This window comes from Pinus tabuliformis, chromosome 2_2 (genome assembly GCF_031772625.1).
Source record: "Pinus tabuliformis cultivar Carrire ecotype Pingquan chromosome 2_2, CPIR1, whole genome shotgun sequence".
In the NCBI taxonomy this organism is placed as follows: Eukaryota; Viridiplantae; Streptophyta; class Pinopsida; order Pinales; family Pinaceae; genus Pinus; species Pinus tabuliformis.
Window position 1 is genome coordinate 625,183,752 of NC_142300.1, and position 72,089 is coordinate 625,255,840.

Below are 72,089 nucleotides of genomic sequence, written 5' to 3' on the forward strand. Positions count from 1 at the left end.
AAACACATAATATTTATATTACGTAATATTTAAATATTATATTAAAGTATTGTCATTACTATTTTTATTTTAATATTAAATTAAAAACAATATATTTATTTATAAGATATTGCCCACCCAAATTGTATAAAATTATATTTAACATAAACATTTTATAAAACAATATTATTGCTCCCTTTTCTTACCTATTAATTTATCATTCACAATTTTATATTACAAACATCAACCTATTAAAATTAAAATATATAAAATTACTTCCATCATTGAACAACATGCATATAAAACTCAAATTTAAATCTATGGATTGGGAGTAGCTTTAATTTATTAATAAAAATGCGATTTGAATGTGGTTAACCTTCAATGGTGGAAACATTCATTATCATTGTGAGTCTTGGGATCTCTAACGTAAGCTCTAATCCTCTTCTACTATAGTTGGATTCATTGCATATATGTGAAAATTTACGATTTAATAAAAGAGAATGAATTTCTGAACCAACAATTATATCTAATCATTATTTGATTATAAAATTTGGTGGTAGAAATAAACAATAGTTAGAAATTAAGGAAAATTTGGTGGTAGAAACAAACAATAGTTAGAAATTAAGGAAAATTTGGTGGTAGAAACAAACAATAGTTAGAAATTAAAGAGATATCATAGAGTAATTATCTATACAATAAATCACCCATTATATTGTTATTGAGCACATAACAAATTATATATATAGTTGTAGATTACTAATTTTTAAATTATAAGATTCTAAGAAAGTGGATCTATAACTCATAGACAACTCATGCACATAGGGAAATAACTATTTCTAGAATCACGCCTAGGGAGTCACAATGACAACTCACAACATTCTAAAACATTTGGAAGCATTACTTCCAATACCCTCCATTAATGCTTACATGTAACAAATATAGAAAACACACATTACAACAATAGATGAATCTTTGTCACATTTGTGTGATATGGTCATCACTAGCACTCATTTCCACTTTGAAATTTCATGGTTTTCTGCACCACACTTTCAAGCTTCCCACTTGATCCATTTAAGACTTAACCATTCAGACCATCATTAACATACTTTACAGAATTGATGCTTCTCAACCTCCAAGAGCGCAATGGGTCAGCCTTGATACTGAACCATCCTATGGAACTACCACCGTCTGTGAATTCATGACCCTCCGCAACCTTTACCAGTTATCTAGATAGCATTTTGGATACAACATGTCTTCAACATGTAATTCTACAACTTGACCTTGTCTAAGATAACATGTACTAACGCTCCCGGAGCATGGCAGGTCACACCAACGTGACTTTATTAAGAACTACCTGTAACTAATGCTCACAGAACACAATAGATCACATTAGTTTATTCAATAATTGACATGTTATTTGTGGTTCTGCGTATAGATCATTTCAAAAATTTAGCAGACATTGTAAATCTATGAGACACCCTCCTTCATAGATCCATTAAAAATCTACACATAACATCTTCATAATATAAATTTTACATATATAATAACCATTCACATTCAAGACGTTTTAATTTCTACCCCATTTATTACGATGTTGTCGAATAATTGGACAAACTCTCCAATATTTCCACCATATGAAGGTTGGGGTACAAATATGAAGGCTGAAATTATTGCTATATGGGGATTACTATATTTTGTTACATATTTGGACATCCCCAATATTCACATATTTGGCGACTCAATGGCTATCATTGAACACATTTTGGGGAAAAGCAATATCACACAACTTCATCTACAGGGATGGCTCAATTGTATTAGGTCTTTATGGGGCTCTCTTAGTGGCTACTTGATTCAACACATTGGAAGGGAATACAACCAGAATGTTGATACGCTGTCAAAGATGGGACTAATGGATATAGAGTTAAGATTGGGCAGCAATACTTTGGATATGGGGATTTTTTTCCCTCCCTGGATAGGATATATATTTTATGTCTCGCCTTATGTATATGATGGATATTTTGGCTTGTTTTATGTTTTGGTATTTTTTGTATGTTTGGGTCCACTACTGTATTGGATCACTATATGTACAACTGAAGTATATGTCTGTTTTAACTATAGGAACAATGATACTTTTCCAATACTATATTTCCTGTTTGAAGATGATGAGATAGAGTTGAATGTCATATGTCATGTGGACAGATCTATATGAAGGAGATGCACAGTTATATTTTTTCTTGGACAAATGTACTAGTTTATACATATTAATATAAATACAATGTTTTTTTCTTGCCAAAAAAAAAAGATCGAACTTCAATTTTAACTCAAATTTATATCAAATTCTCCAACGAACTTTGTTGCAAAATCGACTTTGCTTGGAAGATTAATGTTGCTTCCATCCTTCTCCTTAATTGCCTAGATGACCCATGACAGATTTGCAATATGTAAAATTTCACGTCGCAAAGGAACTTCATTTACGGTCATTGTGGCTAAACTTTGATCAAAACTTGCTTCTATTGATATCACATCGGAATCCATGGAAGAATCTTGTGTGGGGGTTGTCTTCAGCCTCATCACCTTGTTCCATTGGTGATGATGGTGTATATGACTGGAAAAGTGTACCGAGTGATGCATTCTGATTGCCTCTGAAACAACCGATGCATTCTGATGCTTAATTGTTGTGTTGAAATAGTGGAAGTTTGGTATTATGTTATAAACTGATTACTCCCCTGTGAGTTGCAGTAGTGATAAGAAAGTAGTCCCACCTGCGTTCTACAATCAAGTTTGCAACATTTTTTGGCAATTCAGTTGTGCAATTTTTCAATTGATTCAAACAACAAAATTTTCTCCACATTGAAATGTGAAGACTATCAGAGAACACAAACTGAACAAACTGAACATTGAACAAGTTGAATTTTACATTGCCAAACACTGGTTTTTATACATCGAGATGAAGTTTCTCGATTTTGGTTTTCGGTGGCTTCTTCAGGATGCTACTTGAAGTCTCCAGAAGACTCGAGACAACCTCCTGAACTCTCGAGAAGACTTGACACCTAACATAGTTAATGCTGACGGTGGTTGGAATTAATGTTTTTCCAACACTCCCCCTTAATTCCAACCATAAGATAAACACACAAAATACACTATCGCACAATACATAAGACATTGTAAACATACTCTTAATTGACATGCCTGCTAGTCTAAGTCTCAGCTAGGCTTACAACATAATCAACACACGACTTGATAACACATCTTTCATTTTTGTCTTCTTGCTAAAGGGTCCATGCTTGTTCATTTGTTGATGCAATTTCTTCTTCACCTTTATTTCCATAAGATAGTGATGAAGCTTCTCCTTTCTTGATTGCGGGTTAACATTCTTTGTATTCAATATTGCTACAGGTTCTTGGGACTTATGCTTGTCCTTAATGCTTGCAATTTCTTCTTTTATTTCTTCTTCTTGGTTGTCAATATTTGCACACTTAAAAGCAATGTTAGATTTATATAAAAGATCATAAAAATAACCATTGTCATCCTACTCTTTTAAGAGAGCTTTTCTTCCTTCATCTTTCTTTGTTGACATAGTTGGTTGATTCATGTCTTCAACCTCTTTAATCAACTTTGTTGCTGCAAACATGTTGTCTTGCATTTGATTTGTGTATGGAGGTAGGCAGCTCTTCTCACCAAACAAAAACTCATCAATAAGATGTTTTTCTTGCATGAGATTGAACCACTCTTCATGAGATACATAATTCTCATCAAATTTCACTTCATACGTCTCTGCATCACAAGGAGTTTCCTCACTATCACATGCTACTCTATTGTCAACTACAGACATACTTTCAATCTTGATCCCACTTATGATGCTTTCAACACAATCACCATTTTTAACAACACCACTTTCATCATCTTCAACTTTTACACTCCCCTCCATATTGTACTTCATTTCAAGAACATCCCAAAATATTTTTGCATTATGTATTTCACCAAATTCATGCAAAATACTAGACAAAATGTTTTCATCTAGAGCTGATATAATGAGAAGTAATGCTACTGCACTTCTACACTTATCATTAAAATTCATAGAAGCTTCTTGGACAAATTTCCATAAATCTACTAAACCAAGCAATCCTTCCATTTTAATTGCCCAAAGCTTAAAATTTTTACCTAAGAAAGTAGGCAGAACTGTCACTAATCACTTCAATATTGCATCAATGTCTTTAAATTCTTCGAGTTGGTTCAAATTTTTATCTGATATTTCATATTATGCCTTTGCTATTTGATTCTCTCTCTTAATATTTTTGAGTTCTCTTCAAAACTCTTTGAATCTGTTTTGTTGACCCATCACTCCCATAGAGCCATATCTTTATAAACACTCTCAACAACCAAACTCAGTATAGCCCAATCAATCACACCTTAAGATTCTCACTTTACACCATGAGGCATCATGATAAACAAACCCATATTTTATATATATTCCTTTTAAAAGAATAACACAAATATCTCCCAATAACACAAATATCTCCCAATACATAAAAGCACCTTTTTAATAAACCCACTAAAAAAAACACTAAAAAGTCTCCAAAATAATATTTTGTCAGAAGATGTTTTCACAATTTTATTCACATTGTGTAAATGTATAAAATTCTTTCTTTTATTTGAATTAACCCTCCTTCCTTTTTTGTTTCATGCAAGGTTGTTAAAATAACACGACACAACAAAACTTTTTGACTTTAGAACCAAACAGGTAATGAGCTTGGCTCCTTTAACATTCACGCCACTGCACTTCTTACTTTCATACAACACTTATGAACAGCTTTTTCCAACAGAACACTCACCTTCAAGCTTGCCGCTTCTCCTCACGACCTATGCTTGTTGCTTCTCTGGTGTTCACAGAGGCTCCACCTTTGTAGGGCTCACATATCTCAGGCAAATATCTCAGACAGGTGTCTCACAACACGCTCAACTAGCAGCGACAGCAACAACTACAACGTTTTCTGCAAAGAATCACCTCCATGCAGCTCGACTTCCTATGTCCACTCTCACCACACTAGCGTAGATCCCTGCAACAGTGTTGGAAAACAAAAAAATAAACCACGCTTGAACGAGTTTACCTTCCACGATGGTCTCGATTGTACAACACAGTCCTCCTCACAGTGGCTCGAACGCCTCAATCGCACACCAAACACAGGATTATGCACTTGAAAAATAACGCATCAAACAAACAATCCAACTTTCAAATCTCAGGCAGGCTTCATGCTGCTCTTTACTACTCGACCTCCACTTTACATAGAGCATCACAGCTCCACAACACTGCAACCCTCGACATCCTCCAAAAAACCTTTACATAACGATCACGTCCCCAGATTACTGCACCGAGCCCACACTCTTGCACGAGCTATCAACTCCTTTACACCCTCAGCCTCCAAACGAGACAATTTCAAGATTGTCTCCTACGCGGCTCTACTCTGCTCCAGGCAGCTCCACAAGGCCTTCAACCTCCAACCCAGATCGACCAAACACAACTCTTCAATCCACAACAATGTGCCCCCTCACCTGATCTTTGTCTCCTCACAACTCAACTGAGCTTTGATACCATATTGGAGAACGCAAACTGAACAAACTGAACAAGTTGGATTTTACATTGCCAAACACTGGTTTTTATACATCGAGATGAAGTTTCTCGATTCTGGTTGTTGGTGGCTTCTTCAGGACGCTACCTGAAGTTTCCAGAAGATTCGAGACAACATCCTAAACTCTCAAGAAGACTTGACACCTAACATAGTTAATGCTGACAGTGATTGGAATTAATGTTTTTCCAACAAAGAAATCTATGTGGCACCCAGATTTTGCAGCACACAATAGTAGCCTTATAAGGCCTCAATGAATCATCGTCTTGATTAGAAGAAGCCCCCAGTTTCTAAATTCAATGCTGCATAAAAGTCACCATCGAAAGGCATGTATTGGTTGATAGAATATCTATTCATATGAAACTGCAGTAGACATCTACATACAACACAAATTGTTGATCAATTTCAGAGTCGTCCTCAAAGTGCCAGATTTCAATAAGGGATTTGAGATTTGTATTTCTCCGCAAATCGTTGGACGTTTTCTTAAAAATTTGTCAGATTTCATATTCCTCTTACACACGCACACAAAAAAATCTTTACAGGGACACAAATTTAACAATCACTCACAAAACAATAATTTATTCTCCTCAAAATTAAAAAAATAAATAAAATCTACTCTCCTACCTTATTTTTATTTACAAAGAATTAACTGTTATGGCTCTCACAGCTTGTAAAACCAGAACAGACTCAAAGACCATGTTAGAGATTAAACAGATATCAAAAAGCCGTTGCGCACACAACAAATCATGCACTATATTGTTATTGAGCACATAAATCATATATATAGTTGTAGATTACCAATTTCTAGATGATAAGATCTGAAGAAAGAGGATTTATGGCTCATAGACAACTCACACAAATACTTCTAGGATCACACATAGAGACTCGCAATAACAACTCACAACAACCTAGAACACATAAAAGCATAACTTCCAATAACAATTCTTTATAATGGTGAGTTAATAGAGTGTACACTTCTAGGATCACACATAGAGACTCGCAATAACAACTCACAACAACCTAGAACACATGAAAGCATAACTTCCAATAACAATTCCTTATAATGGTGAGTTAATAGAGTGTATGACCTCTTAGGCACATTTTTGTTCAGATGAAGTACTCTTCTCTTTAACTATTATTTTCTAATCCTTTATTCTTCCCAAAAATAAAAATAATTCAATCATTTATATTTTTATGATATCTTACATCCATCTATTTAGTTTCATATCTAAACTCATTTATTTAGTGTATCGTAATTTGTTGGGAGGGTTTAATGATAATTTCTCCACCTAAATTTAATTTTGTTCATCTATAAATTAGATTACACCATTTTTTTATTATCTAAGTTAAATATGATATATCAAAATTAAATTAGATAATTTTAATGATTTTGTTGTTAGTAAATACAATTCAAATATGAAAATTATTAAAAAAAAATAATTAAATTTAGTTGAATTTAACGAATAGAAATTATTCTATCTAATCATTCCAATTAAATTTACTTAAATAATTTTCATCTAATTACTAAATAAAATAATATATACTCATTTCGTTATATATATATATATATAATATTCTTTAATAACACTATGTATGGACCGAGGATCAAAATTAGATGAGAACATTATACTCATTTGGTTAGTTTTATATGTGTGTGTGGAGAGCAAAGATCAAAATTATGGAATGATTTAAATTGTTTTGTGGTTAGTAAATGCAATTTGAATATAAGGAAAAAAATAAGTAATTAAATTTAATATGGATTTAAGAAATAATAATTATTTTATCTAATTATTCAAGTTTATTAATAATAATAATAATAATAATAATAATAATAATAATAATAATTATTATTATTATTATTATTATTATTATTATTATTATTATTATTATCATCATCATCTTCTCTTCGTTATATCTAATCTAAAAAAATTACACCATTATATTTATTTGGTTAAATTTTTATGAACTAATGAAAAACACTTCATGTATGGAAATATAAATAGTTATATATACATATAATTTAGAATAAAATGTAAGAATTATATATATATTGGAGATAGACAATTATAATATTGAATGTAAGAATGAGTGGGATTTGTGGTTGTCTTTGGATGCCTCATGGGATAGTTTATTCCCGACAAGTGCTTCCCACTCTCAACCCCTCCTTTTGAGATTTGAACTTACTTGGAACTAAATTGTTGAGAATAATGCTTAATTGTAACTATTCATAGATTACATTGTTACAACCTTGTCCAATTGGTATTGGCAAATTTTGGGTGTTAAGCATAAATTGGGGTTCCACATATCAATAGGAAGTTAAAATTAGTCTTAGGTGATTAGTTAGAAGGAATTATAAATTAGTCTCAGAGGATTGGTAGCAATTTCAATAAATGTAAAAATTTGAAGATTATATATGAATGTATTGATTGTTCTAAGCATTAGAATGAGAAGAAGGAGAACAAGGAATATCAAAAATTGAAATCTTTGATGTTTCGGGTTCAATGTTTGTATTACTTGTTGTGCTTTTCAAACCGTGTTTGTCTCCTTATAATTTCTACATAAACTCCACATAAACCAATTAATCTACACTTCACAACCTAATTCATAGCATATGAAGTAAATAAGCTAAAATTAGTAATCATTTAAGATCCTCCATCTCTATTTCTTATTAATAAATTTGAGAGTTTCATCTAATTGATGATAAGTAGTTTTAAGATGATATAGAAATATAAACATAATAAATTTAAAAAACCATCATTTTAATAAATATTTAAAATTACAAAATATTTAAATATTTAAAATTACAATAAATTAATTAGTAAATAAATTCTTAGTCCCCAAGGTTAACTCACTTGGTGGAGTCCTTGGTTAATGTATATTCCATGGACTTAGCGGTTATGGGAACAATAAACCACTTCATACATACGACCCACTATTTCACAAAGTAGAACAAGTTTTTCATAAATGCCACAAAGGCCAACTTACAACCTATTAGGCTTGAACCCACCCAACTAGAGACACTAAAAATGTGTCATACCACTCAAGCTAAGTTCTTTGCATAATAATTATTATTATTTAAAGACCACCCATGGAAATTCCGTCTATGATAACAATTTCTTGGAGCATGTCTCTGTAGGAATTTACAGGGTAAGTTCCTCAGACAGAACACCAAAGGACATCGCTCACAAACAGATCACAGATCAATACACCAGTATTTTGACGTGGTTAAAACCCTCAAAGAGGGAAACAATCCACGGCCTGAGCCAACGCGGCCACTTCAGGCAATTTATTAATAAAAGAATGAAAATTTACATATGCTTCTCTCATAGACAGATTACCCTGCAAATGACCCTCCATGCGCTTTAAATAGAAATCATGGATCAATCGGGTGTTAAGCCACGGATCAAGTGTCGGTAATACCGAGGAGAGAATGAACCATCGGATCACTACATATCGTGACCGTTGGATTGTAAGTTACAAAATGTACAAGGTAAAGAAACACACTTTACCTAACTCTATACTAGACCAAGTTGTACTTAACTATTTCCTATGTGTCGGAATATCCTAACATCCCCCCTTAAGAACAACTTGGGATAGGATTGAAGGATTTACAAATATGACACAATAGGAGAAGGAAGGAGGCACTAGAGCATATCCCCCCATAGTGACAACTTCCTGAACTCCAACCATAAATCGAAGTTTAGTGAACTTCGCCTCTGTGAGAGCCTTTGTAAAGATGTCTGCAACTTGATCATCTGTTGAAAATATTGCACTTCAAGAACATGGTCATGAATGAGCTTTCTGATGAAGTGCATGTGCAGTTCAATGTGTTTGTTGCGCTGATGTTGGACTGGATCTTTGCATAGCTGAATGGCACTTTGATTATCACACCAAAGTGTAGTCGGATGCTGCTGCTGAAAGCCAAACTCTGACAGGATCTGACGAAGCCACAAGGCTTCCTTACTAGCTTCTACGGCACCACGATACTCTGCTTCTGCTGAAGAAAGAGAAATGGCACCTTGTTTCTTGCAAGCCCATGTAATAGGTCCTGAACCAAGAGTGAACACATAACCTGCAGTAGACTTCCGATCATCAGGGTCACCAGCCCAATCGGAATCAGTGAAACCAACCAATAAAGGAGCTGCTTCGGCACTATAATGAATCCCAAACTGAACTGTACCTCGAACATAACGAAGTATTCTTTTAGCTGCTTTCCAATGACTTTCATGTGGGTTTTGCATAAACCGAGCAACAAGGCCAACGACAAAGGAAAGGTCAGGACGAGTATGGGTTAGATACAAAATTTTTCCTACAAGTTGACGGTATAAGGTAGCATCAACTTCAGGAGAAGTACAAGTGACTGAAAGTTTGACTCCAGACTGAAAGGGAGAAGGAGCTGGCTTACAGTCTTCCATGTGAAAATGGCGTAGAATATCACAGGCATACTTGGATTGGGAAAGGGAAATACCTTCCTTGGATTGCAAGACTTGAAGACCGAGAAAATAATGTAAGTGTCCTAAGTCTGTCATTTCAAACTTCCTTTTAAGGCTAGACTTCACATGGTTTATAAGGTTGGGATCACTACCAGTCAGGATAAGATCATCAACATAAAGAACAAGAATGATAAGAGATTTGCCCACTTTCTTGGTGTAGACAGTATTGTCAGAATGACACCTAGAAAAGCCATTTTCTAAAAGAAAGTTATCCATTTTGGCATACCAAGCTCGAGGAGCTTGCTTGAGACCATAAAGGGATTTCTTAAGCCGACATACAAGGCTGGAGTCTGTTTGTATAAAGCCAATAGGTTGTTCCATATAGATTTCTTCATGCAAGTCCCCATGCAAGAAGGCAGATTTAACATCCATCTGATGGACTTCCCATTTGAAAGAAGCAGCAAGGGAAAGAACAAGGCGGATAGAGTTCATTTTGGCAACAGGGGAGAAGGTTTCAGTGTAGTCAATGCCTTCAACTTGTGAAAAACCCTTAGCAACAAGACGAGCTTTATGTTTATCAACTTTCCCATCTGGTCCATACTTGGTTCTGTAAACCCATTTGCATCTAACAAGTTTTCGTCCCTTTGGTAGAGGAACAAGATCCCATGTATCATTTGCCAATAATGAATGATATTCTTCATTCATAGCTGCTTCCCAATCTGGATGGCCTGAAGCTTCTGCAAAGGTGTCAGGATCATAATTCACTGAAGCTTGAGCCAGTAAAGAAGAGGCTCTCTTGAACTGAGAACGTGTACATCGCTGATCTGTAGGATCACCTGCTGCATCCCGAGTAGCACGGACCCATTTTGGAAGCTGAGGAGCTGAAGGAGGATCCTGAGAAGGTGGGGAAGGATTTTAATCCTCGCTTTCATCATCTGAAGAAGAAATATTTTCAAAAGTAGAAGAGATAGGGAGAGGTGGCACATCCGCCGAACTAGGCTCGCAGGCCGATATATTTTCATCAAACTTTACATCTCTTCTAATGATAACATTTTTGGACTTAAGTGGAATAAGTCTATATCCTTTGACATCTTCAGAATATCCAACAAAAATACATTTTTCACTCTTTGGTTCTAAAGCTTTATGTTTCTCATCTGGAATATTGGCCTATGCTTCACTTCCAAAAACACGAAAGTGACTTACATCTGGTTTGTTTGAGCTCCATGCTTCTTCTAGAGTGATATTCTTTAAAACCTTAGTAGGAGTGCGATTTATTATGTAATTTGCACAGTTAATTGCTTCTGCCCAATAATTAATACTAAGTCCTTTAGATTGAAGCATACAATTAGCCATTTCCTTTAAGGTGCGATTCTTCCTTTCTGCTACACCATTTTGTTGTGGAGTATATGGAACAGTATGTTGCATTTGAATTCCATTCTCAGTGCAAAAGTTGATGAATGTGTTTTTAACATATTCTCCGCCATTATCAGATCTTAGCTTAAGAATTTGATGTCCAGATTGTTTTTCAACAAAGGCCTTAAAGGCCAAGAACATGTTAAATACTTCACTCTTGAGTTTTAAGAAGTATACCCAAGTGCGTCTGGAGAAATCATCAATGAAAGTTAAGAAATACTTGTAGCCAGAGAATGAAGCAACTGGAAGTGGACCACATAAATCACTATGCACGAGCTGTAAAGGGGTTGAGGCGTGCCAAGAGGCACGTTTTTCAAAACTGTCCCGATGATGTTTTCCAAGTACACATCCGGAACAAACACCATCTCTGCAAGATACCATGGGAAGACCTGTCACCATATTTTCTTTACATAGATTCTGAAGAGAGCGATAGTTTAAGTGACCAAATCGCTCATGCCAAAGTTTGCTCACTTCATCATTATGAGCAACAAATACTGAGGGAAGATTTGATGACCCAAAGTTGTGAAACTTATACAGCCTTGTAGAATCATCAGCAATGCCAGTAGCTAAAATCTGTCTAGGATCTCTTAGGTCCTTAATTACAACATCGTGAGGTGAAAATTCAATGATTTTACCTTCACCTGAATGGGTTATCTGATATACAGATAGAAGGTTGCAGGATAAGGTTGGAACACATAATACATCATTAAACTGACCATTGTCTAGATGAACAGTTCCAGTCCCTACAACACTAAGAGATCTATCATCACCAACGTATATATTTTTGGTGTTACAATCATTTAAAGAAGAAAACATGGCTTTGTTTTTGGCCATGTGATAAGAAGCTCCAGAATCAATGAGCCACTCATGAGAATGAGAAGAAGAAGATACATTTAGTGCATAGCCAGACCAAGATGCTTGAAAACCACATGCAGAAAGTGCCATTCCTGAAGATGAAGTTGAAGTTGAAGATTGCTCCAAATGGATGTTATGCTTCTTCATTGCTGCTTCCAAGGCTTCCATCTTCTTAAAGCATTTGGATTCTAAGTGGCCATCTTGATTACAAAAGTTGCAATGTATATCAGTCTTCTTCCCTTTGTTTTTATTTGTCTTATCATTTTGTTGAAATGATTTTTCATTTTGAGGCTGAAATTGCTTAGGACCCTTGTTTGGTTTAGGACCATTCTTTTTAGGATACAACTTCTTAGGATTCTTTGGATTTGGTTGCTGCTGGGTGGCTAATGCTTTCTTAGAATAGTTTCCAAGATGAAGAAGACCAAGGTGTAAGAGTTTTTCTTGTTCTCTTATTAAAGAATCACAAAAGGAATCAAAGGAAGGGGACTTGTAGGTTTGACCTTGAGAAATGAAGGCTTCTCTTGTAGAATGGAAGGTGGAAACAAACACAGAATAGGCTGGTCCCAACTTAGTAAGAATCGAGTAGATAAGGCTACTATCTTCTTTCTTAACCTTAACACCTTCCAAGAGAAGTCTAAGGGTCTTGAACTTGGACAAAAAATCTTCAATGCAAGAAAAATTATTGGGGTCCAATGTAAGCAATTCATTTTCAAGTTGATGGGCTTTAAGTTCATTTTTAATTCCAAAGACTTTAGTAATTTGTTGCAGTGCTTCATCAGGAGTATCAAGTTCTACAATATGGAATCTAAGATCTGGAGAAATAGACATCCCTATCAACCCACGTGCTTGGTCTTGCCTATTTTCCCATTTAGCTGCCTTATCTTCATCTTTCGGTTTGGTCTCTTGGCCTGTGGCTATTCTGTAAAGACCTTTACTTCTAAGTAAATCCACAATGTAGGACCACCATTGGAAGTAGTTAGTGCTATCAAGAATGACTTGGCATGGAATTTCCATTTTTAACAGAAATTGAAGCTATAGATGCTGAAACTAAGTATACAAATGGAAAGATCTCGAAAAATTAGGCCGTTTCAAAAAAAACGGTTCTGAAAACGGCTTTCGGATGAATAAGTTATGGCTTTTTGAAAAAAATTGATGAAGTCGCCGACGAAGTGCGGGAATGTGCGGAAATGAAAAATCCGCCCCCAAAAAATGGAGACTTGAACCCAAGACCTCTACTCTCATAAATTAGCTTTGCACCAAGTGAGCTATACAAAAAGTTTGAGAGAGAGAGAGAGAGAGGGGGGGGTTGATGCTTTGGGTTGCGTGCTTGCTTTGAGAAAGCTCTTTTTCCCTACAAAACAAAAAACACAAAACCCAACACGGACATACAAAAAAAACGAACCTTGCGGCTCGAAGTTAGCTTTAGCCGGAAACTAAATATTTTCCTCAATGTTTCGGATTTTCCGAGATCACACTAAGGCACAACAGAAAAGAGCATACGCATGAGAAAAATCCTTCCTTTCTGTTTCTGATTTGCCCAGATCGCACAGAGTCGTAGGGCAAAGAGCATACACAGAAATGAAAGGTATAGATCCGGTAATAAAAAAAGCTAAATAAACCTAAACCGAAATAAACAGAGAGAAAATAACTGTAAACTGCAAATAAACACTGTATACCTCCAGATCTTAAAAATGACGCAGCTAGGGCTACCGGCAACCTTTTCGCGTGAAACGAAAGGGGTTCCTCACTGGAACAGATGCTCCCAACACAACAGAGCAGTCCTCTTGGCCTGAAAACAGTAAAAAACAATAGATCTAGGAAATGGAAGTCGGATGCAGTTCTACCGACTTCAGATTTGGATCACCAACGGACGCGGCCCTCAAATAGCTCTGATACCATGTAGGAATTTACAGGGTAAGTTCCTCAGACAGAACACCAAAGGACACCGCTCACAAACAGATCACAGATCAATACACCAGTATTTTGACGTGGTTAAAACCCTCAAAGAGGGAAACAGTCCACGGCCTGAGCCAACGCGGCCACTTCAGGCAATTTATTAATAAAAGAATGAAAATTTACATATGCTTCTCTCATAGACGGATTACCCTACAAATGACCCTCCATGTGCTTTAAATAGAAATCATGGACCAATCGGGTGTTAAGCCACGGATCAAGTGTCGGTAATACTGAGGAGAGAATGAACCGTTGGATCGCTACATATCGTGACCGTCGGATTGTAAGTTACAAAATGTACAAGGTAAAGAAACACACTTTACCTAACTCTATACTAGACCAAGTTGTACTTAACTATTTCCTATGTGTCGGAATATCCTAACAGTCTCTTCTTATTTATATTTGGGTATTGGCATTCCTTATCAGCTCAACTGGAATTACAACATTGAGAAAAGGATTATTGGAGGCTGGAAATCTTATTATGAGCTTAAAAACAATTGTAAGGTTGTCAATCTTTGTCTTTGGAGTAAATAAAGGTTCCTCTTTGAGACCCTCGTCACCTCTGTTGTCCTATACGGTTGTGAAGTCTAGGGTTGGTGTATATATAGAGAATCGTGGAGAAAGATTGATACGAGTCAAAAGAAATTCATAATATACAATCTCAAGATCAAGGGAAATACCCCTTATCCTATCCGCCTGATCGAAGCTAGCATCTCCCTTATTGAAAGCAGGGCTATGTTTAAGTATCTAATAAATAAGAAGAGGCTTTACAACATGGACTACAAGAGGCTTCCTAAAATTGCTTCTAACTTTAGTCAAAACCCCCACCTTCGCCTCAAGTGTGGGTGGCATAAGGATGCCTAGTCTTGGCTCAACCATTGGGGGATAAATGAGGAGATCATCTTAGGAAGCAAGGATAATGTCAAAGATACTCTCACCTCCAAATTTAGGGATAAGATTTGGGATGATAAGGAGCTGCAGGTTTAAAGGAATCTAAGATATTATAAGGAAGTGATCAACCCCACCCTTGAGAACCATAATTATCTTTTTGTTTTGACCAGATCGAATAAAAAGATGAACATCGCTAAGATTAGAACTAATTCTCATGAGCTTCGAAGTGAAACTAGGCGATGGTCTACTCCCAAGACTCCCTGGGATGATAAAATTTGTCAGCTTTGTGATACTAAGAGGGTGGAGGATGAAAATAAATTTCTTTTAGACTGTCCGACCCTTACTCACATCCGCTCTCATTTCCCTAACATCTGTCACACTTCCAATCTTCTTGACTTGTTAAGTCAACCCAACTATAATGATATTGGTGTGCTTCTTTCCCTTCTTTTTGAGCATAGAAATAAGATTTTAAAGAATTACAATTAGGTTCTTCTTCTTCTTAAGGTCCGGTAGACCACATTGGTCTTAGTTGTTGTTGTTGTTGTTGTTCTTCTTCTTCTTCTTCATCATCATCGTCGTCGTCATCATCATCATTTTTTATTACATATTATAATTTTATTTAATTAATTAATTTTTTTATTTATAAAATAAATTTTAAAATTTTAAAAATAAAATTAAAGCTAATAAAATATTTTGGGCAAGAAGCGTGAGAGATTTTGGGCGAGTTTTGTAAATCCAAGGGCGAATTTTGCAAAGTTTTTTGTCTGTCTCTCCACTTTCATTGTTACTCTGAAGGTTTTCTCTTCGTGCTGGATTGTGCATCGTGAGCAATGAATTTTTATTAAATGTGGTAATTGTTTGAATTAAACTACGGGATTTAACCAATCCAATGTCGTTGTAAACACATCATGGTGGAACTACATGCATTTAGGGGATTGAGGAAAAATCTGCTGTAGATCGGGTTCTAGTTCGTTATATGTTGGAAGCAGCTCCATACGCAGGTAACTCGGGAGAGAAAGCCTATTATTCGGGTCTTTGCACAACGCAACACAAATATCGGCTCACAACACAACACAATAAATGGCTTTTCGCTCCCATTTTAAATCTTCAGGTTTGGAGAGTGGTAGTGGAATTAGGGTTTAGGGTTTTACAAGTGGCCTCATCCGAAAATGGAAAACAATGGCAAGGAAATCTAAGATTTTGTGGAAACAAATCACTTAGGCCAAGTCAAAATTTATTCAGCAAATAAAACAAGGAAGTGGATTTGCATAAATGCAAAACAATGTCAGGTCGTTTTAAAGCGTAGACTTTCTCTCTTTAAATGAGAACAAAGAAGAAGAAAACAATCCCAAAAAAAACAAATAAGAGCAACAAAAATAAAGAAGAGTCAACCACTTATAGTCCCACATATACACCTCTTACTTGGTCATTAGATCCCTATGTCCACGAATTGATGAAGGGCAAGGCAAGGATGGAAATTTTGGAAGCCAAAGAAATGAAAGGGACGACAAAATTTCAGAGTTTACACTTGCAAATCGATGTTTAATGGAAGATAAGATAATTCTAAAAGAGAAAGTAATAATGCTACAAGAGGCTTTAGAGACCAGAAAACAAGAATGGGAAAACTTGAAGACAACATGGAAAACCATGAAAGATTTAATGGAAGCAAACAAGGAAGTGATAATCTCTAACGCAACTTAGGTGGATACACAAATATCTCAGCAGGTAGTCATTTCTGAAGAAAACACAAAAGAGAACAAGAGGACAAACATTCCAAAAGAAATCAAAACTAGCGCTGAGGACACTAATGGTTACATAAGGATGGAGGAAAAAGAAGATATAAGTGCTCGTAGAGCAAGAAAGAGAACACAAAGACATAAAAGATAGGGAAACAAACTTTATTATCAGAGGAATAAGAGACTATGGAACAAATGAAAGCACTCTCAGTTTGACAAGAGACTTTTTGAAAGAGAAATAACATTGGAGAGGGAAAATTTCCCAACCAAGGAGGGTGGGAAAGATATGTGAAGAGATGCCTTGACCCATAAAAGTCATCATGGAAAGTGTGCAAGACAAACATTATCTCTTAAGCAAAAATAAACCCTTGAAAGACTCACACTCCTTCTTAGATGAAGATCTAACTACCAAACAACAAGAGGAGAGAAGAGAAGAAGTGGAGAAAATTAGAGGAGCAAGAAACGAAGGGGAAAGAGCATTGTTGTACAATGGTAAAGTGGTTATTGCATTATTTGGGCCTCATGACAAGGCAGTGCAAAAAGGTGACAGTAAAGAAAAAACAGTTAATTCTATAATAGGGAGGAAAACAACATGATCAACATGGATGAAAAATGGGTAAAGACTCAAATTTGAGTCTTGTGTCCCAAGCCGTGTAACAATCAAATCCTACCTAGGTCTACCTAAGTCTAGTTTATTGCAACTGTAGAGGTTACCCTTGGAGGAGGGGACCTGGGATAGGGCCTATTGCATAAGAGACGTAATTTGTCTCACAGAAACTCATGAACATGATGGTTGTAAAACTCCTATGTTTGATGGTTATTTGAAATTATCAGTTTGGAATGAAGTAGCAGAAAATGGATAAGGGTATGGAGGAATATAGGTTTTAGTGAAAGAAAAAGAAGGTCGTCACATTTAGTTAGCGAAATAAGATACAAATAAACGATATTTATGGCTCAAAATAACAGATAATGAGAACCACATAAGAATTTCAACATGCTATTTCACACCTCAAGTCTCAAAAACTTACAAAAATGAGGGGCTAGATAACAAATACCCATATGCAACTTTAAAGCAAGATATTGTCATATATTCTCAGCAGGGAGAAGTTATTTTAGTGGGAGATTTCAATGCTAGAACAACAGATCAACAAGCTAGTATTTTTTGTTTCCAAGAGGATCACAATCCTATATGGTTCATTGAAGAGGAGAATCCCTAGTGGTTGAGATGTTCAAAAGGTGACAAAGTTAGCAATCATTTTAGAGAGGAGTTTCTCACGTTGTATGGTGCTTTCAACTTAATTATCTGCAATGGTCTAGATAGATGGAAAAGGTTTGGGAAGTTCACTTGCAACACATACAATGGGATAAGTGTTGTTGACTATGTTATTTGTTCACAAAACTTAATAGAAAGGATAGATGAAGTTAAGATAGGAGAACATATGTGGGACTCAAAATCAGACCATAACCCAATTTATATAAAGCTATCTTGGTTAGAAGAAAGACAACATAGGAGGAAAGCCTAATATTCTCGACAATCAATATCAAGGGGAAAAATTATTCTAATACAAGAAAATTGCACTATCTTCAAAACAATGTTGGCGAGATCAATTTAGAAAGGGAAGAGTGGTTCCCAAAGCCTCAATAGTCATGGGTTAACAAATATAATGTAGAGTGCACTTGAGAAGTGAAAAAGAGAAAAAAATAGGAAATTTGAATCAAATTGTTTTCCTGTAAATGCTTGGTTTGATGAGGAATGAAAAATGGCAAGGAAAACCTTGAAAAAGGAAGGCGAGGAGAAGATGAATGTAAAGCTATATAAGCAAATTTTAAAATGGAAAAAAGATGAGTTCATGCAAACAAGACAAGAAGAGTTAATATATCTAGGCAAGAATAACCCAAAGCTTTTTTGGTAGGAACATCAACCAAGGAAGAAGCAAATTGAAAATAATATTACAACCAATCAATGGTTTGACTATGCAAGACAAATCTATGAGAAAGAATCAGAGGATGAGCCTCCCAGGATCAACACAACTACAAATGTTTTCACATTACAAGAAGTGGAGACAAGAATTAAGAAGTTGAAAACAGGAAACGAAAAGGACTTGGTTGAACTTCAAGCAAAATATCTAAAGTGGGGAATGAGCATTCTTGCACCGCACATCATGGAAATATTTAACTACATCATTCAACAAGGATTCCCAAGAGATTGGACAAATAGTCTAGCATTACCCCTTTTTAAAAATGGAGACATTAATCATCCTTCCAACTATAGAACCATTATGATCAATCCTTTGTTTGCAAAGCCCTTTAGCAACATGGTAGCAAATAGAATCACTAAGTGGGTGGAAGTAAAATAAAATAGGGAAAAAGGGCAAACAGGTTTTAGGCTGAAACATTCTACATTAGATCATGGTATCACATTCCATAGGCTTATGAAGATGTGAAAGTCAAAATTAGAGCTTCACCAGGTATTTCAGAAAGCTTTAGAAGTGACATCGGAGTCGAGCAAGGCTGATCTTTATCCCCTACTCTTTTTGGTTTATATATTGATAAATTGGAAGAGTGGCTAAATCTGCAAGGCGGGGATGGTTTTCGGTTGGGGGAGTTTTTGATAAAACTTCTTTTATATGTTGATGACCTTGTATTGATTGCTAAATCGGCCCAGAGATTGCAGATGCACCTATATGCCCTTCAACATTTTTGTAAAGCAGTGGGGATGCAAGTCAATATCAGCAAGACCAAAATAATGATTTTCTCAAATAAAAAGAAGCAGAGCCAACATACGTTCTTCTTTGAAGGCAACATTCTTGAAGAAGTAAATGAATACAAGTACCTCGGGATTGATTTCAACAACAAGCTTAATTGGGAGGACTGCAGAAAGAAGAGAATTTTAGGAGGGTGGAAAGCATTATATGCTCTTCAAAACATATGTAGAGAGGCAGAGTTATGGGATTGGAAAACGATTAAAGTGCTTTTTGGGCTCCTAGTTTGTCTAGTGATATTATATGGGTGTGAACTGTGGGCTAGCAACATCCCTGTCTCAAAATGGAAGCAAATTGAGAAAATCCAAAAACACTTGATCATGAGCAAGTTCAAAATAAAAAGTTTGGTTCCTTATGAGATAATGTTGAGTGAAATAGGAGCAACTCCCATTGAAGCAATTACTATAGTGTGTCTCATAAGTTACCTACAAAGAATTTAACAAATGGAAGAAGGTAGATGGCCTGAAGTTATCTTCAATGAAGGAATGAGTGAAAGAAAGAAATCATGGATGAGACAAAACAACAAATGGATGGGATATTGACCTCAATGCATGTCCCACAAATAGCAAGGAGTTAAAGAGTTTTGTTATGGAGAAGTTTCGTAAGCATATATGGGGAAAAGAGTTGGGTAGAAAGAAGAAGTACTATGTTCAGGGATTCAACCCCACTTGTGATCTCCAACAAAAAGAGTACATTGGAACTAGCATTCCATGGAGAGCAAAGATTCTTATTGCCCAATTAGGAACTAACTCACATCAACTACGATGCAAAACAGGTCGGTGGAAAAGACCTAAAGAAGCTTGGGAAGAACGGGTGTATACGTTTTTCACTTCTCGGATAGTGGAATCGGAAAAACATTTCATTTTGGAATGTGATGCTTTTAGAGACATAAAAAACAGCGACAATCGTATGTTATCATCATTTCCTTGGCATTGTCTTTCAGTGAGGGCACTGTTAGAAAGTTGGGTGAGCTCATCATTAATTTGAATAATAAAAAAATTAAATTACAAAAAACAAAAAGCTAAGAAAATGGTAATCCCATAAACTATTTCTAATCTTATGGACATTAAAATTTCATTCATTCATTCATTAAAAAATCAATGCAAACTACAAAAATACCAAACAACTAAATTTGTTATCTTCACACCTAAAACACAAACACACAACCCTCAACCATTAGAGTGCGAGTTTATACACTAAGCAAAGAATATTTTACTTTTACATTACACATACCAATATGGAGACCTATATGCATATGGACAACCAATCCGGAAGCCAATCAGATGACACAACGAAAACAACATGCCTATCAAATAATTGATGTTATTAAATTGTACTTGTATTGTCGAGAAAAAAAATTATAATTTTATTATAATTTTTTATAAAATATATATATATATATATATATATATTTAAAAAAATTTAATAATTTTTAAAAAATATTTTAATTTTTTTCTTTTCTTTTCGATATCAATATACACTAAAGTTAATAATATCATTCACCTCCAACCATTCAATATACACTATAGTTAATAATATCATTCACCTCCAACCATTCATATTGATTGATGGTCACTCTTCATCAAATTCCATATACAGTCTGTTGTAAATTATAAGTAGATGATTGATAGTCATTCTCCTGGTTGGCGGAGAATCCAATTTACCATATCTGTGTCCAGTACATGGTCAACAAATATACCTATCATCAAAGCACAAACATAAAAAAACAAACACAAATATAAAAAAAAATTTGAAAAATAGTGGATAAATTTTGGATATTTTTGAAAGAATTTAATTTTTCTAAAAATAATCTCCATCTTCAACCAAACTAAATCCTACACAAATTAAATCCCACACAAATTAATTAATGTAAACTTTATAAATAATTTTATTTATATTTACAATAATTTTTTTAAAATTTTATATTACAAAATAGATGTTATTTAATTATTAGATACAACAAAGCAGAATGATGAACAATATGCTGAGGTAAAAAAATGTGTAATTGACAAGATAAACTGCGGGAACAACAAAGCAGAATGATGAACAATATGCTGCAGAGCAGCCAGCATGCAGTGTGAGTCGATCCGGGGTAAGGAGGCGGTAAGCTGTCCGTCCAACCACTCGGGCTACACTACCCCGTGATAAATGTTTATAAATTAATATATTCATGGTGTATAGAACATGAGGAAACTTGTGGGTGTATAGTGATCATTGCGTAGGGACCTCTTTGGCCTCTACAGGATTTTCCTTAGCAGTAACCACAGCCAGGAGGCAGGAGTGCTTATTTCCCGGAGGATTATTGGGATCGTGCGTCATTCTATGCTTGCTTTTTCCTGAAGTTTTCACAGTTCAGTCTGCCCAAGTCTCAACTTCGACTTTATGGAGCCACCGCATCTTGCTACTCCCACAACTTACTAGACAACTACATTGAAAAGTCCTGCGTAAAGATTCAATGCTGCCATAGCTTACTAAACATCTATATGGAAGGCAAACTCTTGCATAAAGATTTAATGTTGTGGTTGTATGGAGTATTTTAACTGAGTTGTTTTTAGTGTGATTTTTGGAAGCTTTTTTGATTAGTTTTTCTTGTCTAATTTAGCTAAAATCTGGCAAGAATTTATTGAAATCACAAGTTTGATGGGTATCCCTGTACAATGGAAGTGCTCTAGGGTTTTTTAAGGTGCTGAATCCATCTATATAGTCAAAAAATAATTTTAAGTAACACAAATCAAGATTTCACCTCAAAATTTTCTGCCAAAAAATTGCACTAAAGACAAGTCCTATCTTAACTACCAAGTTTTTAATCATTTGCCTAGAAACTTATTAAGTTTTATATACAAATTTTAATATGGTTTTGTTAAATTATTTAATTAACAACAGAGGTAGTGGAAGTGATATTGGAAAAAACCATAATATATCTTATATGTAATATTAACTAGGGTTACAAAGTAGCTAGTCCCTGCCACCTAACTTAAATATAGCTTAATAAAACAAAAAAATAACAAAAACAAAGATTTCATCACAAAAATAAAACAACTAATAAAATATTATATTGTTGAATGTCATCACTAAAAATTAAGAAATATGATTAGCTAATATTGTTTATATAAAAATACATATATCTATATGACTCTAGTTTAACTAGACTGTTTTTTTGGCATGCAAGTTATGGGAATTTTGGTTATATTTTGAAAAAATTTGGCAGGGATTTTTGTAAATCAAAGTAAAAATTGTCAAATTTCACAATTTTAGGTGCTCTAGAAGCTTTTGATGGTGTTGAATCCATTTTCACCATCAAAAACATGATTCAAACCCTATATGTACAAGAGTTTTTGCATTTTTTTTGCCTATATTCCAGCGACTTTTGGCCATTCGGGCAATTCCTCCCCCTGGGTAGACGAGTCCTATCTATATGTGTGTCTTTTATTTTTATTAATATATATAATTGTTTATAATTAAATTTATTAAAATATGTTTTTAATATAATAAGAAGTCATCTTAAATTGTAAATATTGTGAAAAAATTATAATTCATGAAAATAGAAATAATAAAATATAGAAAAGTTAAATAACAAAGAAAAAAAATAAAATAATAACTAATAGAAATGGAAGTTGCTAAACAACCAATTATAAAACTTCAACCAATCACTTTACAAATAAATAAATTTCAATAATAATAATAGATAAAGTCCTAATGTTAAACTATGGATAAGCATAATAAATTTTTAGTCAAAGGCAAACTAATACCCAATAAGAAGCAAAACTGAATGCATATGATTTTATATATAATGTTAGTTAGTTATAGTATTAATTTATGATGCATACTAAAGTTTATTTATAATTAAAAAATTATGATTAAGTGAGAATAAATATTTGAAAGTAAAAAATTTACATGTTTATACATATATTAGTTTTTTTTGTTAATAATTAATAATAATAATTTAAAATAAAATTTTTATCTAGTTAATTTTGGTGAGTTTTCAAATTTTAACAATGAAATATGTATAGTGAAATTTTAACTATTTATATAACTATTTTAATAAAAAATAAACTTAAATTCTACATTTTTCATTTTTTTTTTTAACTTTTTACTCGGTTTTTGAAAATGTTCCACTAAACCTAAAAATAAGTCAAAAATCAAATTTTCAATATTAAAATAGTTATGCCAAATCATTACCAAAATTGTAATTTTTAAATTTATTTGTGATCATGATGTCGTAAAAATAAAACCCATTTATTTTACCATTTACAACCAAAAAGAACTATTTATTATTACCATTTACAACAAAATCATATGCTCTTATTTGTCCTCATCCATTACTTTACTTTTAAGTTAATAGCGTTTTCCCTTTAAATTATTTTTTATGGAATTTTAAGTTATGTTATTTTTATTTTTTTATTCTTTAAATTTAATAGTTTATATTTTTGTTTTTGTTTTATATATATAAATAAATAAATTTATTTATTTTTATATTATTTTTTTATCTCATTATATTTAATTATATATCTGTGAACTATAAATTAATTAATTTGTATGAAATTTATTCTCATCTAATTATAAATCAAAATTTCATGAAAATAAATTTGGAAATAAAAATAGATTATAAAAACTTTGTTTAGAATAGCTTAATTGGCGATGGCCGTCAAATGAAGATCTTGGGTTCGAATCTTGTGTTATCTATAATAGACATGTAAACTGGAAAAAACAAACATTATTCGTTCTCATTTCATTTAAATATCAGGCAATCCCGATGACAAATGGAGAAGTCTAATGAAAATGAATTATTTTCATTTCATTTAAATATTAGACGATCCCCATGAGAAATGGAGAAGTCTAATGAAGAGGAATTTAATTTGGATAAAAAAAATTCAAAATTTTTATAATAGTAATATTTGAATCATTTTTTTAAAGTGGAAATAGATTCAGTATCATCAAAAATCTCTAAATCACCTAAAATCTTAAAATTTGATAATTATAACTTAGATTTACAAAAATTTCTAGATATTACCAAATTTCCTATAATTTTCTGGGCAACACTGCACGCTGCAGCATGACAAACTACTTTCATTTCATTAACAAACACGCTAATGATTAATAGATGCATATACCTCGCCGACTCGCACCGTCTCTCACATCACTTTCTGACCATTTATGCCCACTATCTGAAAAGTAGTAGTGCCCACTTGAAACTTATGTCCACTGTGAGTGAGTCAGAGATCCTGGGGCATCGAAATGTAAATCTATGAAGCAATTATTATGTGCAGCTGTAGGTCCCCTAAAGAAGTCTAGAATTTCAGTCGAAGTAGAGTTCATTGAGAGCCACATCATTAGACTCTAAGCTTCGATATGCTCTGTTAGCTTTCTGTGCCCACGGATAACGCTACAGTTCTCACAATTTCCCGATTCTCACCACCGATGGGGATCAAATCCCAATACGACTTTTCTATATACATCTAATCTAGTCTTCTTTCTAGGGTATATTCCCTGTTCCCAACAACGCATGTAAAAGCTGGCTATCATGTCATGTCTGCCCGAAGGACAAGGTTGCCCTTGTCTCGATTTGACCCCTTCCCTGAAAATTGAAAATTGACAGGGAGGGAAAAATAATTTCAGGAGTCCATGGCAATGGGCCCATTTCCGTGCAACTCCAATTGGAAGCACACGTTGAGGAAGTATCATGGCACCGGCAACTGCAACTATGACATAAAGGTACATTTCTATGTGTTTGACAGGCTGCCCCTGCCTATCCTCCAGCCCACACTGTTCCTATGCCTATTATATACTAGGTGACAAATACTAAGAAGGGGGAAATTTGAGAGTTTTTCATTCTTATGCTGCGGTAAGCTTACAGGAAAATGTGGGCAATGGTAAGCACGGCGATCGAAAGAAAAGTAGTCCATCTAGAGAAATGGATTGTTTGTGGTGCAGCAGTTGTGGGGCTGATGATATTCTGTCAAGTAGAAAGCAGCCAAGGGAAATGTGCATTTCCTGCAATTTTCAATTTCGGAGACTCGAATTCAGATACAGGTGGCTTCTATGCTGCTTTTCCTGCAGAAAATCCTCCCTATGGAATGACTTTCTTCCATAAGCCTGTAGGTCGTGCTTCTGATGGACGCCTTGTGATTGATTTCATAGGTACTTAGTCCCATGGATTTCCAACTTCTCTGCTAAGTTTGTTTATGTCATAGGAACTTCTTATGTTTTATCTGCCCTTTTAAATAGACAGCTGTGATGATTAGATTAGTTGTTTATGTGATCAGACTGTAAGTTGTGCAACCAGAATGTTAGTTGATGAACCTTCTTTCTCTTAATACAAGAAATAGTATCACTGTCCACAGCAGTAGCTGGTTAATACTCTGACTATAAAATAATGCATGTAATCTAATGACTACATTATCTCTCACTGACAAATGCCTCTCTCTTAACCTTCCTCGATCTGTTCTACATTTGAAGAGTGCAGGACAGGGCAGCACTGACCATGTGCTGTATTGTGCAAACAGATATTCAAATGGACTTGAAGTGAATATGATAATAAGCATAATCTATTATAACGTTAGAGTCTAGCAAGGCCAACTTCAAATGGATGTTTGATGTATGAGACTGGTTGGGATTGATTTATTTGTAAGGCCCTCTCTATTTATTCAAAGAGAAATTTATGAAAATTTAATTTCTGTTTTAATCGTTTAATGAGAATAACATATTTTAGTTGAGGATAACCTATCTTAGTCGGACACTAAATTGATGTGTAAGATTCTTTGTATGTGGCATAAATAGACCTCTTCATGTTCTATCTTTTCTGGATTGTAACATATTAAATTGATGTGTAAGATTCTTTGTATGTGGCACATGTTCTATCTTTTCTGGATTGTAACATATTTTAGCCAGACAAGTGTAAAATTCTTTGTTTGTAGCATAAAAAAACCTTTATATTTATCTTTTCTAGATTGTGCTGGTGACTTTCAAAGAAGAAACACATATTTTTAACTGCTAGACTCACTGAGATGGTACATTAAATTTCCATTAAGTGAACATTTTACCTACTTTCAATTGAAAAAATTACAGTAAATAAAAACATAAACAGAATGAAAAGAAAAAATTACAGTAAATAAAAACATAAACAGAATAAAAAAAAGGTGCTGTCAAGCATCCATTCCATTCGATAAACAAATGTATAAAGCTTCTAATTCACTTGTTGGAGATAGCATAACCAGAATCAAAGAAGGTGCTGTCAAGCATCCATCCTATTCGATAAACAAATGTATAATGCTTCTGATTCACTTGTTGGAGATAGCAATCCACAGTTTGATATCAAACCAGTCAAGGGCATTTAGCTCGGTGGTGGATCAGCCCACCAAATGGGTGCAGTTTGACTGTCAAATTTTCAACATGTTATCGGATCCAACCTCTTTGTGTTGAGGCTCCTTGGAGGTGCCTAGGATCCTCAAACCAAATTATGGCTTGAGGTAGGGTGTTGGACATAGCAAGCCATAGGCCATGGATTGGATTCCTAGCCTGTACATTTTTCAACATCACTTATGTTTTTATTTTTCATAGTAAGTCATCTGCAATGCCAATAAATTTCCTTATGAAACTCGGATTCAACTACAGAAATGTCAATGCAGTTTTTTAAACCCCTTTTTCATCTTCAATGAAACAGAAAAATTACATAGCTGAAGAATAATAATTCCTCATTAATCTTATGCCTGAATGCCTTATTACGTTTTATGTTGATAGAAGTTTCAACTTTAAATGCAGTCAGTAATTGACATTTTCTTTGATGGCAATTGAGCAGCTCAAGCTTTCGGCTTGCCTTTTCTTAGTCCATATCTGCAGTCATTAGGCTCTGATTTTCGTCATGGGGCCAACTATGCCTCGGATGCTGGTACTGTTCTTCAACCAAATACTTCACAATATGTTACCGGAATCAGCCCTTTCTACTTGGGAGTTCAGTACAGCGAGATGCTGGATTTCAAGGTTCGAGTTCTTGATCTTCTTTCAAAAGGTACAACTTTTGTTAAGATTTTATTTTTAATGGATAGGAAAAGAAAAGTCATTAGTAACAATCAAAATTATGGACGTTTGAAGATATTCGTAGATAGGGTATCTAAATTTGATAAATTCTGATTTTGGACACAAAAGCTATTTGATGTTCAGCTCATATGATTGCCTTAACAAAAGATTGTGGAAAAGTGAGATCTACATCTTTTGGAAATATTAGATCTTTTTAGCATGTTGTTAAGTAATTTAGTCGCTATTACCCAAACAAGCATGAAACGTGTGCTTGCATTTTTGTCTATTTATAAAGTTGGATATATCCTTACTGGAATCATTGAAGGGGCCTCTCACTTTGTACACAGGTTTCATGGATATGTATTTGCGTATTTTGATAAAAATAATGGTTCAATATTTGTTTAGGGTTAATAGTTTGAGTGATGGGAAGTATGGTTTGTTTTTTATTGAGTATATAAAATTACAAAAGTAGAAAACTTAGGATTACGCCAACAAGCTACTGATTCACTGTGGTAAAAAAATAATAATAATCATTAAAAAAATGGTTTAACACTGCTCAAAAATAAATCAAAGTATGCATCGAAATAGATCAACTTCCCATTAAATGTCGATTTCACCTCTCATCTGTCTATTTAATGTTGTGGCCACTTCAATCCAGCAAAAGACGTTGATATGGAGCCATCGACCACCAACAAAACCAATAACCTGGACTGTTTTTTATTAAGGATTTGTGTCTTTAATTGAATGTTATAGGCATCTTTGCACCCAGCTACTCTTTCTGGATACTTCTTGTATGGAATGGTTTGTAACTTTGTATTGAGCTTCCTCAGGCTCTCTCCTGCGATGGCACGCTGTTTTCGTTTACAAAATGGTTCAGGAATACTCTGTTCACTTTAGATATGCCTTGCCAATTTTGTTGAAGCCAACTTTGTCCATGAACATAATGACTGGGCAGAGCACAAATTCCCGAGGAGGAAATTTCGAGACCAAACTGACATTTTTGCAACCAGTTCTTATTTTTATTATGTGTCAATCTTTGCAGGAAAAAAATTGGAGTATCTACCAAACCCTGAGGTATTCAGTGAAGGTCTCTACACACTTGATATTGGGCAGAATGATTTCACCTCAAAACTTGGTGAAATAGGAATTCAAGGAGTGAAGCAGTTTCTTCCCCAGGTAGCTTCACAGATTGGTGAAACTGTTAAGGTAATTTCTTGACTACAGACATTTCAATTGAGCATAGATGGACTTCAAGAATGAATTACTTAACTATGTTGTTTCTTCATTCTAACAGGCATTGTATAAAGAAGGGGCAAGGACAATATTTGTGGCAAATCTTGCACCAATCGGTTGCTTTCCTTCATTTCTGACTGAACTTCCTCATAATCAATCTGATCTGGACGGTTATGGATGTATGATATCATACAACAATGCAGTGGTGGACTATAATAACCTACTTAGGGAGCAGCTTGAAGAAGTTCGAAAGGTCTTACCGGATGCATCTGTTATATATGTTGATTCACATGCAATCAAGTTGGAGATTTTTACAAATCCAACGAAACATGGTAAGCTTCCTTTTTAAACGATGGTCAAGTTCACAAACGTGTAATTCTCCTCCGATAATCAAAATACTTAGAAGATGTTACAGTGTATACTTTGGGTGTCAATCATCGTAAAGAAATACATCATTTGAATCCCTTCTTGCACAGTCTTCTTTTCCTGAAGTATAACCTTAGAGACAAAATAAAATTTCAAAGAAAAAAAACATAATATATAATACAGAGTAAACATGGTAAGTATTAACTTTCAAAGCCACTTTCACCTTCATTTTTTCTCTTTTCTTGATAATAAGCAAATGCATAATATCCAATTCCATGATTTGCAGGGTTCAAGTATGGAACAAAGGCCTGCTGTGGCACTGGAGGTGACTACAATTTTAGTCCAGAGGTTTTCTGCAGCCAAAACAAGACATTAAATGGTATTGTTGTCACAGCTTCAGCATGTTCTGATCCATCAGGTTACGTGTCCTGGGATGGAATTCATAACACTGATGCTGCAAATATATATATAGCCAATGAAATTCTTAGTGGTAAATACTTTCAGCCACCATTTCCACTCAGCAAACTTTGTGACCTCCAACCTATTGGGTGAACTTGAGGAGGAAAAGAAGCTCCATATGCTATGGAAAAAATGTATTCAATAAAGCCTTCACTTCCAAGGCTCTCAATTCAATAGAGTTACTGATAAGCAGCATGGGCTTTCTCAATTATAAAGCCATCATGATTTTTGGCTCTTTTTCAATTAATCATATTCTCACTCACATAATATTAATGTGCTTGGGTCATGTTTAATTCACCCTTATGGTGACCATTTGATCAATATTAAAAAATCAATTCTATCCAAGGAAGATGGGAACAAATGTTTTCAGATTGAATCAATGTCAGTGCTGTTGGGTTGATTCTTGTTGCTCATTTGGGTAGGCAGATTCAGTTGAACGACTAAAACAAATCTGAGATAACTTGCATTTATAAACTCTTCCAGATATTTATATATATGAAATTTTATGAGATATTGTTGATTTCAAACCGTTTTTGTATGAGATGCTAACATAACATGATCTATGTAGACATCCTTCTAATTACTATTACTTATTGTTTTTGACTGATAGGAAGGACTTGCCCCTCCTGAATTGTGCAGATGATAGTTGATAAAGTTTTGCAAGTTGACTGAGAAGCTTACAAACTGAAGGCAGTTAATCAAAAAATTGGACTGTATCCGAAGTTGTTGAAGTTGTCAAAGTTATGGGGTGTAAGAGAAATGAAAAATGGCAGCCTGTGTGGGCTTATTGTGTATTACAACAATTGAGCTTGCACTGGAGTCCAACTGAAACTTATAAATGTTTAAGGCTAATTAATAGTTTTGTAAGTTATTTGTAGCTTTGTAGATTTATAGGAGTATTACAAGCATAGTGAATTTTTAAAAAATCACAATTCCAATAGCTCTAAAAGTTCATTGATGTATGATCAAGTTCTTGCTTTTTGATAGCTTGGGAGGTATTCCAAGCCCTAGGGTCCGGGGTTTGGAGCTTGGAGCGCCACAAAGGTTATTTGTGGGCTTGAAACCCAAGGTTAGGGTTTTTCATCCATTGATGTTTGGGCCAAAACCATGGAGTATTTTGGACATGTGATGGAATAAGATGATAGAGGAAGACGAGAAGAATCCAACGCATCAAGAATCATCAAATTCTGAGTTGTCTACAATGAGCTATGAATTTTTGAATGGAAATGTGGGTTAATGTGGCACCAAATGGAGGTCGTCTTGACATTTTGGAGTGCCACAAGTTATGTCTTAACACCACATGAGATTGTATATATAAGATTCTACACCATCCAAGTGCATCAAATCATTATCATTTCATCTCTGAGGCAGCTGCAAAAGCAAGAAGGACAAGGCGTGGAAGAGGGATATTTTTGGGCACATTCTTCCTTCTATTGCAGGTCTGCTTTTGTGCAGGAGGAGGCTGCAGACTTGGAGTGAAGTTTAGAGGTCTGTTTGGTTGCTGTTTTGTGTAGGATTTCCTCTATTTGAGAGCCACAGAGAACAATCACTTTGCAGGGGGTGAAAGGCCTAATTAAAGGTTGTTTAGGCTCTTGTAGGGTGCCACAAGGATTTGGAAGAGTTTTGGGAAGTTAGGAGAGGGTTGGGAGGCCCAATCTAAGGCTTGACTCTTCCTAGAAGGCAATTCTAAACAACAGGAGCAAAGGACAACAAGATTGCAACTTTTGAGGGCTATTTGTGCAAGGTTATGAGGGCTATAACGCTGGGTCGCAAGCCCTAACCAAGAGCAACAAAGTGCAACAATGAACAAACTTATAAATCAAGGCATGTTATGATGTTTTTGTGTTGATTTGATGCTAAGGATGAAGTCCTTGTGTGGACAGAAGTATTGGGCACTTAGTGGTTGGTGGAGGGAAACAAGAAAGTGTCCAAAGTAGCCCTAGAACAACATACTTGGACAATTGTGAGTTGGGTGAAGTGTTGAACCTATGTGTAGTTCTTTGATGGATGAAAAAGCTACTAGGAGGAGGTAGTTTGAGAGCTCAAGGATTGGCCAAGCTAGAGGAGCAGATTGGATCAGCCCATGTTCATTGTTGGAGAAGAGACTTGTGGTAGGTGGAAGCCCTCCTGCCTTATGTTAGCCTTCATATAGCAGCAGTGGAAGGCTATAGTGGGAAGAAGACCCTGTGTAGCTGAGAAGCAACAATAGGCAGAGGGAGTTGCTCACAAACGGGGTTGTGAACAAATCAAAAGAAGTCTCGATGTGTTGATGCATAGATGAACTTACGATCAACGTGAGAGTAGGTGGAGCTGTGTTCAGTGGGCAGATGGACTTGTTTCATTGATAGAAGCAGAGCTGTGTAGCTGCTGATTGAGAACGAAGGACCAACAAGACAAGATATGACATAGAGGTTATGATTGTGCACTAGAGCAGTGAGATTGTCATTGTATCTTGTATTATTGTACCATTGGATATTTGAAGGCCATTATCCCTTGTATGGGAGCCCTAAACTGTTTTACTACTCAGTTGGTTTAATATAACTGAGATTGGGTTGTTGTACATATTTTGTAAAAAGTTGTCTATATTTTTGCATGTGTGATTTACTGTTGTTTATATTCTGCTACGCAAAGTAGATTTGTTGAGATTCTTGGTTTGGTAGCATTAGTGATCTAATATTCTATCCTAGGCACTAGGGTCGCAGAATTCAACATGGAATCAAAACGTGTCTGAGCTACTTTGAGAGACAGTGAATCAAAGGGTGCACAATGAAGTATAGCTTAAGAAGGAGTTGGTCACATTGTAGGTGAAGGGCTCACTACAATGCTGAAGTTGCAAGTTGGTCTTCAGTATGAGGACATGTTGGAAAGGTTGTCCAACTATAGTTCATGGAAGGAAAGGATCAAGTTGGTCTTACAAGTCAGTAGGATCTAGGCGTTTGCCGAGAAAGCCATCAAGAAGTCAACTAACCTTAAGGTGTTGGAAGTATATGATGATTTGGATACAAATGGGAGATTGATCATCTTAGATGGTGTGAAGGGCTTCCTAATACCACATTTGTTCGGGAAGAACTTCGCTCATGAGATGTAATTGGCTCTTCAGAATTTGTTCCATAATAAGAACGAGAATCCAGTATTGGTATTGGAGGACAAGTTGAAGTCTGCCAGATATTGCAGGGTGAAGGAGTGACTTCGTATTTGGCGAGGTTGTCTTAGGCCAAAGATGAGCTTGTTGTCGTTGGTGTGACTATTTTAGATTTTGATATGGTGATGAATGCCTTGAAAGGGTTTACTCCAGAGTGGAAACCATTCATCAAAGGGATCATTGCGAGGGACAAGTTTCCAGACTAGAATAGGTTGTGGGACGACTTCATTCAAGAGGAGTTGTGAGACAAGGATCTTCATTTGAAGAAGAGGGCTTCAGATGATGACATGGAACTTGCAACACGAATGAAGGGTGGCGAGATGGGTCATTTTTTATCGAGATGTCTGATGAAGAAGAAGATAGGAGATGGTGAGAAGAAGAAAAGTTAGCAGGTTATTGTGTTGCCACTTTTGTTGAGATAGATGCTCTCACCAAGAGGTTGGGGGAGGAGGCTATGATCTCTCATTTCTCGGTACTATCGATGAGGATGGATGATAGATGGACAATGGTGCGTTAAAACATATGACAGGGTCAGAAGAGGTATTCGATACTATAGCTGAGTGGGACTCGAAGTTGCACATGGTGTTGGGCGACAAGAGTTAGAAGGAGATCTGAAGATCGAGAGTTGTGCCATTCAGAATGGAGTCAGGTTGAGTAATGTGGGTCCATGATGTACTGTTTGTACCAGGAGTTAGATATAGCGTGATATCTGTCTTAATGATTTAGAAGAAGGGGTTTGAGGTCTTATTCCAGGATGGGAAGGCAAGACTCAGACCCAGAGGCTCTAGATCTGTGAGTATTATGCTTGGAGTTAGAGAGCATGGTCTATACAGGTTGACAGGTAAGCCTATGGATCATGGGAAGAAGAAGCAAGAAGACTAGGTGCAAGTGTTGACATTATGACAAATGTGTAGTCCTTGATGGAAACCTACTTAATAAACATGTCAACATTATGGTAGCAAGATGAGTATTCAGGCCAATACAAATGTGACAGAAAGATTGGACAAAGGAATATCAGTTCAATGACAGAGGAAGGGTAAATATGAAGTTTGAAGAAGTATATGAGGGTTCTGTGAAGCAACGTTGCGTACACATGCAGGTATGAAGAAGAAAAGCTCATATAGTTTTGACACCATGGTATTCTAAATACGAGTCTTTACCATGGTATTGACCCATAGTATTGAACCCAACAACAGATATTTGATCCCGTCAAAGAATATCATCGACATTAGTGTGGTTTTGGCTAAGGGCTAAGCTATATAACGAGATGAAGATCAAAGTGTTTGTGTGTGCAAATAATGAAGATTTCATAGTTAGATTTGAAGCAAGTGTGCATGTAATGGGCTATTAATGAATAGTTTGATCTGAAACGTATGCACCTTGAAATTTGATGATGGATAAGATCCAATAGATCTGAAATGACTATATTGATAATGGATTGATTTGATTTGTAGTCTTTATGTTTGACGCGTGTTTTATTACATATGCCAAGAGATGGGTTTGTTTTGAAGGTCTGATGTGCAACGAAGTTATAAGTTAATAGTTGCAGATCTATACGCGAGTTTGATAACTTGAAATGTGCGTATTGATTTTGTACTTTGGATAGATTTGTACACGGGTTTGATTCTTGAAATGCGCGTATATACACTGAAGTGTTTTGTGGAAAACACATTTATAAGCTAGGGTTTTGCTGAAGAAGATGTTTGATTAGTCTAATTAGTCTTCCTGTGTTTCTATTGTCTGTCAATGAAGTCTTACTTGATGATATGGGTTTAATAGTGATGATTGAAGTTGAATTGATTGATTGAAGAGTGATGATGTTGCTAGGTATATGTGATTGAAGATCTATGATTATTTCAGAGTAATTTAGTGGTTCAGGGTGTAACTCAATGTTTGTTTCAGAATGACAATGATTCAATTTTAGGGTTCAACGTTTTGAGATTTGTACGCAAATATGCTTCAAGAAAGTCACATATACACGTGGATTTGATAAAGTAAAGTAACATATATATTTTGACATTTTATTGATCAGGATTTTCAGTTGATTCAATTGGTTGATGCAGTGCTTGGGTTTGGTATTAGTATTATGGTTACAGTGATCTAATTGTTTTGGTTGTTTGAGAATAAGTTGATTAATTTGGGTCTTAGTTGGTTTAGTGATTGGTTGATTCAGTTGGTTCATTGAGTGATTTGTTGCAGTGATCAGTTTCAGTTTTGATATTTGGTATCGGGCTTAAATAATGGTAGTGGGTTCAGTTTGAAAATTTGATGAAAAGTGGCCAACAAGTTGTGATGTTTTGTATCAGGTGGATCCTGTGTGAAATTTATGAAACGTGGTCCACAGAGGTGTTGAGGGTTGGAGCCTTCAGTGAGAAAGTTGAAGCTTCCTTCTAGTGGTAGCTGGTAAATTTGATCAGGGGGTTGGAGCTCCCTTCTGGTGGGTGTCAGTAAATGAGATCAGGAGGTTGGAGCTCCCTTCCAGTGGGTGCTGGAAAATAAGAGAAGGTTGTAGCTTTCTGCAGGTGGGTGCTCGCGTGTTGGTATGAGCTTGCGCCAGTACAAGACTGTAAGAATTATTTCATCATAATAAAAAGAAGACAGAGATGACAACAACAATGGTTTTTTCCCACATTGGGTTTCCACCTAAAAATCATGGTGTTCATATGTGTTGCTTATGTGTGATGATTTATTTTGTTCTTACTGCACATGGTTACTATATATCTAATGTTGATAAAGTACTAACATACTGGTTCAAGATAAAATTGACTGAAAAACTAAGTTGACTGGATATACACTAGTTGTTTGCATTAAAGTTGCGTACATATTGAGGTTTACTTCAAAACAGTCACTTATAGAAATCAAAATAAGAAAATTAAATCAAGTTTTGTTAAAATATTGATTCACTCCCCCTCTTAGTATTTTTCTTAACAATTGGTATCAGAGTAGGTCCTTCGAAAGAAGCTTGATCGCTTGAAGGAAGATTTATCAAGATGAGAAATCAAGAGGGGAAAACATCTATCAGGCCAGCATTGTTCAACAGAACTGATCTAGTTTTCTAAAAGGGTAAGAACAAGAGCTTACTTACAGTTACTTGGAGCATATGTATGGGGAATCATTGAAGGAGGCTATCAATTTCCATCTTCTATTTCCATAGATGAAGCAAAAAAGAAGAAATATGAGACCAATGCAAAGGTTGTCAATGCTCTGTTAGGAAGCTTGGTAAAATCATAATTTGTCAAAGTCATGCAACTGAATACAACAAAGACTATACGGGACAAGATCATCTAAAGCTATGAAGGTGACACCAAGGTAAAAAGTGCCAAACTTCAAACTCTTAGAATTCAATATGAAACTCTCAGAGTGCACAATGAGGAAAGTATCACAAGTTTCTTTCTTAGGGTAGATGAGATCGTGACTTCTATGAGAAATCTTGGTGAAGAAATAAAAGAATCATTACTGGTTGAAAAAATATTAAGGTTTCTAACTCCCAAATTCAATTCAAAAGTTTATGCCATAGAATAAATACAAGACTTGAAGAATCTTACTGTTGAACAACATCATGGGATTCTAAGAGCCTATGAAATGAGAAAATTGGGTCCCTCAGATATCAGAAAAGCTGCATTCAAAGCTATTTCCAAAGGAAAAGAAAAGGAAGAATCAAGTTCTGTATCAGAAGAAGAAGAAACAAACTTTGTAAAGAAACTCCAAGTGGGTATTGGAAGATTCAAAGGCAAACTTCCTTTTAAGTGTTTTTCTTGTGGTAGAGTTGGTCATTATGCTGCAAAGTGTCCCTATAGAGAAAATCATGAGAAAGGGAAAGAAGCTGCAAAAATAAATAGGAAAAGGTTTGAAAACGATAGAAATTTGTATACACATGAAGTTAGTGATGATCTTTCAAATGGTGAAGAAGGTGAGTTTGATCAAGAATGTTAATTACTTATGACATTTGAAGATATAAGTAGTAATGAGTCTGATGATAATTTCATGGGTGCCTTAGAAGTGTTTTTTTTTGAAGAAATAACTTAGCTTAAGATTTGTCTAGAAGAATTTAAATTAGCAAAAGAAACTTTGAAGAAACAAATCACAGAAAAAGAAGAGCATAACGAAAAGATAGAATGTGAAATAGTAATTCTAAGGAAAGAACTTGAGAAAGCAAAAAATCTTAATATTAGTGATGAGCCCCCAAATTGGGTAACTTATTGGGCTCATTTTACCTAATTGTCCTTGTTAAATCCTCCATTTTTCATAAAATTATGCATGTTTTTCTAGTATGTTTATGTTATTTGAACGAATAAGGGTGGTCACTCTACCTAGGAGGCTAATACATGGTTATTTCTGGATTTTTGAACCAATTTTGGAGCAAAACCAAGCAATCATGGGTCAGCTGACAACCAAGCTTGAGGTGAGGATTCGTAGGGAGGTTGTCTCTTGCATTAAATGGCCTTCATCGAAATCTCCACCCTCAACACCGAGCTCCACAGGCCACCAAAACGAGTTTTAAAGGCAGCTAAGCATTTTTTGGAGGAGTGACTGTTCACTAGCAGTTGGGACAGGCGAGTCCCTTGAATCTAGGAGGGCTGCTAGCCCCCTCATATTGTACAAATAGGAAGGCCTCAGCCTTCGTAGTTTACTTTTGGAACTATTGTTATTTTTGCACTATATTGCTGTCATTTTGCTTAGCATGTTTTATTGTAGCTACTGCTGTACAACTTTCATATGATGGTTATTTTTGAATAATGAGAAGAAACTTTACTTGGCATCAGATCTGAGTTCTCTATAGGAGCCTGCAGCTCTTGGGGTTGGGCCCAACCCGAGTGTTAAGGCCTCCTCTATGTATTGTTAGTTGTTCTTTATGCATTTGCAAAAACATTTCTGTTAAGCTAAAGTTTGCAGATTAACTAGGTCACTGTTAATGGTTAGAAAGACTTTTTGAGTGCTCAGATTTAGTTGATAGGTTGTTAACAGAAAAATCTTCAAGAAAAGGGCCATCAAACATCTCTGGTTTCACCTCTCCTTCAGTAGGATCTGGAGCTAGGATCATGATAACTTTGCTGACCACAAAAACACTGATTTTGCTTTGCCATGCAGTCACTAGTGTTTTATTTTCATGTGTAGAAGTTGGTTACAAGTTCAGACTTTTGCTTGCTTAGTTGCATGAGTTAAAATACATGGTTTCATTGCAGGTCACACTTCTGTTTCATTTTCTTTACTGGTAGCTAGCAGATTAGGTCAACGTAATTATGATTTTGAGTTACAAGTCTTCGTTGGATCAGTTGGACAAAACGCCTTGCAGAGCACCTATACCACTCCTTCATATGTTTATTCTCCATCAACACCATCCACTCCCCCCTCTACTTAGAATCCTGGCCTCCCGTTTTCCATTTGCTTCCATAACCCTAGTTTCGTGTGTAACATTGCTTCAGTCTCCTTTGAACCAAATCCAGCCATCTACACCTGTCCACAACTCCATCCACCGAGTCCTAGACCATATCCAACCCTCACCCTACCTCCACACTCACTCCTTCACCTTTCCCTCTCCATTCATCCACCAAAAGCCTCATTTCTGAACATCCTGTAGAAAGTTACAGACATTCTGTAGAAAATCGCAGACATCCTGTAGAACCCCTGTAGACTTCATGTAGAGGCTCACGAATGAGGTTTCTTGATAGCCAAACTCGGTGAAACTCTATGGAAGGGTGTTAGGGACCCCTCAGGCCCTGTCTGAACCTTCTTGATCTCCTCCAAGCATTTCTTCTCGCCCATCCACCTCTACACAACCCAAAAACAGTCAAATCATATGCATAATAACTCTGGCAACTTAATCAAAAATACAAAAAGCTTTTTCCAGATGTTACTGTAGAAGTAGCTTAGATGCATCTATTTACCTTTCTAGAAATCAATGGCATCTCCTTGAGTAGCTTACATCCTCTTTCTTGCATCAGTAGGCTAGCTGGTAGAATTAGGGTTTGCTAGGGTTTATGTTTAGCTTTCCAGTGTCTTTTTGCAAATAGGTTAGCCTTATTTAAGTTAGCTTTTGTCCATTAGTTAAAAGTTTCTTCTCAGAGCTCATCGAATTTGGCTTAAGCCCCTAGCGGACTTGTGCCAGCTGACCAAGTGACAGCTGCGGCAAGAGCTAGTACTTGTGCATACAACACCGTCGCTTCCAAGTTTGTTACGAACTACCGGGTTTATAAAAGTAAAGAAGGGAGTCCCAAGAGTTGTAGCATTACTGCTGCAATACTGGAGCTCACCACTCTTTTTGGCGCCGTTGCCGGCGAAGCGTCAGAGTATTTGTGATTGCTATTTTTTTTCTATTTTCCTACTCTCACCTTCTGCTAAGTAGTTTATTTCATTCCATTCTGTAATTTCATTTATGCAAAAGTAAATTAGACATTTCCTGCTTTCGTAGATTAACCTTTCAATTATGCAAGCATAAAATAGAATTTCAATTTTGCAGGTGTAGTCTAGTATTTCCTTCTCGCAATTTGATTTCAGAAAAATAGATTAGTCTTTTCCTGCTTTCATTTCAACTCCGCATTTTCATTTCTGCAAGATGGATTTTAGTTAGTTGCAACTCCATCTGTTTTAGTCTTGCAGGTACAAGCAAAGAAAAAAGCAAAAGCAACCAAAAATCCTTTCATGCCTCGTAGGAATAGAGATAATACCGGAAAATTCCTACCCAACACCCCCACCACTTCACTGAGTCACCCTTCTCTCTTCTTTAGTGGCAGTGATCCAGAAGAACCTATAGGTGAACCTCCTGAGATATACGAAGACCCTATAACAGAAGAAGAGCAAGAAAACATTCCCTTTGAGACCATGGCTGACAACAGAAATGGTAGAGACGATGATGAGAGAATAGAAGGTACCTTCCCCATTCGAGAGACCAACGGGGACATGAAAATGAAGAACATAAGTCCCTCAGCCTTACCTCATTTCCATGGATTGACCACTGAAGACCCTGATACCTTCCTGTTTGAGTTTGTTGTCCTTTGTCGAACTTATGACTATACAGAAGACGAGCAAAAGTTGAAACTCTTTCCCTCTACCCTCAAGGATGCAGCATTACGCTGGTTCATGGGGTTACCTGGAAAGAGTATCACTACTTGGGCTTAGATGCAGCAAGCCTTTAACAACAAATACCATGATTACTATAGGTCAAAGGAAACCAAGGGGGAAATCTTTCGGATGACCATGGGAAATGATGAGTCTTTAGAGGACTATGAGGAAAGGTTTCAACTTAGCTATAAATGGGTCAGGTGCACACTTGACCCTGAATCTCTAAATCTGGTTCTGCTCTGAGGAGTCCCTGAAGACCTTCTAGATACCCTTCACATGCTAGCTGGAGGAGACATTTACCAACTACCTTATGAGGACATAAAGACTGTGTTTAGAAACCACTCTAGGGCAGCCTGGAAAAGAGGTAGGGGGAATCCACTTTTAGCTAGTACTACCTTCTCCAAGCATGAGTTTTCTAATCAGATGGAAGACTTCAAAAGTGAGATGAGACAGACCATCGCCATGCAACTTGTTACTTTCCGAATCCAACAAAAGAAAGAGGAAGCTGAGAGGGCTTTGGCCATTTTCTGTCCCAGATGTACGAGGAAGCACCCTAAGAACGAGTGTCCATTGCACTCTGTAGAGGTATGTTTCGTTTGTGAGGAGAACCACCCCACAAACCAATGCCCAACCTTACCCGGATTCAAAGCCATGTACCAAGGGACTGAGGCACCCACTGAACCTCTCTACTTCCTCAACCAAAGGAGACCGCATGGACCCAGACCTTACCAACAGGGGATGCAAGGGACATCCCAAGCTTATTATAGCCCCAACCAATCTATTCCCATGCCTTCTTGGGGTCCCCCTGCTCATCCTTCCTGGTCTGCACCTCCTCCGTGGTCTTATCCACCTCAATACCATACTCAACCCACTGCTCATTCGTTTCACTCACATGTCCAGCCACAGCCTCAGTGGAATGCACCTCAACCGGGGTGGAGGCCCCAATACAACTCTCCTCTCGCCATTCTGCCTCCACCACCGGCTCAACCACAACCATTACCTCCTACTCCTCCAAGACAACCCTAGATGCTTGCTCAACCGAACCCGAACCCCAACAACCAACAGGACCAACAGGTATACACTGGGGAGACAACATGTCCTACCTATGCTGTGGAGATCCAAGAGATCAACCTGTGATCCGGAAAGACCCTTCCAGATCACCAACCTCCTACCCCAAAGGACGAGGAAGAGAAACAAGAAAGTAAACCCAAATCCATTCCACCCTTTCCTGAGCGACTAACAGTAACCACACAACCAAACCCAGAGGAGACTGAACTTCTGGGGGAACTAAAACAGTTGTGTGTGAAAATACCCCTTCTCCAGGCCATCAAAGATGTATCGATATACAACAAATTGATTAAGGAGAAGTGTTTCAGGCACCCAGGCAGGAGAAAGAGAGATGCCTCGACTATCAATGTCATAGGACAACTGTCTGATCTAATGTTGGGGAAAGTAATCTGTCCAAAGTATTTGGACCCTGGGAGTCCTGTAGTTGATGTCCACATCAATGGCACCATTATCCCCCATACCTTGATTGATCTAGGGGTTGCCATTAATGTGATGACCAGGGACACCATGCTTAAACTCAACCTTTTCCTTAAGGAAGACCTCGACAGTCCTGCATTTGGCAGACCGCTCCACCGTGATTCCCGAAGGGATTGTGGAGGATGTCTTGGTCTCTGTTGACTCTTGGGAGTATCCTGCGGACTTCTTGGTCCTTCAACCAAAGGCAAAGCTTACTGGATACCCCCTCATTTTGGGAAGGCCTTGGTTAGCCACTGCGGATGCTTACATCAGTTGTCGAGCTGGAAACATGACCATCAAAAATGGTCCTATGTCCAAGCAGCTAGTCCTATACCCTCCTACCCAGCCTCTTCTAGAACATGACTTACCGCTCTGGTTGGAAGAAGGAGATGAGGATGAGGTCTACTCTGCACCCTTGTGCACAATAGAAACCACTAGGGGAGGTCCTCAAACCGAGGATGATTTGATTGAGACTTTGATTCAAAATCCACCTCCCAGTGCACTGTCCTTAGAGGAATTGGTGGAGGATACCCAAGACAGCACCTCAGTGGACCTCTATGTGACTGATCCAACCTCTCCCAGAGTTAAGAATGTGGATTTTGGTCTCGGAAGAACTTTAAAGATCAACTCCTTCCTATCTCCTTCTTAGGAGAAGGAGTTGTGTAGCTTACTGAACAATCATTTAGATGCTTTCGCTTGGAGCTATAAGGAGATGAAAGGATTCCATCCTTCGGTCTGTACCCATCACATCTACATTAAAGAATATTTTAAACCAATCAGGTAGCTTCAGAGGAGAATGAATCCAGCCCTTAATGACATTGTCAACGAAGAATTGCGAAAATTGTTGGATGCAGGATTCATCTATCCTATCTCCGATAGTGAGTGGGTCTCGCCTCTAGTGCTGGTGCCTAAAAAGAACGGGAAGTGGAGAATCTGTGTAGATTACTGAGAACTTAACAAAGCCACCAAGAAAGACCATTTCCCTTTGAATTTCATAGAACAAGTGTTGGATGGACTGGCAGGGAAGAAGTTCTTCTCTTTCCTAGATGGGTTCAGTGGGTATAACCAGATCCAAATCAGCCCGGAAGACCAAGATAAAACCACCTTCACCTGTCCTTGGGTACCTTTGCCTATCGAGTCCTTCCCTTTAGGCTATGCAACGCTCCTGCCACTTTCCAGAGAGTAGTATTGAGCATCTTTTCTGAGTTAGTCCATGATTCAGTAGAAATCTATATGGATGACTTCACTCATGGGTCTAACTTCCAAGAAGCATTGACCAATCTGAGAAAAGTTCTAACCAAGTGCATTGAGATGAACCTGTCCTTTAGTCCTGAAAAATGTGAATTCCTGATGACTGAAGGGACCGTGCTAGGTCATACCATTTCTCGCCAAGGTTTACAGGTGGATCCTAATAAAATTGCTATCATCCAAAAGGTCCCACCTCCTCAAAAGGTAAGAGATGTTCGGAGTTTCCTAGGCTTAGCGGGATATTATCGAAGATTCATTAAAGACTTCAGTAAGCTAGCCTCGCCTTTGTTTGGAATTTTAGGGAAAGATGTTGAGTTTAAATGGACTGACAACTTTCAAGGGGCACTGGACGAATTGAAAGATAAGCTGGTATCCACCCCGATCTTGAGAGGTCCAAACTGGGCCCTACCTTTCCACATCCACACTGATGCCTCGAACAAAGCCATAGGGGCAACCTTAGGACAAGTTGAGGAGAACTCCCATATGCCATATACTTCGTTAGCAAAAGCCTGTCCAAGGCAGAAATGAACTATACTGTAACCGAGAAAGAGTTCCTGGCCGTAGTCCATTCCCTAAACAAGTTCAGACACTACATCACCAGTTATCAAACATTTGTGCACACTGATCATGCTGATTAGATATTTAATGAATAAGCCTGATGTCAATGCTCGTATTATTAGATGGATACTTTTGTTACAACAATTTGATTTGACGATTGTTGACAAGCCAGGTAAGGAAAATGTTGTTGCTGACTTCTTGTCTAGATTGGATTTTCCTGCAGGTGAAGAAGGAACAGTGGATGACCAGATGCCAGATGAACATCTATTTGCTATCTCAGTACTCTCTCCATGGTTTTTTGATATAGCAAATTACTTGGTCTCAGCACAGTTCCCTCCGCATCTGTCCTCAAAAGAGAAGAGAAGAATCGTGAGGAAGAGCGCCCCGTTCACTTGGATCGGTGGCAACTTGTTTAAGCTTGGCCCAGATCAGATCTTGAGACATTGTGTTAGGGAGGAGGAAGTCTTTGACATCCTCCTAACCTGTCATGATGGACCTTGTGGAGGCCACTTTGCAGCAAAAAGGACCGCCTTCAAAATTCTACAGGCAGGCTACTACTGGCCTACTCTTCATTAAGATGTCAGAAGATACATCAGCCAGTGTGACCGATGTCAGAGGATGGGGAAACCGACTCCAAGAGATGAAATGCCTCTCCAACCTCAAGTGACCTTCGAGCCATTTGAGAAGTGGGGCATGGATTTTGTGGGTCCTATCAACCCTCCTTCAAAGAAACTGTCTTACATCATTGTGTGCACCGACTATCTGGCCAAGTGGGCAGAAACGAAGGCAATCAAAGTAGCAACAAAAGAAAAGGTGGTTGAGTTTCTGAGGGAAAATATCTTCTACAAGTTTGGCTACCCAAGAGAGTTAGTCACAGATCAAGGAAGCCAGTTCACCTCCAACCTGATTGAAGATTTGCTCGCTCATCACAAGATCAAGCACAAGACTTCCTCAAGAAAATGGGCAGGTGGAAGTCACTAATCGAGCATTGGAAGGGATTTTGACTAAGGTTGTGAGTAGCAGCAGAAAGGATTGCGCAGATCGCCTGGTTGAGGCCACATGGGCCTACAACACCACTTGGAAGACCACAATCGGTTTCACACCTTATGAGCTGGTCTACGGGAAGAAAGCTTTGTTGTCCATAGAGTTCAAGTACAATACATTAAGGGTGGCAGCTCAGCTGGACCTAGATCTCAGCCATGCTCAACGTGAAAGATTGTTGCAGTTGAATGGATTAGATGAACAAAGAATGCAGGTCCTCCTCCACACAGAGGTAGTTCAACTCCAGAGGAAGATATGGCATGACCGGCACCTTAATGAAAAGCGATTCCAGCCGGGATATTGGGCGCTGCTGTATGACTCAAGATACAAGGATTTCAAAGGGAAGTTGAGGACAAGATGGTTAGGACCATATACAGTGGAGAAATGCAATGACAATGGTTCAGTCCTTATCAGGACCATTGATGAAGAAGCCATCCCCATGCTTGTCAATGGGCATCGAATGAAAATATACAAGAAACCCCTCTCGAGGCAGGAATTCATTGAAACTGTGAAAAAAGAAGTGCTGGTAATAGAGCAGGGTTCTGCCTCTGTTCTGGTCACACCTTGATTATAAAAAAAAAAAAAGAAAAAAAAAGAAAAAAAGATCCCTGGACGAAAACCTCTCTGAGGCGGCCAGGGCAGGCAGTGAGGGTGAAAACCTCATGGAGGCGCCCCCGCTGTCTCTCAAAAAATAAAGAAATGGAATAAAAAAGATCCTTGGGTGAAAACCTCTTTGAGGCGCCCAGGGCAGATAGCGGGGGTGAAAACCTCATAGAGGTGCCCCTGCTGTCTCTCAAAAAAAGAAAAAAAGAAGAAAAAGAAGAAAAAACAGGTTTGATCTTTGAAATTATTGCACGTTGCAGGGATATAATGGAGATAAAGAGGGTTGCGCAAATCAAGGACAGGGGTCCATCCCAAGCTACCAGGCATCCTCACCGACACTCCCTCCATGGCCACTCACTTTTTCCAGGGTTTGGACACATTCGGGTCAAGATTACAGGAAGTTTCAGGGCTTTCTACAGGAAGTTCTGCATTTCTACAGGAAACATCCTGTAGAACCCTTGGGCAGGAAAAATTCGATTTTGGAATGGGATTTAAAGCTTGAGGTTTGGTGATGAGGCCTGCAGCCACCTATCTTTCCCATCCATCACCTGTTTCATCTATTTCCACCACCGTTACCACAATCTGGACCTGTTTCCTGCACAGTCATGCAAAAAGTCCTGTGTTCCTTAGATTACCATTTTTTTTTCTAAGGGACAAATCAAGCGTTCAAAAGCTCGCACACTCTACCTGTCAAATGCTTCAATAGGACCCTTCATCCGTGACAATAGCTGTGCCCGTTTCAACATGCAGCCCAGGAGGAGAAGCAACTACAGGATGTCTTACATGAATCCTGTAGCAGCTGATCCGCATGGAATACACACTATGGAGCCAGGAGCAGTTGAAATCAACACAGGAGGCATGCAACCAGCTCCGCGTAAATATGAACACCTCCTCAACAGCTGAGAACAGACGGGGCCGTGCATGCAACGTTCACCACCAGAGGACCGGGTCCTGAAAGCCTTGCATCCAGCATTAGCAAATGAACGAGGGAATTCACACGCCTGTGCACGACGCAACGGTGAGCAAAGCCATTGTTTCACGTCCAAAAACCTGTGAAACACGTCCACGGTCACCTTAGGTAAGTGCCACCCACAACCAGTAGAATTGCCTTGTGGGATCCAAACGAGCATGGTTACGCTCGATTCTGCCGGAAGAACGTGGAGCCGACACGTGGGAAGTGTCTAGTCGGGGAAATCAACAGATTTGCAGTGAAATCGGTGGACTGACAGGGATGACGACGGGCAATGGCGGAGATAGACATTGGTGGTCAGAGACACGCTGGGGAATGATGGCCGTGACGTTGTTTAACTGCTCGGCCTGGACACCTCACCCCCGCGCCATGAATTGCGCCGTATTTCAAAATCATTCGACCAGAGCACGCACATCAACCACTGTCATTTACGCCTACAACTGGTTTTTCAGTAACGTGAGCGTCCTCCTCCTCTGCAGTTCGTTAGCCCGAGTTTCTCGGCCCAGTTCAAACTCTTCCCGCGTCCCAGAATTGCTCCGCAGTGCCGTGACGTCCTCCAGAAGCAACATAAGCTCTCTACAGGAAGGAGCTCTACGTGAAGCACAGCGAAAGCTCCCGGAGTAGAGAAACCCATGTCTGTTGCATCGGAAGTCGAAATTTCGAAGAGAGGTAGGCTCGAACATGCCATCCCCATGCTTAATTTTCGAAAGGTGGTGAACTAGCTTGTTTGAAGTGGGGAAAATTGTAACCAGTCTGTCTGTGGGTCAAGAATAGTGCTTTGCTTATATGATACACAAAATTTCTTTTAAATGGTGCCGCGTCATATTCATCCCCATGGTTCCTGTTAACAAACTCTCCCCATTATAACAACAAACCGTTGTAAGGCTCACCTGTGCACATATAAAAAATTTTGTGACTGTTACATGGTTGGTGTGAAAATTAGCTCTGCACTCTGTTTGTGAAGAGCTTAATTCCGTTTGACAAGTCAAGTTTTGGGCGGCAACAGTATTATAACCAGAGAATTGGTGAAAGGGGAGATACAAACAACGGAAAAACCCTGTCCTGAGAGTCAAGGAGGGAAACCATATCAGAATTTCCATTCTAACCGAAGCTCAAGCTGAAAACAGGGTATTTTCACCATGCCAGGAGGGTTTATCTGAAAGGAACCCTCGGATTCCAAGAAATTGAGAGAAACTCCCGAGGTGGTAGAACTGTTTACTCGTACCCACTGGATGACCTTCTGTGACAGAATTCAAGGTCACGATGACGAAATAACAGAGGAGTTCCTAAGGTCTCTGCAGCCCAAATCAAAAACACTGGCCACTGTAAAGTTCAGAGGATTGACCTTAAAACTCACTCCACAACTCATTAGTTGGGTCATGGAATTGCCATTGGGGATGCCGTGGGATAAAGAGGAAAGGAAATTGGGCCAGAAGGCCAAAAAGGAATTTTTCCTACCAGAAGAACAATTTTCAGAGGATAAGAATGGGGTCTGGAGAGCCAGCCTTTAGCGATTTTGGAGCGAGGTCAGTCTTCAAATTATGAAGTATATTACCTGTGAGGGGTGATTTAGTATTGTGTATGGTTATCACTTCCGCTTGTTAACCGAGCTCAGGCATAAGATGAATTTGCCCTCAGAAAAAAAATTGAGCATCCCATACTTCCTCCTACAGTCATTGATTAAGCGTGGCACAAAACTAAAGGAGGGGACACCAGACCAACTGGCTCATCATGGGCTTATCAAGCTCCTAATAGAAGATGCCCTCCATACTTATATTGTCCCTATCTCCTGGGAGATTTTCCGTAATATAACCAAGGATGATGATATCCGAACTCTGGCTGAAGAACTCACTTCGTCCAGCAGTGAGGAGAAGGAGCATATTGAGGCAGAGAATAAAACTAAGGGTAAGGAAGGTAAGGGTAAGAAAACCCAGGGCAAACCATCACAGGAAAAGCCACAGGAAAGGCAAGAGGGAAAGCAAGAAAAAGGGCAAGCTGCTGAGGCCAAAGCTGTGAGTGGAATAAAAACACAAACGCTAAGGGAGAGGCGGTTGCAAACCCGGGCAGAGAGGACTGAAAAAGGCCAAACAAGTAAAGGCACACCCAAGGCAACCACAACATAAGTCAAAGAGAAGGCACCCCTAGCCAAGCAAGGCAAATCAGGGAAAACTGGTTCTACAGGAAGACAACAGACTGTTTCTACAGGAATCCAGAAAACTGCTTCTACAGGAAGCCAGAAAACAGCCACTACAGGACTTTCTACAGGAAGTCTGGGGAAAGGGCAGCAGAAGGAGAAATCGGTTGAGATTTTAGCTAGGGAGGCAGTAGCTGTGCTAGCCACCCTAAGCACATCCCCCAAGCAGAAGGAGAAGCGGAAGAGGGAGCTTCCACTATATTTTAAGGCGAGAAGGAGCGTGAGGATTAAAACCGGTAGACCCGAACCACCATCCAAGGAACCAATCACCATTGTTGACACCCCTGCCACACCAAAGGAGAGGTCCCCTTGCAAGGTAGCCATCACTTATGAACGGGGAAGCCCGAAGACATCCACCTGGAGGGAGAGAATGAAAACATTGGACAGAAAAGCCTCTCTACAGGATGCTGAAACGATTCTACAGGAAACATTGGCCACGCTCAAGGAGACCGAAGAAATGGAAGGTAAGGCAGCCAAATCACCACAGGAGGAAGAAGAGGTAGAGCACATTATGGAACCTAGCCCCCAGCCCAGCTTGGGCTCCCATTATAACTTTTTGGAGTCGAGAAAGATCATTCCTTAGAAATTCACAGTGCCACTTTTCTTTGCACTAGAGGAAGAAAGAGTGAGGACCCACACATGGATGAAAATCGCCAAGTCTAAGGGAGTAGCAGATATAGGTCCCCTGGAGGAACAACTCAAGGAGGCAAGAAGAGAATTGGCTATGGCAAAACATGTGGGAAACTGCCAGCGAGTCAGGCTATAGTAATAAAATGAGCTGCTTAGACAGCAGCTACAATTACAGGGACAGAGGAAGGAAGACAAGCCTCACATATTGGGAGAACAACAACAGTAGGAGGGGCACACAATAGCCAGAGATACCCTTGATGAACAACAAAGAAAGGAAGGGGTGCAAACAGAATTTGAGATACTGAATTGACAGCTACAGGAAAAAGAATTGGAGACACAATCTCTGAAACAACAGATACAAGAAAAGGAGGCCCAACTGGCCTGCATGGCCAGTTGGGCAATGGAAGCTCTGCAGTGTAGGCAGCCTGCAAAATCGTATGCCCTATACCTCAAGGACCAATGGTTACAGTTTCAAATCAATACCTTGGCCCAAAGGGGCATCACCCCTTTCCAAAATTATCATCAGTTTGCAGCTTTATGTGGCAGTAGTTCATCTGAGGATAGGGCCAAATTGGCAGAGTTCTACTTGCAAAACTTCGCCCTTCCGGACATGAACGCATGGGATCCCAACATCGTGATATGAGATGTACAGCTTATGGCCATGGCCTCTTGGATGAGCCATGAGGAGAAGAGAGCAGCAGAGGTCCGCAATATCATAGGCAGAGAGCTCAATGAGCCTCTCATGATCAGAGCAGAGCCAAATGACCCATCAGCAGTGATAAGCGCCCACCAGCAGTTCGCCAACAATCCTCAGGATCTACCAGAATACATTGAGCAACAGGTTCAAGCCATTGCCCACTTTGAGGACATGGAGAGACAGTTGGGAGAAAACTACATGCATGCCTGCACAAGGCGGTGGAACACCCTGGCTCACAGCTTGAAGGTAAAAGAATTCCACTCTCCCACTAGGATGAGGGAAGCCTTGGCAAGGGTACCCCTCTACAAACAGTTGATACAGAACTTGCAGGCCAATTGGATTGGCTTGAAATTCAATACTCCTTTACTTTTGGGATTGCTAGAAGGAGTGAAAGAAGAGGAAGAAGTTAGACAATGGGAGGAAGTGGAAAGGAAGGCAGGATTCCATGACCGGGAAGAGGATATCACAACAGAGGCTTGGGACGTGAGGGAAGCGGTCAAAGCCATCAAGGATGATGAGCTGGACTAGTTGCTCAGAGGAGGAGCAACCGATTCAGCAGGGGGGTGATGATGAGCCCCAAAATTGGGTAACTTATTGGCTCATTTTACCTAATTGTCCTTGTTCAATCCTCCATTTTTCATAGATTATGCATGTTTTTCTAGTATGTTTATGTTATTTGAACGAATAAGGGTGGTCACTCTACCTAGGAGGCTAATACATGGTTATTTCAGGATTTTTGGACCAATTTTGGAGCAAAACCAAGCAATCATGGGTCAGCTGACAGCCAAGCTTGAGGTGAGGATTCGTATGGAGGTTGTTTCTTGCATTAAATGACCTTCCTTGAAATATCCACCCTCAACAATGAGCTCCACAGGCCACCAAAACGAGTTTTAAAGGCAGCCAAGCAGTTTTTGGAGGAGTGACTGTTCACTAGCAGTTGGGACAGGCGAGTCCCTTGAATCTAGGAGGGCTTCTAGCCCCCTCATATTGTACAAATAGGAAGGCCTCAGCCTTCGTAGTTTACTTTTGGAACTATTGTTTATTTTGCACTATAGTGCTGTCATTTTGCTCAGCCTATTTTATTGTAGCTATTCCTGTACAACTTTCATATGACGGTTATTTTTGAATAATGAGAAGCAGCTTTACTTGGCATCAGATCTGAGTTCTCTATAGGAGCCTGCAGCTCTTGGGGTTGGGCCCAACCCGAGTTCTAAGGCCTCCTCTATGTATTGTTAGTTGTTCTTTATGCATTTGCAAAAACATTTCTGTTAAGTAGGTTAAATTTTGCTGATTAACTAGGTCACTGTTAATGGTTAGAAAGACTTTTTGAGTGCTCAGATTTAGTTGATAGGTTGTTAACAGAAAAAGCTTCAAGAAAAGGGCCATCAAACATCTCTGGTTTCACCTCTCCTTCAGTAGGATCTAGAGCTGGGATCAGGATAACTTTGCTGCCCACAAAAACACTGATTTTGCTTTGCCATGCAATCACTAGTGTTTGATTTTCATGTGTAGAAGTTGGTTACAAGTTCAGACTTTTTCTTGCTTAGTTGCATGAGTTAAAATACATGGTTTCATTGTAGGTCACACTTCTGTTTCATTTTCTTTACTGGCAGCTAGCAGATTAGGTCAACGTAATTAGGATTTTGAGTAACAAGTCTTCGTTGGATCAGTTGGACAAAACGCATTGCAGAGCACCTATACCACTCCTTCATCTGTTTATTATCCATCAACACCATCCAATCCCCCCTCTACTTAGAATCCTGACCTCTCGGTTGCCATTTGCTTCCATAACCCTAGTTTCATGTGTAACATTGCTTCAATCTCCTTTGAACCAAATCTAGCCATCTACACCTATCCACAACTCCATCCACCGAGTCCTAGACCATATCCAACCCTCACCCTACCTCCACACTCACTCCTTCACCTTTCCCTCTCCATTCATCCACCAAAAACCTCATTTATGAACATCCTGTAGAAAGTTACAGACATCCTATAGAAAGTTGCAGACATCCTGTAGAACCCCTGCAGACTTCCTGTAGAGGCTCACGAATGAGGTTTCTTGATAGCCAAACTCGGTGAAACTCTATGGAAGGGTATTAGGGACCCCTTAGTCCCTCTCTAAACCTTCTTGACCTCCTCCAAGCATTTCTTCTCGCCCATCCACCTCTGCACAACCCAAAAACAGTCAAATCATATGCATAATAACTCTGGCAACTTATTCAAAAATACAAAGAGATGTTTTTTCCAGATGTTAATGTAGAAGTAGCTTAGATGCATGTATTTAACTTTCTAGAAATCAATGGCATCTCCTTCAGTAGCCTACATCCTCTTTCTTGCATCAGTAGGGTTAGCTGGTAGAATTAGGGTTTGCTAGGGTTTACGTTTAGCTTTCCAGTTTCTTTCTGCAAATAGATCAGCCTTCTTTAAGTTAGCTTTCGTCCATCAGTCAAAAGCTTCTTCTTAGAGCTTGTAGAAGTTGGCTTAAGCCCCTAGCGGACTTGTGCCAGCTGACCAAGTGACAGCTGTGGCAAGAGCTAGTACTTGTGCATACAACACCGTCGCTTCCAATTTTGTTACGAACTACCGGGTTGATAAAAGTAAAGAAGGGAGTCCTAGGAGTTGTAGCATTATTGCTGCAATACTGGAGCTCACCACTTAGATTTGCTAAAGGATCTGAAACCTTAGATGAAATCATCAAAGTTCGACGCTCTCCTATTATAAAGACAAGTCTTGGATACAATGAAGAAACATCAAAGTATGTAAAGTCTTCTATAGAAACAAGAAGCTATCTCAATGCAACAAAAAGAAGCAGTCAACAAAACTCCAGCCCACAATAAAAGAATAAGGGACCAAATACTTCTCAGATAAATTCTACTTGGAACAATAAAAAAGAAAACAAGGCTAGAAGGTACCATACTCCCAGAAACTTCTACTTTAATGGACAATGTTTTGCTTGTCACAATTTTGGTCATAAGGTTGCTCAATGTGTTGCATACAAAACTATCATGACTAAAGAAGTAAGAAAACAAAAGAATGAGATTGGGGTAAATGAATACTTTTACAGTGCCTTCTCTCTCAATATGAAACATATGTTCGTTTTGAAATAACTTTAGGCATAAAGAATCTGAGTGCAGGAGCAAAGGACGATCAACACCTAAGGATGAGCAAATGGCAACAACATCTAAGGTATGGAAAAGGAAGACCATTGAATCAGAGAACTGTGGTCTAGCTTTATATGCAGGAGATCAAGAAAATCTGTGGTACATTAATAGTGGATGCTCAAAAAACATTACAAGTGATAAAAATAAGTTTATGTCTTTTAATGAAATAAAGAATGAAAAAAACGTAACCTTTTGTAATAATTCGGCTGTTGATATCAAAGGAAAATAAACTATTTTGCTAAAAGAAAAAGTTAAATGTGGAAATGTTTGATTTGTTGATGGGTTAAAGCATAACTTGTTAAGTGTTAGCCAGATGTGTGACCAAGGGAATGAAGTTGTTTTCAGATCAAAGAACCGTGTGGTTCGAAATCTCGATATCGGCGAAAATCGCAGTAAAAGAAACAAGAACTCCAGGTAATGTCTATGTCTTGGAAGGTGGTCTAGAAAAATGTTACTTAAGCAAAGTAGAAGAAAGTTGGTTGTGGCACAAAATATTGAGGCATCTAATCTTTACTCAAATACATAAGGCAAACAAGCTAGGAGCAGTTCGTGATTTTCCCAACGTTTCTCTCCCAGAAAATACTATATGCAAATCATGTCAATTCAGTAAGAAAACTAGGGTACAATTCAATGCCAAAGAAGGTTTTGCAAATAAGCCGCTTGAACTTATTCATATTGATTTGTGTGGGCTAATGAGGAAAAAGTCATCTAGAGATGAACACTATTTTATCTTATTTATTGATGACTTTACTAGAATGTGCTAGATTGGTTTATTAAAACATAAAGATGAACCATTTGATTAAGGTCTTCAAAGCTTTAGTAGAGAATGAATTAGAATTAAAAATCAAATGTCCTAGATCTAACAGGGGAGGAGAATTCATATCAAATTATTTTTTCGACTTTTGTAAACAACATGGCATCAAGAGGCAGTTCTCTATAGCTAAGATTCCTCAACATAATGGGTTGCAGAAAGAATAAACAAAACAATTCAACAAATGACACATGCCATGCTTGATGAGTCTGGGACATGTCATACCTTTTGCGGTGAAGCAACACATACAATGGTAACTATTCTCAACAAGGCTCATATCTGTGTAAACAATGATAAAACGGCTCATGAACTTTGGTTCAGTAAGCTTCCAACTATCAAACATTTTAGAGCCTTTTGAAGTCCAAAGGGGGAGATTGTTGGCATTATGACAAATGTGTTGTCTTTGATGGAAACTTACTTAATAAACATGTCAACATAATGGTAGCAGGCGAGTATTTAGGCTAGTACAAATGTGACATGAAGATTGGACAAAAGAATATCAGTTCAGGATAGAGGAATGATAAAGATGAAGTTTTAAGAAGTATACACGGGTTCTGTGAAGCAAAGCTGTGTACACATGTGGGTATGGAGAATAAAATACGTGTACAGTTTCCGCACCATGGTATTTCAAATACCAAGCGTCTTTACCATGGTATTGACCCATAGTATTTAGCCCAACAACAAATATTTGATTTCGTCCAAGAATACAATCGACATTAGTGTGGTTTTGACTTGTGGTATTGACTAAGGGCTAAGCTATATAAGGAGATGAAGATCAAAGTGTTTGTGTGTGCAAGTCATGAAGATGTCATTGTTAGATATGAAGCAAGTGTGCATGTAATGGGCTATTAATGAATAGTTTGATTTGAAACTAAGTATGAACTTGGAAATTTGATGATGGATAAGATCCAATTGATTGATTTGATCTTTAATATTTATGTATGACAATTATGTATGCCGAAAGATGGGTTTGTTCTAAATATTTTATGTGTAGCGAAGCTATAAGTCAATAGTTGTAGATCTCTGCTCGGATTTGATAACCTGAAAGGTGCGTACATATGCGGGTTTAATGTTGGTAATTCGCGTATCGATTATGCACTTTAGATAGATTTGTATTAGGGTTTGATTCTCGAAATGCGCATATACAAGCGTAAGTGTTTTGTGGAAAGCACATATATAAGTTAGGGTTTTTTGGAATAAGATGTCTAATCAGTCTAATCAGTCCTGTTGTGTTTCTGCTATTTGTCAATGAAGTCTTACTTGATGATTTGGGTTTAACAATGACGATTGAAGTTGAATTTATTGATTGAAGAGTGATGATGCTGCTAGATGTATGTGATTGAACATATTTGATGGTTCTGTGATTATTTCATAACAATTCAGTGGTTTAGGGTGTAACTCAGTGTTTGTTTCAGAATGATAGTGATTCAGTTTCAATGTTCAATGTTTTGAGATCTATACACAGGTGTGCTTCAAGGAAGTCACATATACATGCGGATTTGATAAAGTAAAGTAGCATATATATTTTGACATTTTATTTATCAAGGTTTTCAATTGCTTCAGTTGGTTGATGTAATGTTTGGGTTTAGTATTAGTATTCTGGTTACAGTGATCTAACTGCTTTGGTTGTTTGAGAATAAGTTTATTAATTTGGGCCTCAGTTGGTTTAGTGATCAGTTGATTCAATTGATTAAATGATTGACTGATTTGTTTCAGTGATCAATTTTAGTTTTAATATTTTATTTTGGGCTTAAATGATGGTAGTGGGTATAGTCTGAAAATTTGATGAAAAATTGCCTATGGTTTGTGATGTTTTGTATAAGGTGGATCTAGTATGAAAATTTATGAAACATGGTCCACAAAGGTGTTGAGGGTTGAAGCCTTCAGTGAGGAAGTTGAATCTTCCTTCCATTGGTCGCAGTAAATCTGATCAGGGTGTTGGATCTCCCTTTCGGTGGGTATCGGTAAACAAGATCAAGGGGTTCGAGCTCCCTTCTAGTAGGTGTTGGAAAATGAGAGAAGGTTGTGTAGCCTTCTGCAAGTGGGTGCCTACGTGTTGATATGAGCATGCGCCAATACAAAAGTGTAAGAATTATTTCATCATAATAAAAAGAAGACAAAGACGACAACAATGGTGGTCTTTTCCCATATTGAGTTTCCACGTAAAAATCATGGCATTCATATGTGTTGTTTATGTGTGATAATTTATTATGTTCTTATTGCACATGGTTATTGTATATCTAATGTTGATAAAGTACTAACATATTGGTTCAAGATAAAATTGACTAAAAAGCTAAGTTAACTGGATATACGCTAGTTGTTTGCATTAAAGTCATGTACATATGCAATTTTACTTCAAAAAAGTCGCATACAGAAATCATAATAAGAAAATTAAATTAAGTTTTGTTAAAATACTGATTCACCCCCCCCACCCCCGCCCCCCCCCAATATTTTTCCTAACAATAGGTTCCAAAGAAGTATGTGCAAGTGCAGGCTTCAAAGGAGCAGGTACAGGTTCCAAAGAAGAAGGTCCAAGTCCTAGAGGCTCAGAGGGAGTCAAGTTCTAGAGGGAGTTTTCAGGTTCAAAGGGAGAATTTGCAGCCGAAAAAAAGTGCGTGGTTAGTGGGGAGCAAGGGTGCTCCTACAACTTCCAAAAAGGAATCATGGAAAGAGAGGAAGACATTTCAAGAGAAGAAGAATAAGCATGATGCTTCGAGTGACAATGACACTTCCGAGAGGCATAGTTCACGCTACAAGGATTGCTTCAGTTGTGAGCACCAAAAGTTGAGTGAGTGTTGTGAGTAGTGATGATGAGTTACTTCCTAGTCTTGGAAGCACCTCCCTTGATAAGAGAGAATGTTGATTTTTGATAGCTTGGGAGGTAATCCAAGCCCCAGGGTTCGGGGTTTGGAGGTTGGAGCTCCACAAAAGTCATTTGTGGGCTTGAAACCCAACGTTGGGGTTTTGTGCCCATTGATGTTTGGGCCAAAACCATGGAGAATTTTGGAAATGTGATGGAATAAGATGATAGAGGAAGGTGAGAAGAATTCAACGCATCAAGAATCATTGAATTCCGAGTTGTTTATGATGAGCTATGATTTTTTCAACGAAAATGTGGGTTAATGTGGCACCAAATGGAGGTCGGTTTAACATTTTGGAGTGCCAAAAGTCATGTTTTTTTTTTTTTTTTGTGTAAATCAGTGTATTATATTAGCTTAAAAATACATATTTTACAAAAAGTCTGCACGAGCAGACAACAGACTGCCATTATCCATAGCAATCACCAAGAGATGACCAAAAAGACCAGCCAAACGTCCCCGGGCTCACCTCGTAGGGTGGCAGAGAAAAAGGGGGCTGACAAAAATAGTAGAGACCAGACCTCTAAACAACTAGAGTCGCAGACCATGAACGGTAAATTCCTGAGCGGAAAATATAACAGAACCAAGAAAACCACCAAGAAAACCCACAAATGACCCAAGACCATTATATTTCAAGAAAAATATAATTTTTGGAGGTTTCCGGCGCAGACGCTGTCTTAGATTTGCCTGCCTGAGCAGGCGCTGGACAAGTGTTCTGAGTATCGCCAGTGCACTCCTCCATCCTATCCTCAGCTTGCCTGGCATCAGGACCTATGGTGTGCCTCAAGAGACTAATTAGAACCGAGAGTTTCTTTGACATGCTGTCAAACTGTTGTTCCAGTGCACTAATCTTGAACTCCAAGCTTTCCATAATTGCAATGTGCTCCTGTGATGCTGCTGCAGTTGCTAATTGGGCTTGACGCACTTGGTCAACATAGTTCCCCTGCATACTCAGAGCTTTAGCTAGCATTGTCTTCATTCTCCACACCTCTGCTTGCATTCTCACAAACTGAGTAGCACGCGTTTTAATTGAACCAGTGTCTTGAATCCAGTCAATCTCCTTCTCCAGTTCTTGAGCCTTCAAATTTCCTCCTCCTCTGTGGCAATGGCCTCCAACTCCTCGATTTTCCTTTTTTATTTCTGCGAAATGTGGGTCTCATATGCTTCGCGAGCTCGTTTTAAATCTCCGTTGGCTGAAGCGTTGCGGCTTCCCTCTCCTGCCATGATTTCCACCACACTCGCCAGGCAGCACATCGTTCTACAGTCGAAGGAAAAGGTTTCAACCTCCAGAACGAAGAAATAATGCCTTTGCCTAGGCGCTGAGCTCTTAATAAATAGATACGATTGGGGGATTCACTGGTTGTGTGCCGATCCAGTCCCTATTGCCCGCAGGTCTTGTCATCATTATTCCTGCGAGGTGGTACATTATTTCAGTTATGGCTCGAAATCTTTTCCTTACGGTCACCTTCCTTGCCACCCTCCAAAGCATGCCAAGTGTACCGTCTACTATAAGGGCGTCGGCGGCGCACATTCTTTTTCATTATGTATCGGATGTAAATGCTATCCTCTTGCTCGAGCAATGAATGCTCATGCTCTACCCGTTCGTTGCTCCTCTGCCAACCTTTAGATCTACCTGCTGTATGCATGATCCTACTCATGTCATTAAACTTGCCAAAAGCGCCGATCATCGGCCTTACTTTTCATTCATTAAGTCCTGCCTCGAGAGCAGGGTACACTTATCTCTTAATTCCTGGCATATGACGTCCTGCCAACAGCTATCCAATATGCTGGTGGGCTTCTCTATACCATAATTCACCAGATGCTCCGCGACTACATTGGCTCTACGTCTAACAACTTGAAAGATCAAACCTTTCAGCCACCCCAAATGTTCAGCTATGTTTTCTGTGACTTTAGCCAGTTGCCTGTGCTAAGTGACCTTACTCTCTTTGGCTCCTACATACATCTTCCTGGCTGCTGTTATCGCGAGTTGAGAGTCCCCCTCAACCACTGCTGTGCTTGCTTGTAAGTTTCTGAGAATTCTCAGACCCTTTTCCATAACTGCAAACTCCATTTCATTGTTCGTTCCTTCTCCCAGGGCTCTGCTATAGATATGTTGAATTTCTCATGCGCTATTCCTTATAATGCCCCCGATACCAGCCATTCCTGGATTGCCTCTCGAAGCTCCATCGAAATTTAGCTTAAGGAAGCCTGCAGGTGGTCATTTCCAGATACTCACCATGGTGCTGATCTCCTGTTGTCGATTCGAAGTAGCCACATTCATTCCATTATCCAGGTTAAAGGCTTTTAAAATTTGTAAGTCTCGATTTGATACTTTATTATCTTGGTCTGCTTTTCTTTTGACAAGAACCAATTGTCTTACATTTTGCGTAATAACTTATAGAGCGTGAAATATATCTCTGGTTTCATTTAAGAATACTCTCCTGTTCCGTTCTTTCCAGACCGTCCATGTGATGAACCCCGACATTACTTTCCAAATGGCATTGATCCTCTGATTGCTAGAGAAGTTGCTCCATCACTTCTCAATGGTTTCTTGGATGGAATTTCTGGTTCTGTCCGTTTTCTGCAAAATGCTTTCCACCCAATTCCATAGGTGGTTAGCCCACTCGCAAGTATTAAAGAGATGATTGATAGTTTCTTCTTCTTTTTTTGCACATGGGGCACCTGGAGGGGCCGCAAAACCATTTCTTGCGGAGATTCTCCCATGTGAGAGTTTTCCTGTGCATTAGGAGCCATAGGAAGATTTTAATTTTTGGCCAGAATAAAGAGTCCCAGACCTGGTTGCTCCATTGAACCTCGTCGCATTGCTCTAAGTTTTCGATACACTCCCTGGCTTCTTTGAGCGTAAAGTAGCCTCCTCCTTGCTTTCCCCATCTTAGTTGATCTCTTTCATCAGCCTTCCTTATTCTTCTTTTGTTTAAAATATTCTGCAGGTTCGGACGTTGATGTTGGCCTCAATTGATTTTTCTGTGTCATTTATCATCCATTCTCTCCATTCCAGGTCCCTGCTATTAGGATCCCAATAGTGATTCACCGTGGTTCTCCCCAATCTTTGATAATTTCTATGCAGGTCTGCAAACTCTAGCCTCTCTAATTTTGGGAGTTGTTGCGAGGCATCCTCCCAAAACAAGGCCTTTTCCCCATTACAAATTTCCCAAAAACTATTCTCCTGTATAATACCTTGATTATTCCTTGCAAGGTTCCAGATCGGAGATCCTACCGGATTCTCTTGCATTCTAATTAAGTTTTGGGTGCTATGCAATGGAGCATATTTTTCCTTCCAATGCCTAAGGAAGATTGGGTTCCTTCAGCCATTTCCACCAGATCTTAGACCCACAGGCTCTATTGATGGTACATGGATCTAACAGGTTTAACCCTCCTAATTTTTTGGGTTTACATAATTTATTCCATGCCACTGGTGCCCATTTTTTCTTCTCTGCGTTTCCTATCCATAAAAAGGATCTTTGAATCACCCTCATCTTCTGCAAGACTCCCTTGGGAGCAGGGATTATGGAAAGCAAGTACTGAGGAATAACTTGCAGAATTGCCTTAGTTAACACTAGCCGCCCTGCAAAATTGAGAGCTCTATGGGTCTAGTGATTGCATCTCTTCTCCAAATTGGCTCTAGGATCTTCTCCCAATGCACTTTTTGCCAAGGTTTGTCTATTAGGGGAGTGCCTAGGTACCTTGAGGGCAGACTTCCTCTGCGAAAGCCTAGGATGCTAGACAGATTTTTTTGCACAGCTAAATGCGTATTGAAGAAAAAGGGTAGATTTAGATAGATTAATTTCCATACCTGAGGCTTCACTGAAAAGATTGAGGATCCTCTTATAACCTAGTGCTTCTTTGACTGTAGGAGAACCATGCAACATTGTATCATCAACAAATTGTTGGTGAGTAGTCGCTGGAATTTGGGCCAGGGGCTGTAACTCTCTGATTTTTCCTTCTGCTTTAGCTTTGTGAATGAGTCTGCTCAAGCCTTCCATTAGAATAACAAAAAGGAACAGAGATAAAGGGTCTCCTTGTCTGATTCCTCGTGAGGGGGAGAATTGGTTGGCAGGGGCGCCATTAACCAGAATATAAAATTTGGTAGATTCAATCAAAGCTAAAATCCATTTAATCCATTGATTGGCAAACCTGAAAGCTTCTAAGATTTCTTCAAGGCAGTTCCAGTTGACCTTATTATAAGCCTTAGATAAGTCCAATTGCATCATCATGCCTGCGATTTTCCTGGATTGAAGAGTATGAATCATTTCCTGAGCCAGTAAAATATTGTCCAGGATTTGTCTTCCTTCAACATACCCTGATTTTTCTTCTGAGATGAGGTTCGGAAGAATAGGTTTCAATATGTTGGCAATAACTTTAGAGATAATCTTATAAATGACATTGCATAAAGCAATGGGCCTAAACTTAACTGGGGTGTTGGCTCCTTCTTCTTTGGGAATCAGGGCTAGGAAAGTTGAATTTATAGATTTGAGAATTGAGGCCAAGCGCCGAGAGTCCTCCACCACTTCCCAGACCTCAGATTTGACAATTTCCCAGCAGGATTTATAAAATTTGATGGTAAATCCATCAGGTCCAGGCGCTTTGTCATTCAGCATACTCTTCACAGCTTCTTCCACCTCTTCCAGAGAGATTTCCCTAGTAAATGCAAGATTTTTCTCATTAGTGATTGATTTGGGAATGGATTTAATGAGTTCAGCGATTGCATCTGATCTGTCCCCCTCTGGCTCCTGAGCTATGCTGTTAAAATGCGAAGTGAGAAGGGATGAGATTCCTTGATGATTCTGAAGAATGTCTCCTTGATCGTTTCTGAGACTGAGGATTTTATTGGTGCCTCTGTAGTATTGAGCTGATCTGTGAAAGAATTTGGTGTTCTGTTCCCATTCCTTTAGCCACTGAATACAAGACTTTTGCTTCCATAGGGTTTCTTCTTGCTGACAGCGAAGCTGCCATTGTTGCATCAAATTTTTTTCTTGGTCTGTAGAGTCTAAGTTGCTATCTCCAGTTATCCATCCTTTATGAATTTGTTCCATCTTCTCCTCTATTTTGGCTTTCTCTTTAAATATATTCCCAAAAACTGTTACATTCCATACTTTGATTTTATTTCTAGTGTATCTCAATTTATCTTGTAATTTGTACATTTTGGTGCCTCTTATGTTCCTCGGTTCATGCCACCATTTCTCAACAAGTTAAATAAAGTCCAAGTGATTAAGCCAAAACTTCTCAAATCTAAATGGTTTGTTTCTAGGAGTGCCCTGGATCGCAAAAATTAGAGAAATGGGCCAATGGTCTGACCCTCCACTAGGTAGAATGTTTGATTCAACTACCATTCCCTCCAACAGAATGCTTTCAGATATAAGAAATCTATCAAGACGAGAGACGATTTGTCTTTCACCTCCCCTTCTGTTATTCCAAGTGAAGGCCCCACTCTTGGGTTGAATATCCACTAATTTAGCTGAACTGAGGAAATCTAAGAAAGCTTCAGAGTCTTTATTGAGTCTCCTGACTCCTCCTTTCTTCTCTAAAAGTGAAGTTATCATATTTAATTCTCCCCCTATGATTGCCTTCGCGCTGGGATATCTAAGCTTTAGATTCAAGAGAGTTCTAAGAAGAATGTATTTCTCTTCTACTTTCTGAGGTCCATAAACGTTGGTGCACAGAAAAGTTTTTGAGTTGCCTATCACTTGAACTTCTAGAGCTATAAAGGATCTGTTAGATTTAGCTGAGAGGATATTAATTACATGCGGATCCCACAGGGTAACTAAACCTCCTTCCCATCCATGACTAACAGTCTCCATGTATTTCATTTGTCTACCTAGCTTTTTGCTTTTATTATCAATAATGTTACTTGCGCATTTGGTTTCTGGCACAAAAGCAATTTCAGGTTTTTCCTTTTGTACCTTCCTCTTTAGGAGCCTTTGTTTAGTTTGGCTATTGAGCCCTCTGGCATTCCAAGAGATGACTTTCATTTAGAGCTAAAGAGACAATTAGTGAATAAGAGAAAAAGCTTCTAGAGCTTTAATCTTACCCGAGTTTAGAAGCAGTAGTCCCAACTCATGTAGAGTCTCATTGCTGGACTTGCGCCCTCTCTTCCTCCTTTGTTTAAAGCTGGTTGAAGTATGAAGTATGATTTTTGTATGTAGTCCCATTCCTTTTGCTACACCCAGATTCTTGTTATGCCTATCCAACTCTGCTTTATGTCTTGCAACTAGTATTTCATTGATTCTTCTCACCTCTTCTTCCGGAATGTTTTCCATCCCTTTCTTCTTCTAGTTTTCCACCATGTTCTATAGGTTAACTCCTTCATGCTCTAAAACCTCATTGAGCTCCATATCCTCACTTCCTATGTCACTTATCAACATTTCTGCATCTTCATCTGTTCCTTCTGTTACTTCTTGAGTCTGTTCTGTGATGTTTTGAATGTTTTCCTGCACTGCTTTGGTTGCATACTCTGTTGTATTTTTGTTTACTCCAGAGATATTTAGTTCCTTATTCTGGTCCTCTGACTCAGTTTCTATCTCCAAAACCTCAAAATCATTACTGGTATTACCTTGTGTTGTGCCTGTTTTGATTGGTCGTTTCTTATTTTCTCTTTGTCTTGCTCTTGGTCTTATGAAGGCATCCATGCTTTTTTTTGCCTGCTTTCCCTTAAGCTCTTCCACCGATCTGTTTAGTGGACATTCTCTTATTAAATTTCCATGCTCATGACACTTCTTGCAGCGAAATGGAATTTTCTCATAGTCAATAGCTTGAAAATAGTCCTCATCCCTGTATTCCAACCACAATCCTTCATGCAAAGCCCCTGACACATCCAACTCCACACAAATTCGTGCGCAGGACGTATATCTTCTTTGCAGAGTGGCTTCTAAGGCTTTGACGAAAGTTCCTAGCTTGTCACCTATTTGTTTTAGAGATGAGTAACCACAATAGTCTATTGGAAGGGAGAATAGGCGAATCCAGACTGACACTTGCTTAAAGGTTTCTTTCTCTGGCACGAAGTTGGGCTTCCAAGGTCTCATATAGAGACCTGCTGAAGCAAAGAAGTATGGTCCCCCATCAAATATTCTATCCTTATCCTCTAGATGTGAGAAAACAATAGTGAAAAAACCTTTGGCCCCTAAGTGCAGTCTAACATCACCTTTGGGTTTCCATTGTTGCTTGATCCATTGACACAGTGCTCTCTCTGTTGGCCAGAGTCCCATGAACTTGCAGATCACTGCATGTTCAGTCATGTGTTCTCTGTAGGCTTGAATTTCCGGGTCTGTGATCACCACCCTTAGGGATTCTGCTATTTTAGGCTTGCATGGTCCCCAACTTTTTTTGTCATTGAGATTGTTTGGTCTGTCCCCCTTCTCCCCTTTTTCTTTTTCTAGGGTTTCTTCGTCTCCATCTTTTTGCTCCTCTTCTTGTTTGTTCTCCTGAGTAGTATGTTCCTGTGTTGTTTTCTCTCTTCTCCTGCTGTTTGCTCCACTTTCGGTCTCCTTTCCTTTAAGTTTCTGAGTGTTGTCTTTTGTCTTGTTCGCATCTTGGCTTCTTCCCTTGCTGGATCCCTCCTCTTTCTGTGACCTTTCATACCCTGTGATCCGCACACCTTCCTATGCTATTTGTTTTTGCATGATTATTTGTCTGAAAGTAGGGTCCCTATGGACCCCTCGTTGACCATCTGTCAGGTCAGGCTCTAACCCCTCCTGAGAAGTTCCGCTGCTCTGATCCTGTTCCTCTCCAGGTCAAACCCAGGGTTTGCGAATTTCGAGATCTGTAAACCCTAACTCCATTCCTGTGCTCACATCGCCATTCCCTTGATCACTTCGCCACAAGTCATGTTTTAACACCACATGAGATTTTATATATAAGAGTTACGTTGGAGGTCATTTTACACCATCCAAGTGCTTCAAATAATCACCATTTCATCTCAGAGGCAACCACAAAAGAAAGAAGGACAAGGGGTGGAAGAGGAACTGTTTTGGGCACATTCTTCCTTCTATTGCTGGTTCGAGTTTGTGCAGGAGGAGGCCGCAGGCTTGGAGTATAGTTTAGAGGTATGTTTTGGCATCGTTTTGTGTAGGATTTCCTTTGTTTGAGGGCCACAGAGGACAATCACTTTGCAGGGGGGCGAAATTCCTAATTAAAGGTTGTTTAGGGTTGCTGTAGGGTGCCGCAGGGATCTGGAAGAGTTCTAGGAAGTTAGGAGACGGTTGGAAGGCCTAATCTAAGGCTATTCTCTTGAAAAAAGAGCGCAACTATACAGGGATATTTGTGAACGATTATGAGGGTTGTAATAGTGGGTCACAAGCCCTAACTAGGAGTAGCAAAGTGAAACAATGAACATACTTGTAAACCAAGGTATGTTATGATGTTTTTGTGTTGATGTGATGCTAGGGATGCAGTCGTAGTGTGTACATAAGTATGGTGCAGTTAGTGGTTGGTGGAGGGCTTTAAGAAAGTGTCCAAAGTAGCCCTAGAACAACAAACTTGGATAGGTGTGAGTTGGGTGAAGCATTGAGCCTATGTGTAGCTCTTTGATGGAAAAATTAAGCTACTAGAAGGAGGCAGTATGGGAGGTCAAGGATTGGCCAACCTAGATGAGCAGATTGGATCAACCCATGTTCATTGTTGGAGAAGAGACTTGTAACAGTAATAGGTGGAATCCCTCTTGCCCTATGCTAGCCTTCATATAGCAGCAGTGGAAGGCTATAGTGGAAAGAAGACCTTGTATCGCCAAGGAACAACATTGGGAAGAGGGAGTTGTTCACAAACAGAGTTGTAAACAACTCAAACGATGTCCTAATGTTTTGTTGTCTAGATGGACTTACAATTAGCATGAGAGCAGGTGGAGCCATGTTTAGGGGGAAGATGGACTTGTTTCATTGATAGAGATAGAGTTGTGTTGTTGCAGATCGAGTGTGAAGGATTGGTAGGACGAGATAAGACACAGAGGCTGTGATTGTGCAAAAAAGAAGTGAGATTGTCATTGTATATTGTATTCTTGTACCATTGGAAATTTGAGGGCCATTATCCCTAGTAAGGGAGCCCTAGACTATTGTATTACTTAATTGGTTTAATATAACAAAGATTGGGTTGTTGTACATATTTGTCCAATATTTTGTAAAAAGTTGTCTATATTTGTGCATGTGTGATTTACTGTTGTTTATATTTCGCTGTGAAAAGTAGCTTTGTTGAGATTCTTGGTTTGGTAGCATCAATGATCTAAGATGTTATCCTAAAAACCAGGATCATGGAAATTCAACAGTTCCTATCTTGCATTGCAACAATAATGAGTTTTTTCATAGCCATGGGATTGATCATCCCTGGGCTTTGGTTTAGTATCTTGTCATTTGAGCCTTTTTTAGTTATTCGATTGTCCAACATGAAATCACAACCCATGAATGAAGAATGACTAGCCCTCCCTAAGATTGTTAGAACACCTCGAGAAAAACTTGTTGAGGTTTCCTTCATGGAGTTGGACCACCTTGCAAACCTTTATATTATCTTGCACTAGAGGCTCCATCCAATACATTTGTTTCTTTTGTTGGAACCATAATATTCAAAACCGGTCGGTTCGAACCGGAAACTAGTCAAACCAGTCGGTTCATTAGAAAAGTCCACCGGACTGGAAGAAAAACTTGGTTATAATTCCATCCTCACCAATTTTTTGGTCAAACTGCACATAAACCGACTGGTTTATGATGGAACCGACCAATTTTCCCATAAACCATTGGGTTCCATCATAAATCGACTAGTTCATTGCCAGGCCAACTGTAGACCTGACAAAAAGTGGTTTTGTGAGTTTTGAAGTGGTGTTGAGGGAAACATGGATTTGTTTACCTAAAAAAACAACCCCTTCAAGAAAAGCATGTCTCCCTTCTCATTTTCCTCATACATGTCAACCCTAGCAATGCTAACAATCAATGGTAATGTTAAATTCATAAAGTAAAAGTGACTCATGCTTTTACTTAAATTTTTAACACTACCATGAAATGACTTAAGATGTTTGAGAGTGGTTTTGACCTCATTGGATGTCATATAGAGAAATGAGAATTTTAAATTTCACTCAAAATTCAGTAGACTTAATGGTTTTTAGGATTTTATGGTTTGGGGTTTTGCAATGTTTCCAATTGATTCTATCATGTGTGAGGGTATTAGAATGGCGTTTAATCAAGAGCATGAAGCCCTTTAAGAACTTTGATGTTGGTGGCATTGAATGTGAAATTTGTTGATTTTGGTGGTATTGATTGTTGATCTTCTCTACCTTAGCCTTAGCAAAAGTGTACCTTTCACTCAAAGGAAAATAACTGGTTAGGCATGTTAATAATTTTCTACCACATTATAAAGTTGAGGAGATGAACCCTTCACTCAAACCGAAATCTCTAGTTAGGCATGTTAATTTTTTTCAATTTCTATCATATTATAAGGTTGAGCAATCCGAGTTTGAAGACTTTGAGCTAGATGATGTTTATGTATCTCTTGTTAATGATCCCATATCTAGTAACGTCAAATCAATGATGAGTTTCATGAGTGAACATGTTGGTCAATGATTTGTAGTTTGATGTCTAGTTTTGTTGCCACTACTACCACTACTACTGAGGTTGCAGAGGAGTTTTAAGAGTCTTCAAACTCTGAGTCAGCTTATTTATGTAGCTCATGTTGATGATCCCATGTCTACTAGTGGTGATGAGTTTGATCATGATGAGAGTGATCATGTTGATCACTAATATGTAGATTCGTAGTAGACCAGTGTCCCCATAGCTTGTAGCATTGTTTTTGGAAAGTAGAGGCCATTTAGAGCCTTGTTGATTATGTATTTTGTTGTTGATATGTATTTCACTCAGTGCCATTTTGATATATTCACTTGTACATGGTATATAGATGAGAAAACTTTTCATATTTTGTCTCTATTGGTTTGGAATCATGCTTTTAAATCTTAAAAATAGTTTTTTTTTTTTTGTTTTTTTTCGTTAAAAAATAGTTATTTCATGTAATTTTTTATAGACTGATTCATTGAGATTTGACCAGTCTCGGTTTGATCGGTTCTCATTTGAAACCCAATTTGATAGGTGGACTAGTTTGATCACCAGTTCTGATTTTGAATACTATGGTTAGAACTCAAGTTAGCAGTCAAGCATCAGGATGTTGGAGCCTATGTGGTTTCAAGGCCATGGGAAGACATGTTAGACATGCTTCAACATTGAAGTAATAATTTTTGAAACAAGTTTAATATGTTTCATGGGCTTGCTTTATTATTTTCTATAAGCTTTTATGAAATTTCATACTAAAGTCCCCCCATGAGATAGTTGTCTTATTCAACGAAAACTCATGGGGCAAGGCCCTAACTCCTAATTTGGTTCAACCATTGTGGTCATAAAAGGAATGAGTAAAATCATTGTCAAGAAGGCAATGCATGTCCATACAAATTGACTTTCTTGTCTCTGTAACCAAAGCTTTCTTTTTATCACGTTTATATAAAGATGTTTCGTGAATTCACAATGAAGTTTATCTAAAATTTAGATGTAGTGCAAAGCAGTTATAAGAGAGAATGATGATTCTTAAAACTCGATTCAAGGGTTTTTTTTTACACTTTCATGTAAAGAGAATGCCAATCCACAAGTTTGACTAAAATTCTGAATGAGTGGAAAGCAATAAGAAGATAGAATGATGATCCTTGAAATTGGATTTGAGGGATTGTGGACATCTTAATGAAAAATTCATCCTCATGGAACTCAAGCATGAGTCATGGAAATAACAACAACATATATTGAGATAAGCCTAGTGTCTTTGGTCCAACATAATTTTTTTCTAAACTTTTGCACAGTGTCAAAGTAAGGCTTCCTTTCCTTCTATGTTATGGTTTGAATCTCTCTAGATTAGGTGCTAGTCTACATCAACAAGTTTACTAGGGATGTCATCCATGAATGTGGGGAAGCATCTTTGGGCTTACTAGAATCTCCACATAGTTTTTTTAAAATGTATGTATAGCTCAATGAGTTAGCTCAATTAATTCTTATGGATCAGTTTCAAGATAAATATTGTTGAGAAATCATGAGTTCCAAGTCCATAAAATCCTTCTCGGTTAGGGGTTGTTAAAAGTGGCATCTAGGGCCAAATTCCACTATTGAACAACTATTTGTTAGAGATGATGTTTGCATTAAATTCCTCTTTTAGAGAGGACCAAAATTGACCTAAAGATCATCAAACTTGGACAAGCAGAAATATGTTTTTGAATTTATGCCCACACATGTGAAAATTATCAAGGTCGGCCTCATCATCATGTAAGCTCATGAAGCCCAATGGATGTGACTCTTCACCCTCAAAGACTTGTATAAATACAAGTGTCCTCTCACCTCATTTGGCATCATCAACACTCACACATCTCTCCTTCTCTCAATGGTTCGTACAACTATTGGGCATTCTCTCTCTCACACGTGTGGCACAAGAAGGTCGAATTTCTGCACATAATTGCAAAGTCAGAAATTCAGGATTTGACCAAGATTGACCAGCATCGACTAGGGACTCTTTGACCAGTTTTGACTACAGTTTTGGAGGATTATTTATATTTTCTAGGCCGCATTACTGGGCACTTTTGACTAGCGTTGACTACAACTTTCACTGCATAAATTACAACAGACTTTCTCTCTCCTTTGATCAAATTTTATTGTATTTTGAAGCACTGTTTTGGTTTGAATTAACCAAAAAGGAAGGTCAAATTTGATTGAGCTTCAAGTGGACTGTTTGATTGATGCATTGAACACATTTTACTTTTTGGTTACGACTGAGTTTGACTACAATTGGCTACAATTCTATTTTGACTTTGATTTGGAAAGTCAACTTTGACTTTTTGTACTCTCTCTCTCTTTGCTGAACATTTGATATAATAATAAGAATATTTGATCAAAAGGGTTTTCCCAACATTGGGGTTTTTCCTTGGAATTTTCCAAATCTTGTGTCCTCTTGTCTTGCCTTATCTTCTGCATTTTATCTTATGTTCTATCTACAATTATTGTTAATGTGATTTATGGTTAATGTGATTTCTATTGGAAAACTAAATTGGAAATTGTCATTGGGATGCTGAAGGAACATTGAAGTAATTGTGCTAAGCATAGAACATACCATTGCTAACTAAAATTAACATGGTATCAGAGCATAGGTGAAGACAAAGCCCAAGAAAGAGAGAAAAGAAAATCACTAAGGGGGATCTGTTAGATTGGACTAGCTTCAATGGCTACTACATCTTATTTAAAATATGAGGATAATCTTAACGAAAAATCTGACTTTCATTCATGGAAGATGAAATTGGACTTGACTTTGGAAGAGCATGATGCAATGGACTACATGCAGGGAAAAGTGGTGCAGCCTCCTTCAAATGCACCTTCTGCTGCAAAGATAAAGTATAAGAAAGGTGAGGTTAAAGCTAAGAATTATCATAGACTCCATTAAAAAGAATTTGGTTGCCTATATCTCTGATTTGGTAACATATAAGGAGATGTATGATAAGATGATTAGGATGTTCAAAGTAAACAATGCAAATCAAATCCTCTTCCTCAAGAACAAGTTGAAGGACATCAAAATGGACAATGGGGAGTCTATCCAATCCTACTTCATGATAATAACACAAATCAAGAATGATCTACTATCTATTGGAGAAGTTATTACTGATAGGGAGCTCACCCTCATTGCACTTGGAGGCCTTTCAAGAGCATGGGATGTATTTAACATCACCATTCTTAACAATGACAAGATTTCTAATTTGAATGAATTATTGGCTAGATGCTCTCAAGAGGAGACAAGGATGATGGAGAGAGACAAACCCTCAAATGGAAATGAATCAACTGCTTTCTTTTCTCATGCAAAGAAGAAAAATAATATTGGTCCAAGAAAGCAGGGTCAAGGGTTCAAGTAGGGATTCAAAGAAGGAAGGAAAGGAAGGTGCTACAATCGTAACAGGTTTGACCACTATTTTAGAGAGTATCCTCACAAGAAGGATTCTCCAAGAGATGACAACAACAATAACAAAAATTTCAAAGGAAATTGCAATCAAAGAAACAACAAGTTCAACGATAAAGGAAAGAGGAATGCTCCCACTACTCTATATGGAAATGGTTGAACTACCAAAAGAGTGAGAAATTTCAGGTATGAAGAAAGTAATGTTGTAGAAAAATAAAAGGAGTTTTATCTTATTTCTGCTCTATCTATTGCCTCTCCTTTGGTTACCTTGTATCGTTGGTTGATTGATAGTGGAGCCTCAAGACACTTCACTAGGTATAAGGAGGCCCTCTCGAATTTGATTGAAAAGAAGACTAATTTGGAGATTATACTTGGAGATAATTCCACCTACCACATGAAAGGGATAAGGTACTATCACTCTTCACTTAAATCAAGGTCAAACAATTCATCGACAAGAAGTGTTGTATGTGCTCGATTTGAAGAAGAACTTGGTATCTATTTATGCAATGGAAGATAAAGGCTTCAAGGTAGAATTCATTGATGGAAATGTACGTATTTGGAAAATACACCCTAAATATGCATTTAAACTTGGATTTAGGATTGATGGTCTTTATCAAGTTGGACGAAGTCCTTTGCGAGCTTTGACTTGCAATACTTCTCTTCAATTTGAATTATGGCACCCAAGACTTACCCACCTTCATTACAAATCCTTACCTGGGGTAAGGAAGATGGTCACAGGTATGCTCGAGTTCAACATGAATCATGAAGGAGTTTATTAGGGTTTTGAAATTCAAAAACTTACAAGGGGACCATTCGCTTCTAGTGAAAGCCAAACTATCGATATTCTTCAATTAATCCATTTTGACCAATCGGGTATGTTTCCCGTAACATCGTGGGAGGATACTTATATTATGCAATCTTTGTGGATGACTTCTCATGGAAAACATGGATCTATTTCTTAAACAAGAAAGATGAAGTGTTCAAATGGTTATGTTCTTTCACAGCCTTGGTGGAAAATAAAAGAACGAAGAAGATCAAAATATTGAGGACTTACATTGGAACCGAATATGAATCGAATGAATTCAACGAATTTTGCAGAGAGGTTGGCATTAAGAGGGAGATAATCGTTCCATACACTCTTGAGCAAAATGGAGTTGCTTAAAGAAAAAATCAAATTCCACCCTTGCCATGCTCCATGATTGAGGCCTACCGAAGTTCTTATGGGGAGACGCTTCCAACATTGTTGTGTATGTTCAAAATAGGAGCCCACATCAAGAAATGGATTTCAAGACACCCAAAGAAGTTTTCACTGGTAAGAAACCAAGTGTTTCTCATTTTAGAATATTTGGTTGTCTTGAGCATTTTCATGTGGCTAAAGGAAAAAGAACCAAGTTGGAAACATATGGGAAGAAAGGTACATTTGGGGGCTATAGTGAAAATTGAAAGGCATATAGAATCTATGTGCCTGGTGAAAGAGAAGTGGAAATAAGTCATGATGTCACTTTCAATGAAGATATTTCCCTTGGGAAATCCAGAGATATTCCTAAGGATGGACAATGATGATGTTGTAGGAAAGTAGGATGAACCTTCGATAGATGAGTTGATGCCCAATGTTGAAGGCCCCATGGATCCCATTGATCCACCTCCCGGTGATCCCTCTACCTCAATTTGTGGCACAAAGATACTCTCAAAGATGCTGAAATACATATTTCTCCAAGAGGGACATTCCATGAAAGTAAGAAGTTGATAAGGTATCAAGGGTACTTAGTTGTTATGAATACTATTGTTCAATCTGAGCCATGTACGTTCGAAGAAGCCATAAAGCACCAAGTCTGGAATGATGTGATGACTAAGGAATATAAATCTCTTATGAAGAATAATGTATGGGAAGTGGTGCCTAGAACCAAGAACAAATCT

General features: G+C 38.1%; 1 protein-coding gene across 1 annotated transcript; it reads left to right on the top strand.

The window, feature by feature from the left end:
- Positions 1-25,345: 25,345 nt before the first annotated feature.
- LOC149194193 (GDSL esterase/lipase At4g01130-like) lies at positions 25,346-30,226 on the top strand. The gene is made up of 5 exons (XM_089405060.1): positions 25,346-25,784; positions 27,442-27,651; positions 28,702-28,865; positions 28,954-29,224; positions 29,545-30,226. The coding sequence occupies exons 1-5, from the start codon at positions 25,505-25,507 to the stop codon at positions 29,808-29,810; spliced, it is 1,191 nt and encodes a 396-aa protein (XP_089261186.1). The 5' UTR covers positions 25,346-25,504; the 3' UTR covers positions 29,811-30,226.
- Positions 30,227-72,089: the final 41,863 nt, after the last annotated feature.

What these genes read in the sequence shown, in the direction of transcription:
- LOC149194193 (XM_089405060.1), top strand. Translation starts at nt 25,505, where the DNA reads ATGTGGGCAATGGTAAGCACGGCGATCGAAAGAAAAGTAGTCCATCTA. An exon ending in TCTTGATCTTCTTTCAAAAG is followed by an intron (nt 27,652 to 28,701) that starts GTACAACTTTTG and finishes CAATCTTTGCAG; the next exon opens with GAAAAAAATTGGAGTATCTA. An exon ending in AGATTGGTGAAACTGTTAAG is followed by an intron (nt 28,866 to 28,953) that starts GTAATTTCTTGA and finishes TCATTCTAACAG; the next exon opens with GCATTGTATAAAGAAGGGGC.